The sequence below is a fragment of the Sturnus vulgaris genome, chromosome 16 (genome assembly GCF_052056855.1).
Source record: "Sturnus vulgaris isolate bStuVul1 chromosome 16, bStuVul1.hap1, whole genome shotgun sequence".
NCBI classification, from domain to species: Eukaryota; Metazoa; Chordata; class Aves; order Passeriformes; family Sturnidae; genus Sturnus; species Sturnus vulgaris.
This window is the reverse complement of record NC_142258.1, coordinates 9,651,154-9,712,101: the sequence shown is the minus strand read 5'-3', so window position 1 is coordinate 9,712,101 and position 60,948 is coordinate 9,651,154. Positions and strand designations below refer to the sequence as shown.

The following is a 60,948-nucleotide window of genomic DNA, read 5'->3' as shown; positions in this document are numbered from 1 at the left end:
AGGTTTTTTAAATTAGGATTCTGATACAGGACCTGGTAAAAGAGTAATCAAATGGTTTAACTGGCAGAACAGAGGAAGCGTGGAACATCTGGCAGAGGAGGGAGGATCTCATTCCAGAAGAAATCACATATTACACTCTGTTATTCACAGAAGCAAAGTAAGTTGGTTAACACTGTCTACAGATATAGAGAGGATTATTCAGGGCTTGATTCACATTGGAAGACTTACAATTGCCATAACCATAAAGATAGTTTATATTTAGCAAGAACTGACAGTATTTCCTCAGTACTTTGTATTAGAGTGCTGCTGTATTAGTCGACATTAACATAAAGAAGCATTACTATCATTAACCCATCCAAATTCAGAGATAATAAAGACAGCAAAATAAAGCAGTAACTTCTCTGAAGTATTTACTAGAAACACTGTGAGCTCTACCCTCATAAACTGGGTACTAAAAACCTTCTGCAGTCCAGACACTTCAAATGAAATTAGTATTGAAAACGTTAAATAGAAAATAGTGAGTTTCCAGTTGTTTCTATAAATTCCTAATACACACAGGTTACAGGTCTTTAACAAAAACCTTATAAATATACTAAGCATATTTATAAAGAGTAGCTGTACAAAGAGTACAAATTACATACTGAAATACATTAGCAAAACATTACGGCTTTTCTTTTTGGGTACCTGTCTTAGTTGTACTTTCCGTGGAAAAATATAATTTTATTTTTAAAGATGAAATCCTAAAAAAAAAAAATGTATCAAGTGATATATAATAAAAAAAACACACTCAAAAATAGTTCAGAGAGATTTATTAGTCCGTTCAAAAACTCCTAAAATAGCACACAAATGGTACAATTCAGGCCAACCATAACGAACTAGTGGGAGATCCCCACTAGATTCTGTGGCCATCTCAGTATATTCAGCAGGCTTCACTCTCAGAATACACCAATCCTGAGACTCTCACCTGCCAGGGCACCAAGGGAAGATCATAAAAGTACAAACACTCCTCTGTTTTCACTCTTCCAGTCACTCATGTACAAGGGAATGTGCCCAGATGGCCAATGCACAGTGAACAAACAGACTGGTAACACACTTTGGGAGCATCTTAAAACACAATGGAGATTAAGGGTGACATCAGGTGTTCTCTCAGATAATACCTAAGTACAAACCCCTAATTCCCAACTTACACCAAACCCCTGCCAATGGAGCAGGAGAGCACCTGCACACAGAACTTAGCAGTGTAAGGATGAGACAGCCACCACAGACACACTCACACTGCTCTGCCTGTGTCACAGCATTACTTCCCTAAAGCCTTACTAACATGTGGTTATAAATCATGAAAAGTTTTAAGCTTGTGTTCAACTTTGTGCAACTCATTTAGTGTCAGAAACACGTGCTTAAAGCTTTGCTGGATTGCAACTTTACCAAGCTACGCGTTTTAAATTTTAAAAATACAGGGAACAAAATTAAACATTGCAGCAATGGAACTAAACAGAATTTCAGTATCTGGAATTCTGTGTCTCTTCTACTGTTTTTGCATAGGAAATATTGGGAAATTTGCCTCTACATGAGATGTAAGAACTATTTTGGGGTATTAACTGGACTTTACTGAATACACTAATAATTTGAACTCATTTTAACGAGTTTCTCTGCTGAATTTTTATGAGCTACCTCTTTTGCATTTAAAGAATGACTAAGAAATTAATTTTAATGTCTCTAGAATTTGTAAACAAGTTTTCAGCAACGGTTCCCTAGCCTTCCAGCAGGCTTCTAGCGTTAGACACAAAATGTGGAAATAAGAACACAACTGCATATCCTTCTCAGGTATGTAACTAGGACTACCTATGTCATAAATTCACTTAGAAGGGTAGAAAGCCAGTGGGTTTCCTTTTTGTCTTTATTTTTTGTTAATTAGTGTTTCACTAGTTGATGTGAAGATCAAAATTGAGTGTAACTAGGACTGCTCTCTCCCTCTGTTGCTTTTGGCACCATGCCTAGGTAAAAGCCCCTTTTCAAACATTTAATTAATGGCTTAAGCCAAGTACCAAATATGAAATCTTAAAATACTCTCTACTGAGTCAACAATCACAGAGATCCAGTTTATTGCACAAGTGCAAAACTGTTACATTAACATCTGGATTTAATAACAGTAATCTGAACACTTGAATAAATTCTGTAATGTGCATTTGCTTTGGAGTTTCAGGATATGGAAGATTTTTGTGGTAGATATCAATCTTTGCCACAGAAGGAACTTTTGAAAAAAGTTATATACTGTAACTAACACTGGGCAGTTTTGGCTCTTGAACTTCAGGTGCTAAAAAGGTTTAAAAACAATGCCAGGAATACTGGTTCCCTGTCCTCAGCACAGCATGGAAAAATTTCATTTGAAGAAGCAAACATGAAACATTCATGGCTGTCAAGTACAAACAGCCTTAATTTCAGTTGTTTATCTCTTTTTTTGGACATGCAGCAGATTTATTAACAGTAAGAATCAATGGTTGCAGATTTACTAAAGGACACAAAATGAACTGGTCTGCCAAGTCTAATCCAACCTGCTCTTCACAGAGCCTGCACACAAGCCTGAACACACCTTGCCTTCAGGTGAGGGGAAGCTCCCCTGCCTTTAAGTGTTTCTAGCTGGGACTCTTTGCCTAACACAGTTCTGGGAATTGTTGGAATACATCAATGTTACAGATACATACCCCCTTCTGTGCATATCCAGTTCTGTACATCTTGTTCTTCCAGTCTCTGGAGCAGCTCTTAGCCATGAGTCCTGTGCAGTGTCTGCTTTTTCTGCAGAGGTGGAACCAATGCTCTGGTTCATCTAGGAGGCCTCAATAGAAACTATCAAGAGGCTTTAAGTTTGATACTCAGTCTTGGTAATCCTGAAAATCAGGCAACCTGTCCCACCCTCTTTTTCCCACACAGAAGATGAGGAGGGAAGGGCAGGATCAGAATTTTCACCATTTAGGGACCAGCTGAACACCAGAAGCACACAGTTCCAGAACTGAAAATGTGTTAGTCAATACAACCCAACTTCCTTGTTTTACTACGTTGCTTGACTTCCCTTCTTAACACCTCCTGAAACAGCACTATCAGCAGCCATTAAACACCCTTAGCTACTCCCTTTGAGAGAGAATTTTCCTCATCTATAACTGGATTGATTTAACCAAACCACATGGAGTCTAGAGTCTCTCTGGAGGTGCTGTGCTGGTACAAGCCTGAGTCACTGCAGAAGAACTGTTAAAAATAAACAAAATGCTCTACAGACCCAAGTTTTAATATCAAAACTATTCACATTTGGAAAACATCTAACATCTGTGAAGGCTTGCAAGCATGGCAGTCCTTTAAAAAGAGAAAATATTGTTTAATCAGCACATGAGTATTTAAGTCACAATCTAAAGAGGTGATTAAAACCCACTCATATCAAAAGTCAAAGCATAAAATCACAATAACTTGCTCTTAAGTTTATGTAATACAAGTACTACATATAACCAAATTTCTGTTTGTATAGGAACAGATCTCCTGGAAAACCTTCCATTTTAACAGGATTATAAAACCAGCACAACTTAAAGGGATACACTGCTTACTAAAAAAAAGCACAGCAACTTTATTAAAATAACTTATTTAAAATGTTTAATTTTTTTTAAGATACAGCACTTACCTTGTATCTCTAGCACCCTCCTAAAGTGTCTGTTTCACCACATTCCTGATTGGTTGGAAAATAAAAAGGAAAAACAAAAATCACAAAGATGTCTCAAGGATTCTTTATTTTAAAAGTTACATATTTTGTTCTGAGAAATTACAACCTTAAGAATACTAGTTCAGCTTTCTCAGTTTCTGCAGTTTTCAGATGTTAAAATGTGTCATTAGGTTAAAATCCTGAGAGTAAAGTGATTTAAATATACTCTGTGTGCATCTTTTAGCACCTTTCATATTCCTACCCAAATTCTAAGATGATATTTGTCTTTCCAATTACCTCTGGCAAGAAGAGCAGTACCAGAGGTGCATCATCTGCTCCTTTTAACTCAACTGCAATACACAAACCCAGCCCTAGTTCCTTCAAGTCTTCATACTTCAAAGTGCCAATTGTACAACAGAAATATATTTCAGTTTTCTATAGATTCCAATACAATGGAATGTTTACCAAAAAAAATAAAATTAAACTCTTCACATCCACATTTTGTCTTTTTGCTATGTCACCAACTCAAATGGACTTTCTGCCACATCAACGTTTCATTTATTAGAATATTTTAGAATATGTGAGTACATATATATATAGACAGACACATATGACTAAGTCAATAGAAACCTCCAGCATACTGTATTTAGAAAAGTTTAAAATATCAGTCATTTTAAAATCTGGCATTTATCAAATGCTGTTTCATACAGTAACACTAATGGGGCTTTCCAGTTTTGGCTTTGAACCCACACACAGGTATCAGACTTAAAACATCCCTGACATTGCTCAGCCACAAAATTTTACTTTTGATACCAGAGACTAATCCTAACAGATATTTTAATTCTTTTAAAGGCTGAAGCTGATGTTATGGTTTCTGTGCATATCAACAACAGAGGTTAAAAGCAGAACATGTAAAAAACCAAAGCAAAACACACAAGAGGAAGAGGTTAAAAGACAGAAATGCCAAAAAGGCCCACAAAAATAAATGGCCTATGATAAAATATATTCTCTGTTCTTTCCAATAATAATTTCATCAGTAATTTAAAATCTGTTTAAAAAACCCCAAACCTCAACTAAGTATATTCCCTATCCAATATTACATTAATCGATTGTGTCATCAATTATCTAATTCCATTGCTAGACTAACAAGTAAAAGTTCCAATTTTTAAAGTATTTTATGAATATAAACCACTAAATTTGTCTGAATATCTGTGTATTAACCCTTACTATTAAAGCTGGTTTATAATACCTCATTCAACAGAATGTGACAAATAGAAAAGGTAATTATTGAGGTGATTTCCATGTTATTGCATGACTGCTTCTAAAAACTCATTTGCACCATTAAGTTCAGTTTCTTACACTTCTCCAAATCCTGCTAAATCCTGAAAGATATTCTGCACTCCCAATAATGTACTAAGGATCTTCAGCTTCCAGATGTTTTTATTTGCTTAATAACTGGTGTCATCACCAGACAGCAATCATGTCAAGTGTTAAATGCAAGTTATACCACAAAGTCACATTTGCCCTAAGCAATTACACAGTAGAGAAAACTTTAAGAAGGAACAATATAAAGTGTCACATATTAAGAGAATAATTTTATGAAATGCCAGCTGTGCCTTTGTTGAGAGCCTTAAAACCTCAATTAATTCAAAACTTGGGCATTTTTTCTCTTAAAGGAAAAGATGGAGTGTGAGGAAGAAGTGTGAACACCTTCCCATAAACAAGAATTACAGAATATGCTGTATTCACAGGACAGTGTAAGCTTGGCTTTTTTTCTTAAAAGGTGAGTGATGCTTAAGTTTTAAGTATTTTAGACATATTGACATACCAGATTTCATGGAGATGTTTTCAAAAACATTCACAAAAAGATAATTTTCCTGATATTTACTTCATAACTAAACAAGTTATTCACGTTAAATCCTGTAGTCTTTATTTCAGCTAATTGTGTGAGGCAGACTGACTAATGGCAGTTTTCTGCACTGCACACTTGCACACCAATACAAAAACCACATAAATGGAACAAAGACAAATGTATTTGCTGGCAGAAAGGCACGGCACGGCAGCACAGCTCTCCACCTGGCTCCCCGCGTCCCAAAGATTGTCACTGCCGCAAGTGTCAGCCAAGTGACCTGCACCCGCGATGTGGATCTGTGCATGCAGGTGATGTAAACAGACTTGTTAACAAAGCTGATTCCGGAATCATGGAATCATCAGGCTTGGAAGAGACCTTTGATATCGTCCAGTCCAACCATCACACAAGTACTGCCACTGAAACCTCTAAACCCCATCACCCAGCGCCACATCCAGTCTTTTAAACGCCTTATGGTTGGTGACTCCACCTTCTCGAGCAACCTATTCCAGTGCCAGACCACGCCAAAATGGATTAACCAAGTGCCATCTAAATCCACGCATGTCGCAGAAAATGAGCCGAGCTCATACCAGCCCCTGATCTAAGGGTGGCAGCTCTTCTCACAGCCCAGTGACCTCCGCTGCAGCTGCACCATTGGGGTCAGGGAGGGCCGAGGTCTCCCGGGCGAGGCGCTCCCACCTCAACGCCCGCAGGGTTCGGTCCGGGCCCGCAGCGCCGCCCTGCAGCCCACAGCCCCGCACCTCCCCCGGCAACGAGTGTTCCTCACTAGCAAATAATAACACAGGACACATCCACCAGCGGCCGGGCCGCTGCGAGCCGCGTTCCAGGGCGCGGTGCGGGCACCCGGCGCCTCCACCTGCTCGGGGCCCAGAGCGGCCCGGCGGGGCTGGGGGCCGCCCCTCCCGTGTCCCCGGCTGCGGCCTCGCGGGGACCCTGCCCGCCTCCGGCAGAGAGGGGGCGGCCGCCGCTCTCGGCACTCCGGCCCGCCTCAACCTCCTTCAGAAGGTTCCGCGGGCGGGGCGGCGCGCAGCCCACCCCGGGGCCGGGCGGCTACGGCTGCCGGCGGTGCCGCTCCCGCTCAGCGGCTCAGCCTGGCCCGGCCCGGCCGGTTCCAGCGCGCGGCAGCGCGGCCTCCCCGTAAGGCGCGGACCCGTGAGGCAGCGCCCGGCCGTGCGCGCCCCGCGCCCCGCGCCCCCCGCCCGCTCTGCCCCGCTCTGCCCCGCTCACCCCGGCCCGCCGCGGCCATGTTCCTCTCGCGAGCTCTGCGCCGGGACCGCCCTCCCCGGGCGGTTGGCCCGCGGGCGGGGGCGGGGGAGCCGGGCGCGCTGGCGCCGCGCACGTGCGGGAGGCGGGGCGGCACATCCGGGCACTCGCGCCTCAGAGAGCGAGGCAGAGGGGAGCCGGTCCCGGCTGCCCCCGGGACGGGGTTGCTGAACCACTGAGGTTGCAGAACTCTGAGATAATTGAGTCCAACCTATGACCGAATACCACCGTGTCAACCAGACCATGGCACTAAGGGCCACGTCCAGCCTGTCCTTAAACACCTCCAGGGATGGTGACTCCAGGACCTCCCTGGTCAGCCCATTCCAATGTCTAATCATCCTTTCTTCAAAGAATTTCCTCCTGCGTCCAAGCTAAGCCTCTACTGGCGCGGTTTAAGACTGTGTACTCGCGTCCTGTCGCTGGCTGTATGGGAGAAGAGTTCGATCCCTACCCCTACAACCTCCTTTCAGGTACTTGTAGAGCAATAATGTCCCCCCTGAGCCTACTTTTCTCTAGGCTGAGTCCCCTCATCTGCTCCTCATAGGAGTTGTGCTTCAGACCTTTCCCAAGCTTCGTTGCCTTTCTCTGGACACTCTCCAGCACCTCAATGTCCTTCCTGAACTGAGGGCTCCAGAACTGCACCGGAGTTGTGCCCTCACCAGCGCCAAGTACAGGACAATCATTTCCCGGCCCTGCTGGCTACACTGTTCCTGGTGCAGGTTTTTTGAAAGTTCTCTGGGATCACTTCTCAGGCCCTGTCCTGTCCCTCACGGACGCTCCCTGGGGTCAGAGGGCAGTGGCGGGAGGGCCGGGCCGGGGCGGCTGAGCGGCGCTCGTCCCTCAGCGCTCTCCTCGGGGTGCTGCAGTCACACGAATTTGAAATTCTAAGCCAATGGATTGGGTATGGCTTCAAACGTTGGCTGTGCAAACATTCACAAACAAGATGGGACTCATACCTCGTGTATTTCACCTTCAGGCTTAGTGTCTGAGGTGACTGAACTTGATTCAACATCACGAGGGGAAAAAAAATTCTTCAAAGAAGTTTTGGAAACCTGATGATTTACACTTGAGAATGTGCAATAGAGAACACAGGCATTTGTTCTGTGATCGGAATATGATCATGCATGCACGTAGTAATTTATTGCACATATTGTGCAACACTGTGCTCACAGCAAATATCTAACAAATTGACTTTTACTAATACCGAGCCAGTCCTGTTCTGTAAGTACATACTGCATCAGGCCCAGTATTATGCAACCCTGCATTTGGGTTGTATTTTTTTTTTAGTTCACAGATTAAGAGCTAAGCTGCCACTTGGTGCAATGGTCTAATATAGCTTTTTTATTATTTGCAATTTGCTGATGTCCAGGAGCTAGCTAAGAGACTGCATTGAGCTTACGTTACATGCAGGCCAAGCAAAACATGGTTCCCTGCTCCAAAAGAGCTTTTCAGTGCATTTGTTCAGCAGTGATTCCACAGGCACAAGAAAAAGAGTCAGTTTTTAATTCCTTATGATTTTAAGACATCATTCCAATACACTTCACTGCAAATGACATTTAAAGAATTACTTGTTCAAATTGTTTTAGATGGATTGGAAGGTTATTTTTTTGTCAAGCTTTGTAAAACAGGGTAAATTTATATTTCTCTAGATTACAGTTAGCTAATCAGATTTTATTCAATTCCAGAAGCAAACTAAAAACAATGTACGAGAGCATTGTGCAAGAGTTGTAAATCTCTTTAATGTTACAATGCAGCCTAGATCATTCTAGTTGTTCCAATGGCTGCAGTAATGAGTCTTGCCCATTCATTGATTAGAAGAGTATAAACATGGTTCATATTGCAGAACACATGGAGTATTCCTTGCTAAAGAATACAATAGAACTTTAAAAGCTTGGAAAAAAGATGTCTGAGATGAAGGTGAGTTAAAAGGTTTGACATTAAACACAGATGGTGCTCATTTCTTGAGGGTATTTGTGCTTTATGAAACCACATGGTGATAGGAATCAATGAAAAAGACACATTTAAAGCAGCAAACAACTACTTAAAAACAGTTTCTTCCATAAAATCACTCTATGGAAATTGTCCAGCTCTACACAATTGTTCTTGACTTTTGAGCACCACCTTTCCTGTCTTGGGCATGGACATGTGCAACACTTCCTTCTTTTTACAGAATAGTTCAACAAGAGCCCTTGGCCTATGCCTCCAAGAATAACAATGGGTTCTATATTCCCTATTTTATAACAGGATAAGGATAAGAAGCAGTGGTACAGTGGTTGAAGCTGCCAGAGCAAAGCAATGCTCTGCAGTGGAAGGATGGACCCAACTGTCCCTCTCTCACTTTCAAACCAGTGTTCTGCTGTTAGAAACTGCTGAACATGAGAAGCAGATAAACGACACTATATCAGCATTTTAAAATTCCAATTAATGCACAATTAAAAATATTTGTTGTGATTTATAGTGAATATGAATTTAATCATGCAATTATAAGCTGTATATTTTAGGGCATTTGTTTAATGAAACAATGCAAACATCTTTTAGGAATTATTCGGAAATTACCTATGCTTTTCAGTTTTAGTACAGGCTTTATAAAAAGAATTTGATTATTCTAGGGATATAAACACTGTGTTTAGATTTGTTAGTAAAGATAATTCATTCTTTAAAACATACAATAATATATTCTATAGTAGCATCAACTACATATTCGATGGGGGTATTAAATTTCTAGATAAAATTAATTGAGTAAAGACCACAATTTTGCCACCTAGCTTGTGGCTTTACAGAATAGTAGTGCAGTTGGCTTACAGTTGAGCAAGCTACTTTGAAACTAGGGCAAGGACTACTACAGCCTCTCCTAAAGTCATATAATTTGTAATTATTATGTTTCAATATATTCCTTAGAGGCCTGAGATCAAAAGATTGACAAAACATGTTTTGCAGGAAGAAATAACTACTTTCTCCACGGAGCTTTCTCCAAAGAGAGGTAAGTGAGGGGGAAGTGGATGAGTTGTTGATACAGTGTTATTTGCATTTGTGTAAGCTTTTAGCACTCTAGTTACAAAATGGCAGCATAGTTAACAAGGGGTGGTTCTCCCATGCGGGAACAACTCCTTGAGTTCAACTGAAATCAAAGGGCAGGAATGTCTTTGTGAAGTATCCTGTTGTGTCTGCTCTTCAAAGGAATGTGCTGGGCCAGATGGACTTTTCGTGCAAACCACAGAACCAGTTCTTATTTGACAAAGAAATTGAAAGAAGAAAAGACAGCATTTATCAGCATTACAGCTACGAAGAAAAGCAAAATAATATGAAAACCTCTCACCAGCTTACAGGTTAAATTACTAGTTTAAATAAGCATTATGATATTGAAACAGCCATGTTACAGAAACATTAGGCTGACCTTATTTATGTTCTATTTTTTCATTTTTATTTGGTCTTTCCATTAGTTTCTTTCCTCTAATCATCCTAGTAATGTCTTTTGTTGTTATTTTCTCTTGTGGGGTACCTGTATTCTCTCTATCAGTCCATTTTGCCTGCATTAGACCTTTCTGCCTGTTTTTCCTCTCACGTAGATGCAGCCTCACCTTTATGTATATGTGTATTCCATCTCTACAGCCTCCTCATGCCTCTTTTCTTCTCATTTGCCTGTTCTTTTAAGCGAACATGCCAGAGACTGCTGTTCTTTCGTGGCTCAGCCATAGTCCTGCAGTTTTGCAAAAACTGGACCCTTGAAGGGAGGAGATTGAGTTAGCAACAGGAGTCTGCCTACCTACCCCTAGGCTGCAGATTTTGTTCCCTCCTTCCTATCCTTGTACTTAACAGCTGGTGGAGACAAAAGGATGTGAACATAGACAAAAAAACCCCACTCTGTTTGTCTTTCCTCCAGATATACCAAAAAGAGTGAGGAAAGCACTGTCAACTGGAGCTAGTGCAACAAATTTTGCTTTGGGCATATCCTTGTGCAGATGTAAAGTATAGATCCCCAGCTACTCCTGGGCAGTAGGTGAATATAAATGCCCAGGTTATTAAAGCTATTCTGTTAATATTTTAATTTATGTGAAACAAAAATCTTCTTCAATACACAATATTCATTGCCAGAACAGTGATGGTCTAATCAGTGGCAGAACAGTGCAGCTGCTTCAAGTTTGGGGTTTATAACTAGGGGTGGGGCCAGGTAGAATTGTTGCTTTTGTGAATGCTGAGGCATCTGGAAGGATATGAAAAGTCATAGATTAATGTGTGTGGATTTGGGCCAGTGGCTGTGTGAGAAGCATTTGTTGGCTGTGGGGCTCTAAAGGCTGCTGCAGTTAGCCAAGGAGGCTTGGGGAGCTTTTGGTCTATCCCTTTGGGAAATGTTTTTCCAGAGAGCTGAGGGTACATGCTTTGGCTTGGCAGAGGACTCCAGAATCTCCAATCAGTCTCTTGCTAATGGCTAAAAACTTTAACAAACAAGAAAACTGAATGATGATAACTATAGCCTTGTTTACTTCTGTCCTGTAGTGAGACCAGCAAGAAAAGGTACAATTTATCACCTTGGGGGTGGTTTAGCAAGAACCTTCTGTGTTTTCTGTAGAAATGTAGGGAAAAACCTGCTGGAATATTGAGTATATCTCCTGTCGTTGGAAGGCATCTTCTGCTTCAGGCCATATACTCCACAGGATCATCTATGTTATTCAGCTTTATGATTTGTTCATTTCATGATTATTGAAAATGGAACTGATGGTAATTTTGCACTTTAAAATGACTGCTCATTTTGTTTAACTGAGCTACCAGTGTAGAGTGGTTAAACTACAGACATTTGGGATCTAAGTGTGAGGAATTAATTCCCCACTGTTGCTGAAAGATCCTGAACTCTTCGTCGCTTGCTTCCCTTGGTCTTCAAAAACGAGGATTTCTGAAATGTCTACTGTGAATCAGAGCATTTGTGGAGAGGGTGTTTGCAGTGGGCATGTTTGGTATTAGTTTTGGAACACTGGCAGCCAGCCCTTTACTTCTAATTAAATGAGAGAGAGAATTTCTAACAGAGAGATCTCCTTGATTTAATTTTAGTTTTTGTCAGAATGCCCAGAGCATTGAATGGATATCTGATAATTGGAACAACATCCTTAGCACAGATCAAATGAATTAATACAATTAATTTACTACCACCACAAGAAAAATTCTAAGATTTTGTTTATACAGATTGAGACTGATAATAAATATACAACCCCAAATGTATAATACTCTTGCCTCCACGATGCAAGTTCAATTTCTCATGCAAAGCTCAGGGCTGAGAGGCAGAAAGCAATTGCTATGGTACATGTGAGATGAAGGCTTTTCTAATTCCATTTTGGGGACTGGCGAGTCCATGGGCTGCTTGTCCCAGGTAGTAACTGAAACCTTTTCCCAAAGATTGCAGCTATCTTAGTGCTCATCTTTGTTTTAAAGCATTTCAAAATATAGCTATAATGCAAACTTGGCAAAAGAGCAGTGTAAAATGGAAAAATAGCAAAATGTGAGGAGACTACTGTTCCTTTGTAAGGAAAAACTTGTGACTTAAGAATACTGCTTAGCAACCGATGGGGAAAATCTGAAGGTGATCACACCATCTCGCAGTCCCTGGAAATTAATTATGCATGTTCATTCTGCCTTTTCAGTCCCATCCTTTTGATGCCCCTCTTCTTGTTCCTTGGGATGAGCACTGTGAGGTGGCTCAGCCATATAACCGGGTTTTGTCATCCTCCATTCTCATGCAGTGGTGATTCAGCTGCAGAACTCTGGCTCAGGCTTCTCCAGTTCTCTGCACCACCGTGCTGGTGCTGTGCACAAAGCCGACTGATCCCTAGGGAATAGCACCCAGAGGTGTCTGGGAAGGATGGACACCGCAGACTGAGCAGATTCTGTGGATGGTTGTGTCACTAAGCACACACGTCTGTCTGTGTTAGCACCATTCACCACCAACCCTTGGTGCAACTCCTCCTCTGCAGCTTCTTCTCACACCTTGTTCTCCAATAGTTTTACTTCATATGTCTTTTTCATACTTTAAATAATTATTTTATGGTATTGCTAATGAAATTGGCAGATTGTGGCATTTGGGAAGCTGTAAAATCCCCATTTGATTCAAGTGCCAGTGCCATCATTCAGCATGCACAGGATAGAAGTATAAATACAGTATTATAAATTGGCAAGTAGTGTTTGAATTATTTATCTGCAGATGCCTTCCCTGTGAACCAAAGCTTATGTTGACCAAGTCATTAATCAACTTGGTAGGCTTAAAGTATAAACATCTCATACCCAATTGAAAGAATCATTTGCATGAATAGTTAAGGATGCAGTGATTTGCATTCATATTTAACTAGTATATGCCACCAGGGATGTTTTTACTTTTCCCTGAGGGAACTTCAACTTTTCAAATGCAGTTTGCAGTTTTGACACAAGGTAACATGGGAATTACCTAGATTAGCTACTTTTTTTTTTTTTTTTTTTTTTTTTTTTTTTTTAATTAGCCGAAAACCAAGGCACTTTCAATGAAGGATACTGATTTTCTCTACATAGAGTGCTGAGAAAACTTCAGGGTGAATTATTCAAAATATTGATCAGGGATAAGACAGCACACTATAAGAAGTTTTGTTTTGTAAAAATTGTCACCATATATTGATTATGCTTATTACTTAATAAAACCACATTTAAAGACTTGATCATATGCCTAGATCCTCTATTTGGCATCTGCACACAACTGGGGAAAAAACTACCATCATATGGCTGCTAATTTGAGCTTCCAAATTGAAGGTTTCAATGTTCAGTTGAGATGCAATTAGCTGAAAATGAGGCATTATGTACCAAAATCCCCGTGTCAGCTTTGAAACTTCAGCTTATGATGAAGTAAGACATTCCAAAATTGAAGTTATGGCTGCATTCTCTCTTCCTCTCTATGCCAAACATGTGTTCATAATCCTTTCTACTTACTCATTATTTCTTAGCACAAAATAGCAAATTAGGTCTGTATGAGACTTTTAGATAAATAAAACCAGATCATAACTGATTTGGCCCTCAGCCTATTTTGATATCTTCCAGTTTAAGCAGTGTGACCCTAAAAATAAGGGTCAGGCTAATTACAGTTGCTCAGAAATCCAGATTTTCTAGGTCTGAACTGGGTCCTGCCTGCCAGCTGCAATTTCTCAGTATTCCTGAGTATTTAAAACCCACTCTTAGAAAAAAGATTTGAACTGAAAAAGTCTAGCAGCAAACAGTAACTTCTTGGTTGTTGACTCCAAGCTACCACTTAATCCCCAGCTCTCCTGTCTTACAGGGTAGTTGCACACAGCCCAGAAGGTAAGATTCAACTGGTTTCTAGACAGGTTTTTTGGTGAGCTTGTGCCATGGGATCAATGTCCCAAAGCTATACTGGAGGTGGCAGAATGTTTTTGCATGTGACAGGATGAATTGGTGCATCAGTGCTAGGAATCTAGAGAAGCTTCAGTGGAAGCTGCTCAGAGTATCACTACATTCCTATGGAAATAAAGATTTCACTTGGAACTCATAATAAGCAACAGCATATCAGAGCTGAAAAAGCATATGGAAATATATGAAAGATAAGATTTTAAGGTTTAAACTGACCTATGAGTCAGTGGTGAGTTTCAATTTCACACTTCATCATGGACTTGCTTTATCAGCTTGGGCATAACCTTTGCCTTTAGTTTTTCTGGCTCCCTGTTTGTGAGATGAAATTAATACAACACCAAGTGCATGACAGAATTATGTTCTTTATTTTATAACCTAGCAAAGAGACTTAGTACTCTTCTCACAGGGTCTGGTTGGTATTTGACTAAAACTTGTGCTCTTTCAACTACAGTAGGTCAAGTTAAATGAGATCCACTTATGTCCATTAAAAAGGACAATTAATGTATTAATATTATGAATCATCAGGTCCATGAGCGAGCCTGTTCTGCCCCTGGACACTCATTTCACTGCACTCTGAACTTTGTATGCTTCTCTGTGCCTCATCTCTACCTGTGCTCTCACTGACACTCAGAGACCTGGACACTGCTGGTGCATTAGAACAAAGCAAAATACAAGAGAAAAAAAATATTATTAAAAAAAATATATTATCAAACCGTTATAATCTCTTATAGCTAAAAAGTTAATGAAAACCTTGAAAAAGGAATTACAGTTTAAATATTATTAAGGAATGTAAAGAAGATCTGTACAATACATTGGAGAAACTCTGGTGGTAGTATTCCTTAACTGACTTTTGTTTTGGTTTTTGTTGTTGTTTTGTTTGGGTTTTATTGCATGGAAGAGACTTCATCTTCAATCTGGTTAGAACCCTTGATCCAGTTTTAGAATTTGAATTTTTAACTATTTTTATATTCAGTAAACAAACACTGCAAAACCTCACTCATGTGCAGAATGCTTCATGCATGACATATTGTACTGTTCCTACAATTACATTTAGATAAAGCTGTTCACCTTCAGATAATGAAACCATTAAAACCACCAAAATCTAGAAAATCCAAACAAAGGAGAGGAGAGAGTTCTGACTTGCAGAAAAAAAAATACGAGCTGGCTGTTCTGGGAATGATCTTCAGAATTAGCTCATTATTTATTCTTGGTGCACTCCACCAATTAAACAAACAGTTTTAAAAATAGAACCAGGGATGGGCTTAGCTGGCCTTTTCAGGGTCATTGCCACTGCAGATGTGCAGGCTCGTGTTACCCCCCTGCAGGTACCCTGTGTGTGTGTGCACCTGCAGCTGCTGCTGGGGGACAGCACAGGCTGAGGCTGGTAATGGCCCAAGGAAAGTCAGACATTCCTGGTGGACACCAGCTGAAATTCCTCTGGTTGGGCAATAACACAAGAGTTATTTAAGCCACTAGAAATATGACAGAGATCCCTGAGGAGCTGGTGGGGCTGACCAAAAAAACCCAAATATCTACATTTTTATACCAATAGCACTTCGTGGAAAAGAACTCAGATACCTTAGAATGTGATTCAGACCTTCTGTCAAGTAAATATTAAAATGAAAAAGAAAAACTTGATTATGACTTCTGTTAGCTAGTGATGTGCAGTATAATGCAAATATTTAAGAAAACAGCAACTTACTATAATAGTTACATGAACTGTAGGACAGCAGATTTATTGCTGCAGTTTAAGGCTTGGCTGAGACATCTTCATTATCTAAAAGACTGTCTGTATAGACAGTACCTTCTGCACCATGATTTAACAGGACATGCCTAGAAGATTATAGTATTTTTTCATATTTAGTATGGGCAGGACTTTTCTTGAAGGATCTCTAGATTTTGCTGTTGTGCTGTAGCTGCAGGTGATCTTAATATTCACATCCTGGCCAGCTTCTGTTAGGAGCTGTTTTGTTTTGTTTTGTGCTCCCCTTGCTGTCACACTGTAAGTGTTGGAAAGACATTGTGTCAGCTGTAGAGAAAATGGATTGATAGAATTTCAAATGCTTGTGTAACTAATGAAATGAGAGCATTACAGACACTTCAGGAGGTAGAATCATGTGCTAGTCTAATACAAATATATATTGATTTTAAAGACTGTAGCTCTTCCCAACACTTGACATTCAGAGATTTAAGATGATGCAGAAACAAAGTATATTTTGACAATGGAAAGAGTTAGAGAGGGGGATTTCAATAAAGAAAAATTAGACAAAAGTAGAAGACATGCAGTTTATATTTTTGCTGTTGCAGATCTCCCACATCCTAATGCAAATGCTTAAGTATGGAATAAGTTTTTGCAGGATTTGAGAACTTGCCAGTTGCAGTACTGCAATATGTAAAAATGGTCGTGGGATATAAATGCCACAAAAAAATTTGCCGCTTCTTCTATCTATGCATAAGATTCCAAGAATTTTGTGACACATAAAAATATTTTGAAATTTTGCCAGGATGGGGAAATTTTTTAAAATCAACTGATTATGAATTTATTGTGTCTGTTATTCAGACTTCTTTTAATGTTTCAAAAGAAATTGAAAAAACAAGAATTAAATGTTGCAAGAATTGCCAACCTGCTGCTCTCTTTTCTCTGAGTGTCAGCTTTCCAGGGGTGACACGCCTCAAATCTGGGGCCAAAATGAAAGCAAAGTACAATATTTTTAATGTAAACCCCTGGATAATAAGTACTGGACAAGGCTCCAGTGCAGCCAGTCTTGCAAAGAATTGACTGTTATTTTTGCTTAACAGACAATACAAATTGCCACAATATTTAAGCAGCATTCTTAAAGAGAAACGAAAGGACAAAAATACAGTCAGTCATGGTTAGGATAAGGGATGTGTAAAAGAAATAAATAAGAACATTCCAGAGGAAAAATAGAAGAAATATTAAAGAATAGAGAATCTGAGAATAACGTAAATTCACGAGAATTTACATTTTCACAAGAATGAAGTGATGAAGAAACTGTAAAATGTTACTTAGTTCAGTGCTAAATGATGCTGTGAGTACAGGACACGGAGATCTCCACTGTAGCTGCACAGCTGGGACATTGCTGGGACATTCCATCCACCCAAGGGGATGTTCAGAGCAGGGAAAATGCACACGTCCCCCTGTGTGTCCTCATGGAACTGCAGGGCTCTATGCAGAGAGCTCAAATTAGAACTTTGCTGCCTATTTTTAGGGGGGCTGAAATTCAGCCTTGTCGAGTTTAGGCTTCGTGTGCCAATTTCACTGGGAAAACTCCTGGGCTTTGAATCAATCACTTGGGAGATGGTTTTGGATATGCTCGAAAGTTGAAGGTCAGCATGTTTCTGTGGACAACAGGCAATAGTCACTAAGGAGACAGAAACCAGAACTATTGCACTGCATTTACAGGTGGGAATTTGTTTCTCTTCTTGCTAATTCAATTACATAAAATTCCAAGCTTTCTGAGTTTGGGTAGATTAAATTTGAATTTATGGAACTATTTATCAAAGTGAAGCTAAAGATATGAATTATGATTTTAAAATAAAACCCTCATAAATTTATTGTACAAATGTGGTAGATTTAGTAGTGATTCTGAAAATTCTACCCTCAAAATTACAAATTTACTCTCTGGCTCCTGGTTAAAATCCTTTAATCAGTAGACTCAGCTTAATAGTTTCTGAAACTCTGGGCCTAGCTCATAGTAAACCTTGGTATCTCATCACCAGGAAGACTGATATGTGGTTTGACTACTGATTGTGATCTGAACTTACATGAGAAAGGTTACATTAAAAAGGGCAAGTCAGTTCAAAAAACTTTTGCCGTGTAGGTGCTGTGTTTTCCTAAACAAAAAAGAATAAAAATAAGAATGGTCTAAGTGTGGCTCTCAGCCATTCTGAGAGCTGAGGAAGAAGCTGAGAGTGCAAGAACAAGATTGCACTGCTGCCTAACAATGCCAGCTTGGAAATGTCAGGTGTTTAATAACTCCAGGCTCTTTGATAGGAGATGATCAAGGTGAAAGAAAAACGAAGTAACAATGAGGAACTGAGAACCCTAGAAATGAAAACTGCTTTTATTTATAGAGGGAAGCTCTCACAGACAGAACTAGGGTAAAATGCAAGCTGAGAAAACAGTATCTTATTTAGCCCTGATGAAATATGCCTAGGAAGACTGCTTTATAGCAATTGTGGATTAAGGTAATTTTGTCATGCTTTAAAAAAAATGACACTAAAGTTAGTACACACACAGGCCCATTTTGATAAGTTGCAGCAACATCTGTTTAGAGAACAAATCACCATAGCAGTGTAGCAGCCCTGGTTACCCTCACTAACTTCAGGAAGAATTCATCTCTCAGAGAAGTCTTGGCCAGCCAAGCTACTAAACAGTTCCTCCCTGTTTTCAAGACTGTGACTGAGGATATTTCTTCCCTTTAATTTATTGAGAAGAAGCTTCCAAAATACAGATCAAACTCAAGTAAAAAAATGGCCAGCCTATTTGTATTGAAAAGTCTGGGAGATGAGCTCCTAACATTTTCTACTCAAAAAATGGCAATGAAACTTTAAAACACTTGAGTATTTCCTTGTGGAACCTTATCAAAACATGCACATTAAGAAAGTGCATATACTATTGGTAAATGTATTTTCAACGCAAGAAGGTACCTAACAGTTAACAAGATATTAAAGACTTCATATGAAGCACATAAAAGGTTTTATTCTTAATTTGATTCTGCAATATCCAAAATTCTTGCTATTACATGAAGAATGAACATATGAATTAAGTTATAATGCCAAAGTATTACAAAGTGCTGGAGCAATCGTTTCTGAACTTTCTGGTTTTTGACCCTATTTGCATTTCTTAAAATCACATATTTTACAAAACAAATCAACGGAATATTAATTTAATTTAGGTTATCTTGGAGTAAGGGCTAAAGAGAACTTTATCCTAAAATGGTCCTTAGGAAAGGATTGTAAACCCAGCTCATGGAGCCTGAAATACTGGAAACAGGACAAGTTTCGTTATTGATACTCAGTTACATTTCTTTATGCTGTTTGGCATGTAAGTAATAGATCCATTTAATAATTATTTTTTGGCAGATGCTTGCTTTTGGATTCTGTTCTACAGTCAGAAATGGAATCCTGACTAAGGAAAGCTTTAGAGACAAATATTTTAATTCTTAAAAATTAATTTTTTGTGGTTGTACTATCACTCTGCAAATGTGAAATCACAATCACAACAATCCTCATACTTAATTTTTTCCACTTTTCAAAAGAGTCACTGTTTTTAGCAGCACAGCTACATATTTTATAAACTGTGGATTTCTGGTCAACTAGCTTGTATTTAAGTTTTGAAAGCAATCAATCTAGCTACTACCAGAAAAGCCCTACTTTACCTGTTCATGCAGAAGTAATTTTGAAGGCAAGGTTTGCTTTGATTAGGGACTGCACGGTGGTAACACTGCCAGCAAAGCCTCCTTTTGCAGCTGGAGCTTGAAACTGCAAGTGTCCCCATGAGCAGGAATAGCAACCAGGTAACTTAAACACAGGGACTGCAGCTTCAGCCATCCTGTGTGAAATAGATTTGCTGACAGAAGCTGCATTTGCTCCTGAGAGCTTGTGTGGTTATTCCAGAACTGTCAGTGATCAAAGCCCAGGAGAAGCTGCAGAAAGGAGCGACTTGGCAACTCTATAGCATGTGAACCCCACACAGGGAGGCTTCACCTGCTGAGGGACCTGGGAACATGAAGTCTTGGTTTGGGGATAAGGAAGAAGCTGAGACACTCCCAAACTGAAGGCAGTGGGTATTTGTGTTTGTTTTTTTTTAATAAAAAAGCATGAATTTCAAACATCAGCAATGACAAGATGTACAAATTCCATGATTGTTGATCAAAGAGAGGATTTTCATTGTTCATCCAACCCGGTGTTGTGACTGCATTGAGGCAGAGCCTTTGGCTCTGTTATTTCAGGGATGAGTGGTTTCAGGACACAGGACCTCTCCCACCTGGGAGCACAGTCTGTGTCCCAGGAGGACACAGCTCTGACTGGCAATCGAACCTAATACAGTGAAATGCCAAAGCACAGGAGGAGCAGTAATAGCATAAACAATGCTACTTGTGGCTGTTCTAGAGAAAAAGGGCAAATCCTGCACAGAGAAAAATAAAAATTCCAAACACATAAGCAAAAGGCAATTTCATTAAAATATTTAGCAAATAATTATTTAATTGCATGATGTAACTTCGATCTAGCATACAACACAAATCTATAACTTTATCACCTGTTACTATACCCTTCATTTTCATCCCATACACATCAGTGCAAAAACTCCAAACCTCATTGACAGAGTTGAGGCAGCATCTGGGAAAAACCCCAAAACCACAGTTCATGGAGCACCCTAATACCCATTGCAGCAGCAATGTTTGTTCTCAAAGGCTGGTCAGCTGCCCTTTTCTGAATCAGGCTCTACAGACCATGCACTCAGGACAGTTTGATCTTACTCTGATTTTCAGTTCTCTTAGCACCACTTTACAGGCATTCTCAACCCTCTGCACATCTGACAACATTAGTTTGAATAAGCAAAAGTCTCATAGAAAGACTTCTTCTCATATTAAATAAATTAGAATCTAGGGCAATAGAAACCCTAAGATCTGGATTGTAAACCACACACTCAAAATAAGAATGTGCTGATATCAATACAGCCAAATGAAAAACAAGATAATGAATACATTTAGTTCATATTATGGGTGTAGTTAATAATAAAATTTGCATCTGCAGAAAAATGTTCCCTTGGAAATTTGTCATAGCTCAGCCATAGATTAAAGTTAATAATAGAATAAAGTTAATAATTCATAATTCACATTTAAAATGCACAATAAACATTTTAGTGCACAGTACTACAGTTTTACTGAACCTGAACACAAAAAATATTTTCTCCTTTCATGAAGGAGATAATATTGGTCTGTTGTTCCCATTAGAATCGTATAAATTCATGTGCAAGTCATAGATAAAGGTTTTTTAAATAACAACTGTAAATACATTAGCATGGAATAACACTGGACCAACCCTTTTGGCAATGGCAGTTTGTTACAGTTGTATCAAAGTTCAATGTAGAATATATAATTTCACAATGCACACATTCACAAACTTTTCCCTCTTTTATGCTACACAAAATGCTAAAAGTATGATCTTCTACATGACAATGGCTTTACTGAGTATTGACAGAGTTGATTTGAGACATAAAAATACAAGAGCAATAGGACAAAAAAGAAGTCAGTACTGGAGGAACTTTCAACACTTAGAAAACCTTGCTTAGAAAACTATTGCATTTTACAAGAGGAAATATTCTTTGGTGTAAAGGAACAGTACCAATGGTACACCCAGATTTTCCACTTTCAAGTGAAAGAGCTATCAAAACTGAGTGAAAAACAAAGCCTCTTAAAAGTACAAGTAAGGCACAGTCGAAATTAAGTTGCACTGTGGCACCACAGAGTCTCTACCCAGTGATCAAAGAAAAGCAGTTTGCAAAATCCAGCAAGACAGAGCTGTACTGGCTTTGGATGGTAAAAAGTGTAACTGGTAGCAAGGTAAGCAAGCAAAATGTAGAGCATAGCATACAAATGGATTTTACTGTGACTAAAGCTTACAGTCATGTTCTAAAATTCAGGATTCAGTCCCAGTATACTCTAAACAAACTCCTGAGTAAAGACCACAATGTGTTTCAAATAGCTCCATCACTGTCAATTGAAAACTGGCAGTTGCCAGAGAGTGAGACATTAAAAATGGCAAAAGCAGTGTTGTATCATGCAGCAGGTCACACAGACTAATCAAAACACAGCACACTTTTAGCTTGAACAACACATCATAACTTTCACAAGAAAACACTTTATCAGTTAGTCTTAGCACTTAATTCTTATGGTCTTGCTGAAAAACTTCATTTAGTTAATTCAGTGGTATTACAGAATTAGTTAAAGTGCTTTAAAAATAATAAAGATAATTCACTTTTCTCTATTAAAAATATTTTTTCCTCTTGCAACTTGCCTTCAGTAATAATTAACTCATGTTAAAACTGATGGAACAGCATTAGCAAGAAACAACTGGTTATCTTAGAGGGAGCATTTATTAAAATATTTCATGTATTTGCCAAAGTACTCTGTTCAACACACAGCACAGATAAGCTTTTCTGGCAATCTCATGAGTCATCTTTTGCTTTTTACTTTGGCTAGTGCCTCTGCATAGGTCAGGTGAATAAAATCGAAGAGTTGTGTGGCATTGGTAGCATTACCCAAAATCTTGGCTAGCTCGTCCTTGGACAGCGTGACCAGCTCTGCAATGCTTTTAACGTGGGTCATTAAGGCACGGCAGTTCTTTGCATTAACCCCTGGCATTTTTAGCAGGAAGTCCTGAGGCCCAGGGTTATACTTGTCTGACTCGGGGAGAATTTCAGAATCTGCGGTGATGGCCATCGCTGTTTCTGCATCGGGTTGGGGATGGTTTTGTTTCAACTCTTCAAACAGTTCAGCAGTAGCGTGGGGAGAGGGACACCACAGGATTCGTAACTTTGGGAAGTGCAGTGTGAGAAGGGTTAGTTTAGAAGTAACATCATTGCTGGAAATTTCTGGCTGTAAAGATCCTCGTGGGATCAAGGAGAAGGGTTTGCTGGGATCAAACTCAATGAGGAGGACTGGCCGTTTGTAGTAGCGGCACATGGACACGCACTGTGCGTACAGCCTGCCATTGTTCAAGGAACCAATCAGATCACTGATGCTCTTGCGCTCCACACAGATGTCAGGGGTTAGAATATAATCCCCCACTTCCAAAGTCACGGGCTCAATGTCGATCCCACGGCGATGGATCAGTGATGGCAGCTCACTACGGAATTCCCGCATATCCACGATTATGGTTTGCTCAACACCCTTCTGCTCCTGTCCACCTAGAGAGCAAAACAAACACTGTTAGCCCCATACATGGCACTTCCTGCTCTGATTGTTTTCCTGTGTGCTGCCAAGGCTTCTGCAATGGATGGACTTCTCATCTTAAGTTATACCTCAAATTCAGCAATACAGTAAATCCAGACTTTATTTGATTTGTAATGGTTCAAGAAAAGAAGCTGCATTTCTAAATATATACTGTAGTTTATGGAACATGCTCTGCAGCTTGATAGAACTACCATGCTACTTGCTGGAAGATTTGTATAAGTGACAATGAAATACATTAAGCTGTAGATGAAAATTATTGAAATGAATCAGGGAAATCTTTAAAAGGCTGCCTGCAACACAAGATAATGAAGCAGATCTCTTTTATTTCCAGCTGCTTCCCACAGAAATACAACACTTTATTATGCATTGACTTCTGGAGATCTGCAGGACACATAAAGAGACTGCAGTACCAAGGCCACAAAAGATGCAATAGCAAAGATTAGAGAGCATGTGACAAGGGAGAGCAGGATTACAGAAAAAACAGCAAAGAAAAGCAGGCAGAGGCACAGCATACATGTGAGAGGAAAAGAACAAAAATATGGTTAGAATTGCAAGAAAAGAAAAAGAACACTAATGCAAAGGAAGTGATCAAACCCATACTGTGCAATTGTTCACCCAGGCAGCATGTTTTGCTAAGATGAATGGACGTCCCCAACATTTACTAGCTCAAGGACAACACTGCCTTTGACCATCCGAAGACTTCAGTTTCTATGTTTTAATTTCTCTTTCTACAAGCAGCATTAGTCAGCCTCATAACCAACAATTTGACTAGAAACAATCCAAACGGCATCTGTCTTAATGATCAAATACTTCATTAATCTGTATTTTCAAAGGAAACCACAGCTCATTGCCACTGAGAAATAATGTTTCTTTAGCATGAAGACTGCAGAGCCAACATACAACGTCTGTGTCCCAGATGCTTTGAGGGGCATTTAAAGTGCAATGGTTTTGGGACTTTTGGAAAGCTCTGGGCTGCAAGCCTGACCTAGGAGCTGCTCACCTGCTTTGCGTGTGTCAGCAGAGACAGAGGCAGGTCTAGCATCCCTGAGGAGATCTAAGTTTGTTTCATCTCTTCCTTCTCTTTCTTCAGGAACAACCATGCTGGCCTTCTCTCTAAGGAACCACAAACAAACATACACTAAAAACTGCAAATGCAGGAGTAAAGAAGATTGAAATACTTCAATACCCTTCATCCAGATATAAAATTATATATAGTTTAATACTAAATGCAAACTCGATCAGAAATGCAATTTACTGGGTTTTTCCAGGTTTTTCCTTCTACAAAGGAACTAATGATTAGTAACAGCACTGTAACCTGCTGAGAAGGCACTCTCAGTAAAAATACAGTCTAAGGAAATAATTGTTTAGTTTTGCCACTTTACTGAGGTTTAAAAGCTTTAGAAATTATCTTACAAGAAATGTTACCTGCAAAAACACAATTACACAAATGAACTTCATAGACAATTAGGAACAAATTCACGTGATGCTGATTAACCTTTACATTAATATTAAATCCTTTGAAAAGGAAAGCTTTGACTTTTTGGTGATTCTCATTAGGAAAGTAGTCTTTACATACGACAAAGAGTTGAATTAAAAGTTTATTTAAAGCCTTCACACAGTTAAGAACTTCACTCTATTTAAAATGTAAGCATACTGGGGAATCAAATAAATTAATTATAAAGGCAGTTAAACTAATTGTGTTACCGGATGAGTTTTTCAAAGGCCTCCTTCTCTTTCCTCAGTGCTGTGAGGTAGCGCTGCTCTTCCGTGGAGCCCCCATATATGAGGAAATAAACTCTGTAGGTATAAAAGACAAAATACAAAGAGGTCACAAAACTTTGTATTAAGTTAAAAAAATCTACAACCAATAAATTTAAGATTAGTAGCAGTAAGTGCCAGCCAAGTTAGTTGATAGTATATTAAATTTTAAGTTTTCTGTGTTTTTAATTAGTATGGAACATTTATTAATAAAATTGAGTTTTGCAATTCCCAGGTGTATTAAATACATATACCCAGTGTATTAAATACAAATACCCAATCCATCTGCAAATACTAATTTTCTTTATTGTGTTTCCTTTACTTGCTTCTTTGTTACAGTTTCTGAATTACTGGTCTTCAGCATGATGAACATCAGGAAATTTGAAAATTAATTAAAACCAAAATGAATCCTTTTTTTTAAAAAATAATTTCTTCAGAGATCGTTTAAAATGAGACTACACCACCTCAAAATGATCTCCTGCCACTAAAATCATGGAAGCAGTGGTCTTGGAATTATTATTACTTTTTTTAACAGATATGCTTCTGCTGTTAAGGGACTAAATACCTTCTGGAAAGTAAAAATTATCTTTTGGTTACACCAGATATTATGCTTTTGTTTAAACTTAAGGGCTCAACAGGAACTGAACGGTAGCTAATGAAAATGAGCAGCAGCATGTTCTGCATTGACTGCTGACAGTGCATTTTAATTTTTTCTTTTCAGACTAGAATTATCCTGGCCAAGTCAACTTGCCTCAAAGGCTTCCCAGGCCTGCTTGCCTTGTAGATTTCCAGCTGCCGAACAAAAGTGAGTTCTGCATCATACAACACCACATATCTGGGCTCCACTTCGTGCAGCACCCGAGTGAGCGCGTAGGGATCCCCACACCCCTGCAGCGGGTGGATAATCGTCAGTGGGTCCTTGAAAATCCCATAGTAACAATCTGAGGGCAAGTTCACATCAAAATCTTCAGGAATGGTCTCTTCATTGTCGCCTTCTTGGCTACTACTTAATTCTTTGTTGTCTTCCACCTCGACATCCTCTCTTTTTTCCTCCTCAGTTTTCCCTATCATTTGGATTATAGTCCGGTCTTGCTGCTTCTTGTGCTTATTTTGTTTTGAAGAAGCTGTGAGTTTGGCTTTTTTGGCTTGAGGCCCTGTGTCTGGTTTTGCATTTCCTTTGGACTTGATGGCTTTTCTGTCCTTAATCCACACTTCTCCAGCTTTCTCATCCTTTCCGAAGGTTTTGTTATATAGTCTTGTTAAAAAAGCTTCTGCTCCAGTAATAATACACTCCCTGAGCTGTGCACAGGCTCGGTCATCACTGGCACAAATAAGCACTTGCCCTGCAGTCAAGAAACAAAACCATGTTTACAGCCTGTAATGCTGTGCTTCTTATCCAGCTACAAGCACCTCCTGAGCCAATGGCTTGCCCTGATCCAAGCACTGTGCCTGCCAAATGCCCTGACATTCGGCTGCCACAGTCGCTCTGGACTTTGAGAGAATCTAAGCTGCATGGCTTTTTGTACCAAATAAAATTAGGGAAGATTAATGGAAGTTCAACATTCCTTATTCTTACACTATCTAAATTCATAGTTTCCCTTCTGATCATTGGAAATGAGGCAGATACAGCATGTGTTGAAACATACTTGAAGAACTATTCATTTTCAAGATATGGAATAAGACAGAATTTAATTTAGACCATTCTACTTTTTCAACTGTGTTAGAATCCACAAAACACATGTTTCACACAGTATTATTGACATTTGTGAATAACAATTCTCTGCAAGCTGACTCAGATAAACTCCTACAACACTAGGGTGAGAGAGCCAGTTCTTACCCAGAGTCAGAACACTGTGGGTGGGAGAAAAGAGCACTTTTTTACCCTCACTATTTCCTAAAATAAAACTTGTTAAATTTTAAGGGAATGAAAAGCCCTAAAATAGGGAAGGCAGGAAAGCATTTAGGCTCTTTCCCCTGCCTCCTAATCTCTACCTCATTTATATGCAACTCCTGAGAAGCAAATTTTCAGGTGCATGAAAAAAATGTGCAAATTAGAAAGGCTGTAAGATAGAACCCCTACTTTTGTTTTGAACCCAAACTTCAGAAAAGAGTGAATGGTACCTTGGTAATTACAAATTTCCACATCAGTTTCATTTGCCTTTGAACAAAGGTATCGGTACACTACTGAAATGTAAACTAAAATGTTTTTTCAGAATAATGCAGGTTCTTTCCTAAGAAGTATTGCATTGTAGGAACAAACAGCATTTCTCTTTTAGAGCAAGCTAATAAGAGTTGATGTAAAATTATCTAATTTTACACAGTTTATGTATGTAATGCAAATAAATTCCGCATCTTAAGGCCACAAATTACTAAATTTAAACCAGCTCTTTGATAAAACTACATAAAAGAATTAGTTTCTTCTCTCCAAGGTCAAGCAGAAGTACAAACCAGTATAAGTACTAGAAAACTTTCATTATTTAGTATTCTCTCACCTGGACCACCAAGGTTGTCACTGTTCTTATTCTCATTTTCAATCTCTTTCAGTACTTCTCTCAAAGCTTCCCATTTTGGGTTACTTTCTAGAACCAATTCCCTTTTCAGTTCTGAAACAAAGTAAGATTGAACATAGCAGCTCTTGCAGCCAAAATATCCTTCAGACTTTAAATCAGTGGTTAGATGTCAATAGTGTGGTGGTTGTTGGCACATACGATATTCAACAGCCTACATATGCAACTTGTTATGCTAATGAGGTGGAGAACACTCTTAAATTTAAAAATGGAGATAAGTGCTTTTGTGAAGCAGAACCCTGAAATACTCACTCATTCTTCAATTCTGAGTCTCCTGAATATATTTTTTTAATAAAAGCAACCATAGCTTCCTACTCTTTCACTTAAGATAATAAAGATGAAACTAAACATCAATGTAATGCAAGAATAATTCCACAGAAGCTCTCCCAGGGATCAGCTGAGCAAGCTTAGGAGAATCCCCTACTTCGTGACTCTTTTATGTTGTTTATTATATGCTCTTGGAACTAAGATTGTGTCTCAATTTATCCCAGCTAACAGACTGAGATCCTGAGCTGTGGAAGTTCATGCAGGGAACCAGAGCACAAGTAATAATATGCAAAGCTCTTGGAATCGTGTGACACTCTCAAACTTAAAATTAGAAATCATCAGTACCGGTTTCCTTTACATCACGTTTTTCAGAGCCTGAGCCTTTGCCTTTGTGATTCAGTTTCTCATCTGCAATGCGATAAACGCGAGCTCGAGCATTCACAAACATTGAAGTACTGGAGTCAAGGAACAGCCAGCCTGCAGAGGAAATGAGAAGGAAGCAGTAGTAGTTTGACATCTGCAATGTGTATGTGTTCCAACCCTCTGCAGTAAAAGCCTCAGATATACCTGGAATACCTGCCCTACCTGCTTTGCTGTGTAATCACCAGCTTAATAAAAGACAGAAATGTGATGCAAATCTCACACCGTTAAGTAACAGCAGTTAAGTGGGAAGATGAAAGAATTATCTGTCAATAAAAACCTACGTCCTTATGGGCTGGTTGTGTAAAACCTAATTAGATACCTTCATATGTTGGGGAATGATAATTAAAAACATCAACATTGCACTGTTTCATGCATTAACTTGTATGGTTATTCCATGTTTACCTGAATTCTCACCAAAAGCTTTTTCACTTGCTTTCAGTGACTCCAGGAGATTAAGGAAAGTGACACAATCATACTGGGTTAGATACAGCAGCAAAGTACGAAGGACCTTCAAATCCTGGACCAACGACTTTGTCTTCGCTCCAAGCTGATGCCAGAGAGGATCTAAATAGTGACGTATTGTCTGGAAATAAAAATTGGAAAGTTTGGAGTGTCACACATACAGTATTGCATTATAGCTTCTAACAAAGCTGAGAATGCACTTTAACTTTACAGGGGACACTCTGGTTTCCCAAAGTTATTACAGATACTAAAATAAAGATGTACTGATGAGTTATTTGTTTTGATATAAGTTACCATCTTTTGGCAAAGTTAACAGAATACAGACGTCTTTATGAAAAACATTTCAGCAATTAGCAGACATATATAATTTAATGCTTTCAGTAATTTTTTTCCTTTCCATCTAATAATAAAACACTGGTAAAACTATAAAAAAACACCCTTATTTTACTAGCCTGTTGTATTAGTATCTAGTGTACTTTACTTAGGTACAGCAAAAACCTTTATAATGTCACTTAATTTTCAAAATCAGATCGGTACCATGAAGACATGCAACTTATAGAGCCCAAGAAAAACACCTTCAAATGTTTAAAGTACAGAAGGCTTTCCATCCAGATTAAATCACAGTTAACCAATAACTATGTTGCACTATGATAGTTGATTTCACCCTAACGAAAGTATGTATGTGCCAACCATTGCAGATCTGTCAAAAATAACAATGAACACGAAGTTATTGACATACATAATGATTAAAGATACAGCAGATGTATACATGTGCATATTGTCTATTACATACAGTGCTTTTCCTACTAGAAAAAATAAAAAACACAAGCAAGAAATTCAAAAGGAAAAGAGGAGTATGTGTGTGGCAATTACTGATACTTATCTCCAAAGTATTCTGAGCTGAAGTTGCATCTGTCTTTTAAATAACAGCAGCAACAATTATTATTATAACCATGAATTGGGGTGTTCTTACTGCTGGGACTTTGGAAATGAAGGAAGAACAATAATACCAATACATCAAAAACCCTATTGGCAACTGTTACATCACCATTACATCCCCTTGTACCAGTAACAGACATGTCATGGGAGAATACTCAGGTGCTGTTGGTTATTTATATTGCAAATAACATTTCTGTTTGCATGGAGACTTTGGAGATCTACATCCTGTTACTAAGACACGGCAGAACAATCAAAATGGTTACCTTGTCAAAAGGTTTAGCAATAGCATTCTCTAAAGACAGATCTTCTACTTCAAGAGCTGGGTTGTAACGTTTGAGTTCCCTCAGACACGCGTTCAGGATGTCCAGGATCGCAGTCTGGATAGCAAGCATGGCAGGGGTCATTGCCACGTGTATTTCCACCACCTCAGGTTTATGCTTCTCTAAAAAGGAGTGCACTGCTATATGAAACCTAAGAGAAAAACAGCTTCTTAAGATTTACATGGATAGTTTTGACCTAGAATTACTCAAAAGTTTGTATAAACTACAATTACAATTGTTTTAAATGTAAACAAGTAAGTTAATTCCAAAATCAGTTTCTACTGACGTGAAGACTGCAATCTTATGAACAGCCTCGGAAAACCATCTGTTCCACAATTATGACTGTAGTCATTCTAGTCATGTGAGCCTATATGCTGGTGAATGATCCATGGAAAATTACTGCACTGGATTCTGCATCATCATCACACATAGCAAACATTAAAATAAGCCCAAAAAATCATATAAGGGAGAAACTGGAAGGTTCATAAATTCTCTGAAATCACTCGGCTGCAGCAGCAGATTTTGTGATATTCCCAGCTCGCAATGACAACCTGCAGGTCCTTGTTGGAACCCTGTCCTTGGAGCCACCACGGCTGCACAGATCCAGAGATGTCACCTGACTGTTCCTGACAGGATGAGGCTCAGAGAACTCGATGGCTGCTGACCTCTGCAACTCTACTGACACTTCCCTTACTGCAGTCTGCAGCCCCAGGTCTTTCCATGGAAGTCAAGAAAGGAAATCTAGAGAGCTTCTTCTCAACCTTTCCTACCCTAGGTATGTTCACTTCTACTTTCATGGGATACTGAAAGAAAGACTGTTTAGGAATTTACAATGCAGAGGAACAATTCATTAAGGAGTGTAACACATTCCAGTCCAGACTAATGGAACAAATGGGCAGAGCTCCTGCCCAGGGTAAGAGCAATGACTGGGTCACAGAGAGTGTCCAGCTCCATTTGTGGATCTGCTCCTGGAAAACTCAGTGCATGCCACATCTTGGCAATTTGTTTTTTAACAGTCTTCAAGAAACATCCTTCATACACAGCATACATGTAAGAAGATTAAAAAGAGATGTAGAAAGAGATGCACGGAATTTCATCACATCTGGAAACAAACCTCTCCATGAATAGCAGAACTGAGAGATTGTTTTCATGTCATTTCATGGCTTAAAAACTCTTGTTTAGTAAGAGACGTTTTTCTTAAACTGCTAAGAATGTCACTTTTTGCTGTGATTTCTGTTGACTAAAAGGACAGCTCTACCATAAGGTTCATCCCCTTAATAAGAGTCAATTTGAGTCTATTTTCAAAAATACTCTAAGAAATTTAGCATCTTTAAGACTACTCTGTCAAAACCTGAAAAAATGTTGTTTGGGAATACAGGAGGAACACAGGTTAGCAGTGTGACTGCATACACCTCGTTTTCTTAGGAACCCGCTGTAATAGCCTTCATCTTTCCTCGAAGTTTAACTCTCCAGTGAAGTAAAGAAGTGCCTCACCTTGGCCACAGATAAAGCTTCCCAACAAAAAGATTTTTCATTACTCTTTCCACATGACAAAAGCCAGTGTTAAATGCAACTGCATTATCTGTAAAAGCTTTAATGAAGCCTTGCTTGTTCTTCTGGCGATAAAGTCGCAAGATGAACGCTTCCTGACAGGACTCAATGATTCTGTGTGCTTTGTACACCAAAATGCCTGGCAGAAGAAAAAAAAATTCAAGTTAAAAAATATACAGAAAGGTCCAGTTTTGTACAGATTTTTCCTACAACTGTCCTATTCTTCTATTGTTCTTTTAATTACAGGAATTTAAGTCTTCTAAAATGAAGGTTGAGCAAACTTTCTGAGGTTGAAACAAGTGATTCCTCATTTTCAGTACCATGGAATTGTGAAATAACAGAACTGGGTTAATAATGCATCTTTAACAGAAAAAAATAAAAAAAAGCTTGAGCATGAGTGGTAGGACTTACTAGCTTGGAAAATTCTTTACTCCTGAGGCATAACTTGAACTTCAGCCTTTTAAAAGCAGGTAAAGCAAATGTAGGACATAACAGACTGTTACAACAAAGCAAATTTGATGTGTATGAGGCTGTGCTAGTTGAAGTCTTTAGTTAAGAGAAATTCTGGAATTATAGACTTGTCAAGTAACTTTCATTTGTAACAGTTCAAGTGTTTACATAATTAAAGAACTTCTGAAAACATTTATTTTGCTTTTCTCTCCCATCTGACAGTCATATTCCCACTCAAGGACAGCTAGTATTATCAAATATAAGTACAGCACCAGTTTTCTTCATGGCTATGGGTGTAGTAGGACTAAAAGAACCTATCAAGCACATTTCAATAAAGAGAAATGAAGCAAGAGTTTAATTCAAATATGTGTTTGAGGTGAACACTTCTGGAGGTCACAGTTTACTCAGCCAAGACATGCTAAACCAAGGCTTCTTTTTCCTCATGCTAATTATGTTAAACAGCACATTGCAATATTTTCCCTCTTCCTCTACTGAAGTGAGGCCTATGTGGTACCTGTTCACAGCTTCCAGTGGATTCATAAATGCCTTTCTAAAATGGAAACAAAGGACATCAAACATCACAGGCTTTACCTTGTGCCTACATAAGCCAATAAACTTACAGAGCATTTAATTTCTGTAACAAGTCTCCTCAACACAGCACCCAGCCATTGATTTTAACGTGCCTTTGCTTGCTAAATGAAAAGGCATCCAGAAAAACGACTTCCATTTAACTGCTTGCCATTCATGATTAAGTCCTGAAATAATCCCCTATAAGGTATTTTTCTATCTAGATATTGTTAGACCTGTCATATGAAGCAAATTTTTCAGTACATAATAATGATCAAAGTCATCTGTGAACAGCTCCCACTTTATCAAGATGTGACCCCAGATGGACATGACTGAAAGAACGATGTAACAGAATTTCTAACAGGTCAGTAAGACTGTGTTTATTATAATATTTTGCTACTTTTAGCCAACATATATCTGCTTATGAAGGAAGTTCACGCCTGCTCTGTAAGCCTTGGTAGAAACAACTTGCCACTTCTATTACACCAACTTGCATCAGTTTCACTGTGCTGTCAAGTACATAATTCCTACTCAGACAAAACCACCAGGACTAATTCTGCTTTACTGCATTGATAATTTCTTACCCTCATTTAGCTGGATTTATGAGTTCATCAGATGTTAATTCACACTGACTTTATAAATGATATTTTTAACACCTAGAAAGGCTTTTGCTGTTTATCTCCTCATGAAACACTACTACAAGATTTTGTTGTACAACCTCACACACAGACAAGGCACGTGGACCAGGTGTTGGGAGGCTGGGAATGAAGCCACCAGTCGATTGCATCTGCTCTCACACCGACCTCTGGTGGCAATGCAAAACCTGTCAGCTCTGTGGTGCTACAGGACAGCAGCAGTTTTAAAACTTTACTTTATTTCTTCTTTTCATCTTTCTTTTTTTTTTTTATTTTTCTTTTCTTCTTTGGTAGGGTAGAAAGGTAGAGAGGAAGGAATCAAGGGAAAATGAGAAATTACCACAGAAAACCTATTCACTTATTTTGAACTTAGAAATATCAGAACTGACAAATCTGCTGTTTTTTGACTCCAGCATAAAAGTGTTCAAAATGTTTTAGAGTGGAAGTTGCTATAGCTTGACTAAAAGTACATACAGGTTCTGAAGCAGAAATTCACATTCTTCTAAGCATACAATATTCAGCTATGCTTAATCATTAAGATGTTAACACTAAGAAAACAGTAAAATATTCTTAAATCCCTGGCTCTTAGCTATCTCTTTTTCCAGGTCTCCACGCAGTAACAGGGTTTCCAGCTTAGACAGAAACATAAAAACAAGAGTGGCTGGGGGAGAAGGGGAACAGAACTTGAGAAGGATAACTCTCACATCTTCCATGTATAGCTTCTATATGACTACAAAAAAAAAGGTTGCAAGCTGTTCTCCAAAGCTTTACAATCACAGTAATAGCATTACTTCATAATACTGCTATTTGCATAGTGTCCAAGTGTGTCAATACAAAGATTAGTGAGGTATTTTTGCATGAGAAGTCATCAAGAGTAATTTGTTAATGCAAAAATATAGGTAGTATGCAAGGCTCATAAAGCATGACATCTAAAATCAGTTTTAATGATAGGCCAATAGAGCACAGGACACTATTTCACCAAATGCAGTCAATTATTCTTCTTTGAAACCCTTTTAAAACTGTATGATTAAATAAACGAGTTGAGAGAAAAAAAATATGAAAGAACTACATATTTGCTTCTTTCCCTTCAGTCTTGGTGGGGGAAAAAAAGGGAATAATTCTTCAACCTCAATAGCTGTTAGAAGAACTCTTCTTATAGAATTAAGCTTTGTGTATTTTCAAACAGAACAGTCTTACATTTATTTCATGAAGCTCTTACCGGTAATGAGATTGGCAGGAATTCTGTCAGTGAGGAAATCAACCACAAGGATCCGACTTGTTGCAAAGACGACTCCTCCTTGTGTATAAAATTCATATCGAGTATTATTTGCAATTTCATTGGTAACACGTCGAGGGAGATGAACAACTCCATCTGACCTCAGCTGATCAATAAAATATTCCTAAACCAAATACAATAAAAACACAAACCATTATTGTGGTATACAGGGGAAGGGATCCAAAAAGCAGCTTTATTACACACACTCTGGTAACTTTGAGGAAGTGTCGAAAACAAATTAAGACATGATAGTATAACACACTAAAAGAAGTCAGAATTATTATGATTTTTTCTTCTTTGACATATTTTCTTCAGTTTCAAACTCATCTGGGTGATTTAAAAGATCTACATAGTCAGTAGTAACTAGACAATTCTTACACAAAAATGAGCAACTGACACTTCAAGGAGCTTATATTTTCTTATATTTCAACATCTCATTTTCAGAGAAAATGCAATTTTAATACTGCCTTAAGAACAGAGAATTGGGAAGAGATCATCTTTTTGTGCCTTCACCTGTCATTAGATGACTACAGCAGGTAGATCATATACACCCAGCTTAATCTTATAAACTACAGCTGTGATCTTCATTCACCTATGGTTGCTATACAAGGTCCCTCAAGACCTCCCCTTCCTGATGGTGGGAAATTTGCCTGGTTCCAGAGAAAAAAAGAGCAACTTTTTTTGGTACAATTAGGGACAAAACTGTCACCTAACAGGCACGTTTCACCCCTTTCTTCTCACTGGTTACCTATAAGTTATGTAGTTGTTTTAGCTCATTAGTGTTATTAGGACTTCATTGCGCTGCAGAAATTCAACTGCCATGATCCCAAATGTGTGTGGTTTGACAGCTTCCCCAGGACTTAGGGGTGGACAACAAGCTGTCCCTGAGCCAGCAGTGCCCTGGTGGCCAAGGCCAAGGGGATCTGGGAGTGCATTAGGAACAGCGTTGCCAGCAGGTCAGGGAAGTGATCCTGCCCCTCTGCTCAGCCCTGCTGGGGCACATCTGGAGTGCTGGGTCCAGTTCTGGGCTCCTTAGGACAAAAGGGACACAGAGCTCCTGGAGCAGAGGGTGACAAAGAGGATGACGGGTCTGGAGCATCTCTCTCGTGAGGAAAGGCTGAAGGAGCTGGGGCTGCTCAGCCTCGAGAGGAGATGGCTGAGAGGGGACCTGAGCAATGTCTGTCAGTGTGAGCAGGGAGGGCTCAGAGCAGGGACCGGGCTCTGCTCCTTGGGGCCCAGCCACGGACAGGAGGAACGGGCATGAACTGATGCCCAGGAAGTTCCACCTGAACACGAGGAAGAATTTCTTCCCTGTGAGTGACCGAGCACTGGGACACAATGTTCAGAGAGGCTGTGGAGTCTCCCTCGCTGGAGATACTCCAGAACCCCTGGACACAATCCTGTGCTGTGTGCTCTGGGATGCCTGAGCAGGGACCAATGAGCCCCTGTGGTCCCTACCAACCTGACCCATTCTGTGGCTGTGCGCCGGGGCCGGTGCACAGCGCCCGGCCCGTCCCCCGCGCTGCCCGCACCGTAGCCCGCACACCCTCCCGCCAGCCCGGGGAGCCGCTCCGCCGGCCGGGGCAGCGACAGAGCCGCCGGCCACCCCCGGGCCGCGCCCGCCGCAGCCGGGAGGGGAAGGGGCGGGCGCTGGCAGCTGCCCTCACCTCCTCGGCGGGGCTGGTGTTGAGCACGAGCACGAGGCTGGCGGGCTCGCAGTAGAGGCGCAGGAAGCGCAGCAGCAGGCGGTCGATGCCGAGCCCGCGGGCGCACACCACGAGCCCGTCGTGGTGGAACAGCTCCAGGAAGATCTGGCTCTCGTGCTCCAGCAGCGCCGCCATCGCGGCACCGCTCCCGCGCACGCGTGCGCGCCCCGACAGCGCCCCCTGCCGGGCCCCCGCGCGCGGTCCTCCAGGCCGGGCGCTTTCCCGCCCCGCACGGGTCCCGCGGCGCGCGGACAGCACGGGACGGTCCCTGAGGGGAATGTCCGCCCCCTCATGGATCCCCACAGCGGGCGGGACCGGGACCCCACACACGGGCTCCTGCTGCGGCAGATGAGGCTGTGCTTCTCCCCATGCAGGGCGTGTGTGCCGAGTGGTAATGCGACATAGCCGGCCTTCTCCAGTTATTTTGTGTTTATTACGACCCGAGAGAAAATTCTCTCAGGGGAGGTTTGGGTTACATTCTAGGGAAAAGGTTTCCATCCACAGGGTGAGCACTGAACAGGCTCCCCAGGGCATGGTCATGGCCCCAAGGCTGACAGAGCTCCGGGAGCATTTGGACACCGCTGAGGCACAGGGCGAGATTGTTGGAGTGTCCTGTGCGGGGCCAGGAGTTGGATCGATGATTCTTGTGAGTCCTTCCTACTCACAGAATATTCTGTGATTCCATTGTTTTTACCGGGTAGTTAAATTTTTTTAAGCACCAACCCCAAACTCTCCTGAGCGCTCCTCTCACCAGGCACCAGCAGCTCGCTGTTTCCGTGGTGCCCGGCCCGGTCAGTGCACAAAAGGCTGTTTGTGCCCACAGGGGTGCAGGCATTCTCCACCTGCTTTCACAAACTGCTGGAAATGCTGGGCACTCCTCACACTTCCCCTGCCATTCAGCCGAGTATCGTGGAATCACAGAAGGGTTTGGGAAAGGACTCTCATAACCCAGTTCCACGCCCTGCCGTGGCAGAGACACCTCCGTGCGGCCCAGGCTGCTCACAGCCCCTGGGGTGGCCGCGGTTCAGCTGGGACAAAGTCTCCCTCTGGCAGGGGAGGACAAGGCTGCCAGCTTTGTTTGCAGGGCTGCTGGGCAGAGAGGCTCCTCCATGCCGGGAGCCTGTGCGAAATGTCCCCGTCACTCCCATTCACGCTGGGTGCTCATTGCGGTTCTCTCTGTCAATGTTGTGTTCTTTGGGTAATGCCGTTATCAGGGCGTTCAGTCAACGGTGAGATAAATTCAAATAAACACTCTCAGTTCTTTGTTTCACTCCGTCACCTGTGGGCAGCCGCGCTGGGGGTTCCTTTGGGTCTCGGTGTTTTTCTGAAGAGGGAAAACCAAGTGTACGCTACCAACGTGTTCCTTTACCGCACACATGCTCCAGTCGGCACGGTTAATGAAGAGGCACTTTGAAAAGCATTATTTGTAAATTTTCTGCACACTCAGAATTATGCTATGGGACATTTTAAATTAATGTAGGAAAAATGCATATTATTTAAAATACACGTCTTTGTATTTTAAAATGCACTACAGGTCCACAGTAGAAAACAAGTCTTTAAAACCAGGCAAAACTAATAAAATATGGGGACTAGTCTTGATTTTCCTCATATACATTTCATGTTTATGAAATTTTATGCTGACATCTAAACAATTTTTTCTTTGCAAGTTGAATCACATTACTAACTGCCATGCTTTGGTTCTCATTTTTATCTGGCTGCCAATAAAATCTCTGATGTTTGCATTTAAAACTTACTTTAGATCATAAAAATGTCAGAAAATCAGTATTTTTTTGTGAGATGTCCTTCTTGTCTGTGCATATTTAGTAGCCAGCAGAGGGCTGTCATTTCTTACCTTAGGAGACCAGAATTTAGGCCTAAATCTTGCAATTTATTTTTGTGCAATTTTTCTTTGCAAAACACTGGATTAATATTGACAAAAAAAATCATAAACACACAAAAAATAACTTGAATAGGACCAGGATAAATTAAATTTGTCTAAAAATAAACCAAGGATTAGCTATGTAATTTTAAAGTTGGGAATAGTAGGCTGGGAGAATGTTATATAGGGGAGTGCATGAACACATTTCTATAGCCAACAATCAAGGTTTAAATTACAAGTTACTTTCAAACTGATAGATGATATGAGATGATTAGTACAGCCCATTATCAACCCCACAAGAAAGGCATTTACTTGTGTATTTTAAAAATGCATTAACAGATCTATTTATTTCATTATATTAACACTAATTGAAAGTCAGGTTAATTGCCTTATAGTGCAATCGAACATATCCCTGGAGAGGGGATTAGTAGTTGGCTCACTCCTTGTTATTTGGATCAGCAATGTTAATATTAGTCTATATGATATGCTTTGAAAACTAATTTGTTTTTAAATTTTAATTTTTACAAGTTATTGTTCATTACTGCGAAAGAGGAAAATGCAAAAATCATGACTAAGTCATTAATCTGCACATTTGGGTAATGAGAGCAGTGTTGTCTGAAGACAGTAACAGTTCTTTTGTGTCATATCCATAAACTTTTATTACTGGTCATGTAAAGAGCTAAAGAGGACTCCCTGTGAGAAGAAAAACAATATTTAAATAACTTACGTAAAATTTTTGTTTCTAAATAAAATTCCATATTTTCAGCTGTAAAAACATGGTGAGATTGCCAACTGTGGATTTTTTTATAGTATCTTTGATTAGGCTTGTTGTTTGGATTTAGAAATATTGGAATTTGTCTTTATGTTTAAATATACATTGGAAATAGAAAAAATTATGTTCCATAATCTGGAAATTTATTATAACCTGTGTTTTAGCCACATTTATTAATATTCTTAGAATATGTAGTTTTGAGGGGGATACTTTCTGTGATTTGTAATTGGCTGAAATAGATTTCTCTTCAGCAGTCTACATACAGAACATTCTTTATAAGTTAAAAAGTATTACCCCCATAAAAGAAAACCTAATCATTCTTTTTCAATGAGGCTAATATAAAAATTAAATAGGACATGTTTTTGCTGGTTAAAAAATGAACTGCAGTGAAAGAGCTGATTTGGGCTGTGGTCTGATGGATAGGGAACATTAGTAAAGAAAAAGTGAATTCTCATCCTGCACTGGCTCTGCCAGACCACGAGTCCCTGGAATTACCAACTCCACCTTTTGTTTCCCCCTAGGTGGAGTTGCCATGCAAGTCACAGCAAGTGTCTTCAGGATCATTTGTCTTAAGTAAACTCGGAATTAGACTTAAGCAGCTGTTGAGGATTTCCACAGGGTGTTTTTTTCCTCCACAATTACAATGCTAGGTTTAAAACTTTAAAGATACATACATGTAATTTGTGCTTTAGTATCCTGAACAACCTTAATTTTGACTTTTTCACCCTCTGTTTCTGCATCTTATGTAAATAATATGTGGTGACTGTTTATAATATCGAAATAATTTCTAGATGAAGAAGTCGTGAAATACAATGATGTTTCTGTATTGTAGCAATATACAGAAATGACAGAGATGAAATGTTTAATACAGTACTTATGTTCAAGTCTCTTACACATTTCTGAGGGCCATGGGCATATTCACTCAATAATGTTTAGCTGCTCATTTAATAGAAGCAATTTTACAAATAACCTGCTTTGTGATCAACAAAAGCAGAAGCAGATTATGGTGCAGTGGGGAACATTTGCCCCATTGTGACCAGTGGAGAGTTGTTGTGTGGTAGTGGCAATACAAACCTGCTTTGTCAATTTTATTTGAGGATTTTGTGTTCTCTGACCCTAAATGAAAAACAAATATTGATGACAACATAATGTTCTGAGTGCTATTAGAAGTGTCATCTTTCCTGCCATTTTAAAAATACATTACTTTGGTAACTCTGATGCTATCCCAGTGGTAGATTTTAGAGAAGCCAAATTAATGTCCTTGCTATATTGATGTTACATTGCTTTATGTCTTCTAAACAAAAGGGGTTTTTATTTAACCAGCTTTTAGAACCAAACATTATTTTGGCTTGTGAACAAGTGTTTGTGTGTAGCAGTTTGTGTAACCTGCTGTATATTTTGGTCACTCTTTATTCTGAAAGCCCAGGGTGTGGTTTGGTGGTTGGATAAATCCACCTTTATAACTGACAATAGCTATCATGAAAAGGCTGTGACCACATGAAAGGATTGTCTGTAAGGCTCACATCCTGCCTGTTCACATCTGTGTAAAAAAATGTTGGTGGTTTAGTGTTAAAACAAATGGTAATGGGTGAGAATAGTTAGTGTTTGCCTTCTGATTATCAGAATAATGCTAGCATGAATTTGCATCCCATGCTTCACTTGACAAAATGGGGTTGTTTGTTCCCATCTAATTGATTGTAGCATAGAAAATCGGTGTTTCCTAGATTTTTTTGGTGGGAAGTTGATTGGTTTCTATGGCTTAGAAAACCCTAATTTCAAAAAAAAAAAAAAAAGAGGTGGGAAAGGCAAGGTTCAGATGATCATAACCCCAAACCCTAATTATACAAATGTCATTTATAGGCAGCTGTGTGGAATTTTCAAACGAAGTAACTTTTTAAAAAGCAGAAGTTGCTGCTTATAAACAACTACAATAATGACTTAATACTGTAAGCCTTTGATAAATGAAACTGTTTATGGAATTTGACTTTCTGAGGTTGTAATGGGATGTAGCTGAAGAAAGGAAAAGGAGTGTTTAGTGTTTGAAGTGCAGTGCTCTTCTGCAGTGATATTTGAGCTGGTATTCTTTCAGGGAATTATGTATCCAGAGAGAATCAAGGCTGGCACATTAGCAGTGAGGACTTTTGGACATAATTTGGAGTAGTAGATGTGTGCATATTGCGTTGTCTAATTTCATTCAGCAAACAAATTTGAGAATTGGTGAATGAAGAAACTCAGAAAGAAGTGTTGGGGTTGATTAGGAAAAGTAGGGAGATAATCTCTGGTGTATCAGCAGTTGGGCTGCTGCAAGGAAAGGAGATGAAATGTTGAAAATACTCTGAACTATCCATTAATACATTCATGTAGTACAAATACAATCAAATAAATTGAGAATATTTCATATATGGAAATGAAAGCACGGCATACAATATTCTAAAATAATTGGATTTTTTAGTCTAAGATTAGTAGCTTCTTATTTTACCCACCTTAATTTAGAGGGGTAGACCAGTAGCTAATCATTGCTGTCTTTGATGGTCTCTGAATCCATGACCCCATTACCCTCTTTGACCCTATTATCAGTCTCTTTGGAGCTTGAAAAAAAAAAGGCATTGCTTGAATGGAGATACAGGTTTTCAGGTTTGCCAAAATTTCTACCGATAAATTTAGAATAACTTCTAGGCTAAAGAAACTGTTTCCTTGTATTTTGTAACAACTGTAGTGATGCTGCCAGCCCTAAGGGGTACTTAAGCTGCAATTTGGGAAATCAGTCCCAAAGTGCTCATCCACAGAGATGTGTGGCAAAAGGAAGATGGGAGGACATGAAAGCTTCTCCTACGCAGTGGTTTAATTTTCTCCTGAATCTTGAACTTTGAAGTCTTAGGCAGTATTACACTTTGTTTTGCTGTCAGTTTATTATGATTTGCCTCTGATGCTCTGAAGCAAAAGACTATTACTAGATACGGTTTCCATAGCAATTACAACTATCTGAATATGCTCAGAACTGCTTTCTCATTGTTTCTGTTTTTCCAAGGATTTTTATTTACCAGATGAATTGTGCAAAGTAACTTTATTAGAGAGCTGCAAGGGGGATTTGTTGAGTGCTTTTGGGAAAGGAACCAGCTATCTTAGCCATGGTATTTGTCAAAAACATAGTGAATAATTTGACAATTAAAAAACTACCTGTATTATCTCCCCACATTTGTAGCCTAATGGAATATGTAAGAGTGCCATTTCACTTCACAGGGCATTGGCTTCCTGCAGCTAAGTCAGAGTTTGAGCTGTGAATGGTTGTGTGCACATGCTTAATTTTCCTGGCTCTTCTTCAGAAAGGAGTCAAATGGAGCATGTGGTATCATAGCTTGTAAAATCCTTTTTGTTTGTGCACTACCAAAAGATGCTCTTTGTGGTCCCTGAAGTTTGCTGTGATAAAAAAAGAAAGTACTGACAAGTAGAATTGGTCCAGGTCTGTGCTGGCTTTTGCCCTTTTTGATTATGATCCCTTGACAGGATTTCCATTATGACAAAATTCTCCATTATGCCAATTATCTATGTATCATTTTCTGAATTATACTCTAGTGATACTGCAGCAATTAATTGTTGCACACAATGACTTTTACAAATCAAAGAAGTGCACTTCTTTTGGAAATTTCATTCAGCACTGGGAATTGCCTGGTAGCTCCCTGGGAAGTTATGGAAACAAAACCAGAAGAGCATGTATCATACATGGAAACTATTAGAGTTCTTCACCAGAAATAAATGTCTGGCTTGACATTTCTTACACTATGTCAAATTTGATCAGAGGCCGGGTTGTTCTATTATTTGCTATCTCCTGGCAGATCTTTTACTGTGTAATCTCTTAGTCCCCCTAATTCTAATATTTAGTCTCTTCCCTTGCTCACCCTCTATTGCACACGTGATTTGTGGTTTCTCCTAACCAAGAGCTCTTACTTTCTTCTAGACAGTTACACCTTGTGTATCATTATTTGCAGTTTGTTTTGTGCCAAGCTCTTTTGTACTCATTCAGCCAAAAACCAGCGAGCTACGCAGATTTGTTGAGATAAAGTGTCTGACTCTCTAGGGTGGCACAGATGGAATGGTGCTACCTTCACAGTGGATGTGCTACTAAAATTTAAAAGGAACAGCATAAAAAACTTCTTGACTGTAAGCGAAGAGTCTCATTGAAATGTCTGTCTTTGGAATCCAAAAATGGTGACTGAATACATAAGGTGTTTGTTAAGGAATTAACTCAAGCTGTTCAGTGCTTTTTCAAAGTTTACTGTGACAGATAAACTAAATTTTCTTTGGATTTTTTTAGAAATATTTTTCTTATGAGAAATAGATCTGTGTAGAATTTCTGCTGAAGTTTGTCAGTGCTTTTCAAAGTAACCACTTTCTTTGTACAAGCACTTTAGACAAGAATTTAGACTTGAATTCTAGACTCAGTCACGAGATGTGGAAATGCTACTGCTGTGGATCCTAAGGAATCAAAGTTAATTGCAGTAATTTACTGCTGAGCTGTGTGGTGCATAAAATCAAAATATATAGACTGACAAAATCTACAGTCAAGCATATTCATTTTAACAAGTGAATGGTACAATTTCAGTACCATTAATAACTCATTATGAGTATTATTTATTCTGCTATGCCTCCTTTGACACATTCTTGATGTACCAAATCTGCCTTCTGTTCTTCCTTTGTGCTGTTATCAACCACTGTCTCCCTCTGGAGGTTTTTCACAGACCTCAATCCTCTCCACCCTGTACAAACCCCATTTTACTTCTGAAAACAATGCCTGGCAGGGCTCCTCTCAGGATATGATGTCCATGGGGTAGGGGACAGAGGCCAGTCCTTCTCCAGGGGCTGTGGGGCTGCCAAAGGTAAGAGATGGTGGGACTGACACCCCTTACAGATGTACACAATTCAAGAATATCTTCAGAGAAGTTTGAACTAATTTTTTTCTGGATTTCACTGTACCCCCTTTCTAAAGCTTTTTTGGCTGCAATACGTTACAATGTGCCCTTCCTGTGCTGTCAGAACCTGTTCTTAATGCTGCTTCTTGCCTTCCTAGAGAGCCTCCAGTAGTGTCACTTATGGACAGAGAGCTGAATATGGAAAAAATCTCTGTCCTGGGTCCTTTTACATCCTTTTTTTCCAGCAGTGTTGGTACTCAAAGCCCATTCTGTCTTTGCAGACCTATCCTCTTTATTTAATTTTGATTTTTTTTGTTCCTTTAATGAGCAGAAAATTCCTCAGAAGAGATGGTTACAAAACTGCCATAGAGGTGCTCACCCATAATCTAAGTGTATTTATTAGTCCTTGCCCACTATTGCTAAGTAAATTAAGTTAAATTAATCACCTCAGTCTTTAGTATATGGAGCTTTAATACTTTGTGGAAATATTTATTGGGCAGCTCTTCTGATTTTGAAATATTTTGAAGAGTTTTAGAAAATATATCTTGATCTAACTTCTTAGCCTTTGAAGCTTTACTACATGACCCCATTTGCAAATATTCATAATCCTGTAAAAGAGATACATAATGAGGTTCTTAAAAACCCTTGAACATTGATTAAAGTACTTTGGAATCCAAAGAATCATACTCCTATTCATGCATAATAAAACAAGGGTTTTTACATTAAAACTGGTTACCTGCAAAGTCTTACAAGCTTTTTACTTTTTATTTTCCTCTGCTCTAAGGCTGGTGTTTGATTTCTCCTGCAGTCACATCTCCCATTTAGATTACATGGGAAATTGAGATTATGCTTTCAATGCCTTGTTCAAAATGCACATGGATTAGAAAAGGAACAGATGAATACATGAGTGGGAAAGAAGCAGATTCAGGTGTTTGTACTGTCCTTTGTCCTTTTTGTAACTGGAATGGCCTGCCTCATAGATAGCATTTAATCATACATTTTTTCAATATAAAATAGGAAATAGTAAATTATTTCTAATGCCATATTTTGATAACGTTTGAATTTCAATGGTATGCATCAAAGTAATGACAATACATAGGTTAAGGCTGATTAAATGTGTGTAATTGTGTGGTTTCTAAGCAACATAGGCACCACAGCATATCACTATGAAGTATTAATCGTAGCAGTTGTAATAGTCAGCAACCCTTTTGTTGTTTGGTTTGTCTTGTAATAATGCTTTAATACTTTCTCAATATTTATCCTAATTAACATAATTTTTAATCCTCTGCTTTTGGGGAATGAAATAACTGTAGCCTTATTGCACAAATTCCTTGGTCTTTCCAGTAGTTGTCTCTTGGCACCTTCTCGAAAAGCCTACGAGAACTTCTGGATGTCAGCTGCACAAAGCAGTCCTTTTGTGGGGAGGAATATGCTTTCAATACCTGCATGGCTAATCCGGGCAGTAACTGGAGGCTGCAGTCATACAGAGGGTCTTTAGATACAGGTGCAAAGTAGTTTGATACTCTAAGTCCAATATCTCTTGAATAGGCGTCCATATCACAGAAAATCCTGTCATGATTGGCACTAATTGCCAACCTCCTTGGCAGATTGTGCAATATGGCCCAAAGAGTGATCTGACAACGATGAACTCTTGCATCCCCCCACGTTCAGAGGCAGCAGTTTCTTGTCAGGATTGGCAGCTCTTAGTGGGTGAGGTATGAACCTTGAAAGGTCTTTTCCTTTGGCCTTTTTTCTTCATACTTTCTGTGGATTTGGGGTTTTAGTGTTTCGTAGTAATACGAATACTTCTGAAAGAAACAAAGATCACTTCAAGACTTAATAAAATGAAATCAAGTCGATACTGTTCCTGAAATTTCATACAAGAAAAAAGGTTAGCAGAGGAGATGAGGTATTTTTCTTGTCAGTGATATCTGGAAAGTTGCTATTTTGACTTCTATCAGGAAGGAGGAATGCCATAATGTTTCTCAGTCTGGAGTGAAGTGCTGGTGAATCATCTCAATAGGGCAATGGAGTATCCTTTATAGGGAAACAATAAAGGTGCTATTCTATATTCTTCCCCCTTAAGCCTCAGTATGCTAGTTAAAAATATATATTTTGGGTTATTTTTAGATTTTTCTCTATTTAATTTTTTTCTTTTGCCTATATGCATTCAGACAGCCTCAGACTGGTGTAGTCCAAACCAGTATTTTAATAAACATCTGGTTTTGGTTATCATGTTGACATTCATCATGCAAATTTGGATAAAAGTTTCTATGAGCAATTCCTTACTTTTCTCTTAGGACTTCTGGCTCTCATACTGAAAATTAATTTAAAACTAATTAAAAAGATGAAAATACTTAGTGTAATTTATACTTTTAATTAAATTAAAAGAGACTTGAGGGAAGGTTTGTGGTCATTTTTGACCACTCGTGCGTTTCAGTTGAAAATGAATAGGAAAGAAGCTCCCAGAGCCATCTGTGAGTAGTCCCATGAGTCACATTATTGCTGCTTTTTCTGAAAACTTCAATGAATATGGGCTGGGGTAATCTGATAAAGAAGTTTTACATTTGACTGCAACTTATGAGAAATACCTTCTTCAAACACCAAGGATTATTGGAAACATCCAAATATGTTGTGAAGTTTTACAATGAGTTCCATACTAAAGCCCAAGGAACTTTTACTTGGTGGATTTCAGTTTGTAGACCTGTGTTGTACATGTGGTATAATATGTTATCCCAAAGTATAATGTATAGTCAAAAATATAAACATTCAGGGTTTTTTTGGTAGTGTTGCACAGAGGTTTATGTGGAGTGCATGTTTTTGGTGCTGGTTTTTGATGTCCAAACCATTCCAAAGCTCTCAAAAGCACAAAGATTCTGTAACAAGGAAATGAGGACCAATCCCACAGTTGTCTCCAGAATTCAGGAAGACATTTTGTAGTGCTGTGAAAAGTTACCTGGTTAATCTGACTAAAAGTAGTTCTGACTTGTAATTGCATTTGATTATGGAAACATTACAGATCCAAGTTCTGTGTTACATGAATGAGACAAACTCTGCTGCTCTGCATTTTTATGTCATCCAAAGAGTATTGAAAATGCTTCCTGTTAAGAAGTACCACTAGGCTGAAAATCAAATATATTTAGTACTTATGTATGGTGTGTTCACTGAGGATAATTCTGCAAGGTGTTCAAGCTCTTACAGGATAAAGAAAGAGGATAGAAAGAAAATCAAATAGCTGATTCTGCACCACCTGGTACAAATGTGAACTGCTGAAGTATGGAGAGAGTTTGGGAGAATGCTATGGGCAAATAAAATAAAACAGGAGAATATAAATAAAAACACTAGGAAGATTGTTCCTGCTCTTGGTGAAGTTGTGTAAAGCACATATGAAAGGAAATATCTGTGATAAGTAAAACCTATATCTTAAAACATCTAAGGCTACATCATTACCAAAGGCAGAAGTTGAACTGAGCTGACATTTCACAAGGAATCTCATCTTCCACAAGATGGAGCTGTGTGATTTCTGCTTTTGGAAGTAATTCACTCTATTAGTAAATGATTCTTTGATTCTGTACAAGGACAGGAGTATCACAGTGATCTCTCACTGCTTTCTTTCTCATATTCTAAGGAACTGCTGCAATTTAATTCTAGAGGGTCGTGTGGATGCTAAAAATATTTAGTTTAACATGAAGGCCTCTGAATCTAGAAGAAAAGCTGTATTAAAAAGAAAAGAAGAAATTGAAAACCATTACCTTTGTCTGTGAAGATCACAGCAATTTGCCTACTGTGTGAAGGCCTGTCAGCTTTATTTACTCACTTTGATGATGACTGCAATGCAGATTTCTTTGGAATGGTTTCTTATCATGTATGCTCTGCAACATCTGAATGAGGGAGGGATATGACTGCCTAAATGATAATTCGAACAAGTATTTTGAGTAACACTGATGGACCTTCAGTTCTGAAGTGTTTATTAGGTCTGAGCAGATGCAAGTGAAGTACTTCATCAGCAGAATGCAATCCTGTCTTTGGAAGCAATGACTGGAAAAGATCAGGGATTCATAGTAGTAGAAAAATAACAGAACACGAGGTCCTGGTGTGATGCCTTTGCATACAAAGGTAATGCAATCCTTTTCCTGAATAAGCAGGGGAACTAAGCAGGAGTAAGGACTGAGGGGAGCTTGTTTTTCCTTGTTACGTGGCATTGGTGAGACTGGCTGAGGAGACAGGAAAGAAACATAGTACAACCTTTGGAGCCAGGGGCTGCCATCATCACAACTGGGCACAGATGAGGAAGCAGCATCACTGGGAATCTCTGTTAGATGTGAGCCAAGGAACATCCAGACAAAGGCCAGCAGAGGTACAAGAGTTCTTTCACAATGCATCAAGCGTTGTGAAACATTCAGGTTACTCAGGTATTATCACAGAATGTGTCAACAACAACCGCAGTGCCAGCTGGGCAATTCCCAGCAGGGCTGCTGTGGACCCAGCCAAAGCAGGCTGTGATTGCCTGTGGCCCCCTGGAGCAAGTGCTGGCACCCCGAGGTACTCCTTGAACTTCCTTGGAGAATGCAAACAGCAACTGGTGTGCAGCGTTAACTTACTGTAAGTGTCACAGTGACGGTTTCCAACCTGGTCCTGGGCTTTACTGTTTTGGATTATAGGGGTCATGATTATAAACACTTTGGAAACTTGAATAAATTTGTCTGATTACAGTGTGTATACTGAAGCTTGGTTTCAAATGAGGTTATGTCCAATCAAATTACAGCTCCCTTCTTCATTTGCCTTTTATTGCTAAAACCTACAAAGCATCCTGCCAACCACTCCTCTGTTCCCAGCCTGTGGCTGGCAGAGAAACGGGAGAGCTGCAATTGCTTCCAAATTCCATGCAAGAGGATTGTGTGGTTGAAACATACACAATCATTGACTGGTGGGTATGTCAAGCATAATAGATAATTGCTGAGCTTACACAGCAATATTTTACTCACTGGAAAGATTCATGTCAGTCTTTATCTCCTACTCAACTGTCAGTTCTCATGGAAACTTGTTGGAACTTCAAATCTTTTAGACTGGGTCCTCATGTCAAATTTGATCAAAATTAGCCAATTCATTCAAAAGTTATGAGGGAGGGGATGAGAACCAACAGGCTGGCAGTGCATCTGTGTAATTTATTGCCTTGCAAACTGGCATGGAAAGCAAAATGTTGTAATTTTCAAAATAAGTGGTCAGAATTCAGTAACCTGCATTTAACTGAACTTATATAAATTCACATGAATAAGTCGATGTGCACAACTTAGTATTTGAGTCACAATGTTGAGTCCTCATCATTTTGGGTTTGTGTGCATGTGGATATATATAAACTGATACATAAACCACATTCACTCCTGGAGTACCTGAGGATAAAAACTAGATTATCTAGTTTTTCAGTTTGTTTTCCTAACTCAAGCCATTTTTGAAAAAAAAAGAAAACAAACCCACCCCTTGTTCCAGCAGGGTTGAGTTTCTACCTTTTCTTTTGACCTGTGGCAAACATTTTACCAAAAGAGAAAAGCTTAAGAAAATAGCTGATAGCAAATGACAACTATGTTTTCAAATAATCTGAAGATCTAATGTGCTCTCTGTTCCAGTAAACAAACCTATCTAATTTTGAAAATAAGACTAAAGGAAAATATTGTTTGTCTGAACATTACACGAACAAGGGGGATCATATAGTTACTGAGTTTGCAGTCTGTGGATAAAAACTCTTTTACAGAGTTAAGTATTAACTTAGTAGAATTGTCTCTTCTTTAATTTTACATTTCTGACTGCAGGTAAAGTGAGTGTTTTATTTTTTAAAGAATATGAAATTGTTTAAGTAGTAATAAAACATATGTACCAAAACCATGCATTTTAATTTTATAGTATATAAAATCAGCCTTAGAGGTAATTTGGTTTACCTACAGTACTTTTTTGCATGTTTGTCTTAAGCCTTTTGAGGTGTATCAGTTTTGATTTGTGAAAACAACCTTACATTTGAAGAAGTCATGAGAAGCAATCCTGATTTTGATTCACAGGATTTCACAGTCACAGAAAACCTGATTTTGGCTAGTAGTCCATTTAGATATAAACTTCAACAGTATCGGTTGAGAAAGATGATTATGTATGTTCTGTCATTAAATCATATGCATGAAAGGATGGAAACTCTTTAATTTGATTCTTCCCTCTTTCTGAGAGTAGAAAAAATAGGAACCTGCTTGTTTCAGACCTACTTGAAAGACTTTCAGAAATGAATAAGTCACATCAATAATGTGAGTTGAATTACATCCCATGAGGGAAAGCATGAAAAGAAAGAGGCAGGCATTACTAGTCAAGCTTTACTTTTGTGCCACCAATAAACAAGGCTTTAAATGAAACACAAAAGCAGTGAAGTGTGTGAAATTCATAATTTGAAAAGGAGGCATGTAATAACAGGGAGAGCTTGTGAAGTAACTTAAGAGCCAAAAGAAGGTGCTTTATTTGCAGGTAAGTATAGTGCAACCTACACACTTCAATCAAGCCAACAGTAGGCTTTAGTAAGAGATAATAAATTGTGAAAGGTGGTTTTGTGAGGAGGATGGAAAGATGCTTGTACTTCCTGCTTGTATTTATACATGCAGTAAACACACCAAAATAGACCTGCTGTGCTGCCTTGCACTATGGCACCCAAACAAATCATTATCCATGGGCTCACTTCAAGCTGAAACTTGCATTTTCCATAGGGGGATGTCAAAGTTCACGGGTAGGAAATATCAACTATGATAATCCACCTAAATAAAATATTAATGTATTTTATAACGGGCTTTGCAGGCATCTCAGCAGTTATCAGCCTGTATAATTAAAAGTACACAAAGGGCCTAAAAATGGTGTATTGGAAGGTAATGGTTTATCGAAGTAGAATGAAGAGTTTTGCTCATTCAATTGTAAATGAAAGTTCATTTTGGGTCCTATACCTTTGAGATTTGATGATATGTTCTTATGTAGAGTTATATTTCAGTCTCCCTGGCCCTCATCTTATTCACATGTAGATTGTTCCTGAAATTCTGTAGAAATGAACAGAGGCAAAGAGTCTGAATGTAACTAATCTGTAATATCTCTGTAATGTATCCAAGCCAAGATTAAAGGCATTCCCAGTTAAGTTAAGGCAAGGCTGATGTGTTGTGGAATGGGTTTTTTTTTTCTGCAGTGAGGCTCCACCTGCAATAAAAACATAACTGAGTAGTGCCTGCTGTGCTCTTTGTAGGATCCCCAGCCATGTGTGTTGCCGCTGAGGAACACACCCTTTATATGAAGAGAGAAATCTCTTTTACTCCAAATGTAGCAATAGAGTAAATGTTGTGGCACAAAAAAAGTCAGTGATTTTCTAAGTCTTCTTTCAGAACCCTCAGGGATCTTTTGCCTGAAGTCTGGTTATTTTATTCCTATTTTGTTTTGTTGTTTGGGGTTTGTTTGTGGTTTTTTGAGAAGCAGTGTACTTGATTTACAACATCCTGCCTGGTGGGTATTGAGGTTGGATAACTATTCTTAACATTAGCTGCAATGAAAATGTCTGGGCTGGGGTAAATACTAAAGGAAAAAGGAAGCATTGAGAAAGAATAAAGTGACACATTTTTAATTGCTACATATATTCTAGAGCCCTGTAATTTTTCTGTTGTCCTTCAGTAGGAGGAATATTTTCTCAGTACTAATTATTTCTTATATTCTCACAGAAATGGTGGAATTTGCAGCCTAATGGATGAAGTAACTTCTTAGGATCTCTCCTCCCTGTTTTTTCTTTTACGTGTACACTGTGAACTGTGGATGCTGTGTTCCTTTTCTGCTGGCTGGAGGACAGCTCCGTCCTGCAGCCTGTTCCTCTGGTTCTAGAATTCGCTCTTTCACACTTTATAGGAACTCTTTAGAATCCATGTAGTGTACAAAACCTGTCATCTTCCACAAAGCCCAGCTGTAAAATATACATTACTGTACAGGATACTTGATCAGCTTTGTAGTTGAGCCTCTGGTGTGCCCCAAAAGGGTCTGGAAATACAACAAAGCTGTACCAAAATGTGTCAGCTTGGAATGGAGTGTCCCAGCTGAGGACCAGGGCTCTGTCTCTGGGAATCAGCGTGGGGTTGTGTTAATATTGCAGCCTCATGAATGTTTTAGTTTGACTAAATGCAAAAATCCTTCAAACTCCATCCTTTCTAGATTTGGATGGCAGAAGAATCTGCTGCAGGGTTAGCTGGCTTTCTGCTATGATTCATAGATGTGCTTTCTCATCTCTGTATAAGAGAATGTTGCTACGTTCTCCTTTCTTTGAAATGAAATGCCTGTTTTTTAGAGCTGAGCTATTTTGAAAAGTATAATTAAATGTCACCAAAAGAATATATGACTTTTTTTCAGGGGTGATCCCTGCTCAGCTGCACCTGTTTGCCTATTCACTCAAGATGAATTAATTGGAGCTTTATTTTCTCTCCTTCCTTTCTGTATTTTATCCTCCTCTTTTTAGAAAGGCAAAACTGAGCCCCAGAGATCCAGCTGAAAAATCTCCTCACATACAGACAAAAGATGGCCATGAGGTATAAAATAAGAGGGAGAATATGAGGAAAAAGGAGAATAAATACTTTATTGAGATAACGTGTTTACCAAACAAGAAATAGAGGTCTAGAAAACAGAAGAAATATAGAAGACTTGTGCAATCTGTCTCCTGCAGACCTCCTGCAGACATTTCAGCTGTGGATTTTGATAAAATCTTTTCTGACTTTTCAGGGGTGCCCTCAGTTTTGAATTATGGCATTGGCACAGGAAACACTTGACAAAATATTTCTGACAAAACCCGATGATTTCAATCCAGAAATAGAAAATAGCACATACACAAAATTCTGGTACTTCTAGGTATATTTTGATAAGAACTTATCAGTGATCAATATTTTAAGTAGTAAGTATTTTAAAATAAATACTCCTGACAGACTCTTTGCAGGGTTAATTACAGTTAAAGAGGAAAGAATGACATATAGACTTTAGTATGGAGCTCTTAAGAAGTGAAAATGAAGTTCATAGTAATATGGATCTCTGTGTAAAAGGATTTTCTTGCTCTGAGTGTTCTATATGTTTTTTCTTTTCCTGACATCAGTGTGATGAGTTTATGTGGACAGTGTTTGGAGACAGTGGGGTCACGTGAAGGAAGTAAAGGTCTCTGTAAAAATATGGAAACCACGGGCACAGTATAAAGACTGCCTAAAAAAGAGGTGCTTTTGCAGCTGAATGCATTTTTGTATGTTTTCAGCTGCTGTAAGGAAAAAGGTGCCATCCATATTTATGCTTCATTAAATAAGCATAAGGAGACTTGAAAAATAACAAGTAAAACTGAAACTTTCTTCCTTGACAGCATGAAGGAACCTGTCAGTGAAAGATGCACTATTTTAATTGTGCCACCTGAAAATGGGGATCAGGAACAAAGCAGGTGAATAGAGCTTGTTTTACAGATTCCAGAAGAAAGAAATCTCAATAATTATAAATCAATAAACATGAAATTGTTTCCTACATGATTCTAAATTCTGACATGGAGAATTAAAACCAGCTACTAGATTGGTTGGGGTTTTATTTATTTATTTATTTATTTATTTTTAATGCTAGGTCTAGAAGCTCTGTTGTTTTCTACTTTATAAATACTATTAGTAAATGTATTTTCAGCTGCCCATAAGAAAATGCTTCTTATTATATCATATAACAAATAATATTTCAATTTTTTCTGATTCAATCACTCATATTTTGCTGTAGCTTTCAATGATTTAAATATTAAGAAAATTAATAAAGGACATGCACAAATTTTATTATTTTATAGGGTAAAAATATTATTTCTATTATCTATTTGTGCTAGAAAGAACATTTTCCTCATCCATATAGAGAAACTGCAGTGATGGTCACTAGTAATGTTTATTCCTGGTAAGAAATTAGGGGATAGGAAAGGAGAAAATCAGAAACATTCATGAATCCTAAAGATAAATCTCTTTAGTGATATGTTCTAACTTCTGCAACCTTTCTCCTACAGTGCAGGGGTAGTGCTGCAAGTGAGCACAGGAGAAGTGGAGATTGAACACTGGCATCTGCAGTGTGGTATGTGTGCTGGGGCAGCAGCAGCACATTCTTGGTATGTAGGGAATGAGATTGATTTGGCTATTTGTGTCCTTTAATTATTGATAATTCAGTCATCAAAGAATAATGTGGAAAACGTTTTAACTGACAATTGTAATTGCAAAACCTTGAGCTCACTCAGATATTGCTTCTGTATTCAAATCTACACCAGGTCTCCTAAATTTGCTTCAGCTTCTTTGTCCTCAAATGTTTATTTGGCAGAGTTGGTTTTGGTTTAGCTCTTTTGTTTCAGCTGAGTGAATGGTAAGTTTTCTACTATCATATCCAGGTACTTCTTGGTTTTGAAAGTTCATCTCCTAAACACCTTGCCTGGTTTAAGTTCCTCTCTTTACAGGAGTTTGTGATTTGTTGTTTCTAAACTTACCCATTCTTTACTGTGAATTACAACTTGGGTCTCTGCACATGATCACAACAGAAGCTGATGGAACAGGTAAACAAACAAACAGGATTTTCAATCCTTCTGAATTAGAATACAGTTGTGTATGATACACAGGACTGTAGAAGCAACACTCAAAATGTTTAGAACAAAAGAGGGATTTGCTGAGAGGCATGTGAATATGTTTGTACTTTGGGATTAACCTCAATGTGGTGTTGCTTGAAAATTTTTTTTTTGTCATCAGTATTCTCTTCTGGTAATCTTAGTATGGAAATAATTTGGAAATTCATAAAATACTTGTATTTGTAATAGGTTTAGGAAAAGTAAACCACATAAACCACAAAAGGGACCCCCCAACAACAACCTCCACCCAGCCAAATCTTGTGTTGCTGCTTGTGTGCTAATGTTTAGCTTATTAAATAGGAGGGAAAGCCAGGAGAATAATATATCAGGAAAAGTGTTCTCTGTGATTTAATAAATAGGCTACTGTCAAATACTCAATTTTATAATTTTTACAATGTAGATAACATCTTCTGTTGTTTTAGGCTGGAACTTTACTGAAGGAAACTGATACTAAGCATTCTTCCACTCATTTAAATAAAATGGCTCAAACCATTTTGTCTCTTAAATGCCTCAAAGTTATTTACTTACAGAGTTGCATCATTATCTATTTAGGGAACATTATCATGGGCATGTGTGGAAAATGGCTCTGTAATAAATAACAGAAAGCATTCCTCAAAAATCATGGTACAGGGTGTTTAGCTTTTCCTTTTTCATTTGTTTGGGCCTGTTCTTTCTGTTACATTTGCTAAGAAATGTCCCTCATGTAAACTGTCACCACCTTCATGTTATTCTGCTATTGGCATAAAATTACCAGTTGTTTTCTTTGCTGGTTATATTTGTTCTTAGTGTGTGTGTTCTAAGGCATGTCTGTGTGGGTGCTTATATATTAGTTATTCCATTTCTTGTGTAATTTACCTGAGAAATTTTACTTGCTGCAAACTGATCCATTATCCAAATGCTTTATAGCTTCAGCTAGAATTTATATTCTGTATTTGTGCTTGACAACTTATTTTAGGATTTTTTTAATAACCTTTCTATTGACTGACTTTTGACTAGGGTGCTTTCAATGTATTTTGAATATTGGAATGGGGATACATTAATTGCACCAATGTGATGATGTACATAAATGGAGTGAAGGCTTCAAATAAGGCAGCTGTTGGAAGTAGAGTTCTCAGGTGGACGCTGCTCAGACTGCTCCAGAGGAACTTCTTTTCTGATCATCACTTCTGATCACTTTTCTGATCATCCTGCTTTTCTTCCTTAGTGTTCCTTCAAAGCACCAAGTCTTTTTCTCCTACCTTGTTCTGTCAAACCTCTTTGTCAGTTCTGTTCCCTCTTCCTGTTTGCTTCTCCCTCAGCAGGAAGCTTGAAAGAACTTGAAATTTTCTAGGTTAGCCAAACAAGTGACCCAAAAGGATCCTGTTAAACCAACCTGAGCTAATAATGGAAGCCCTCACTTCATTTGATGTCAAGTCCTGGCTCCTTACAGAAATGTTTTAAAGGTACAATTCCCCACATAACCTGTCAGTCCAACTTAGCTCTGGCAGCCACTCTTAGTTTTACTGGTTTGCAATCCATTTGCCATATAGTGGGATGCTTCAGCACCTTCACAATCTAAACCAGGAGCTGTAAAATGTACATAACAAGAATATAGGCTTGAAATAGAAAGTAGCCTTGAGACGGGTTTGACTGGCATTTTACACTGCAGGAACTTCCTTGGTGTGCTTGGTACAGTGTGTAAAACATCAATTTCCCAGACATTGGTGTTAACTTAATTTCAAAGTTTCTTTCAGATGAATTTTATGTGGTATTCATATTATTCTCAAAGAAAGATATCATCTCTTTCTAGAAATGAGAAAATTCTCCAGGGAGCCACCTTCTCTCTGTGCAATTTTCTCTGCAGAAATGATAATCACGTGAGAAACAAAATTTTGAGTTGATATAATGTTTGAATTGTAGATATCCACAACACTTTTTATTAAATATTGTATATTTAGATCTAAATTGCTCAGATTAAATTATTCTTTGAGTCATGATAATGTTTTTATTTTAAATGAAAAAGTAATCATGTTTTTACAAAAATTAAGAAAGACAATAGGTAGTTTTTGCTAATATGTACTCCCAATGTCATGTGTGATTGAATGTTATATAGTATCTTATGTATTAGGAGATTAGGATTCAGTAGTAAACTGGCCAAGAAATGGAGGGGTAATATCAACTCCTGAAATTTATGTCTCCCTGATAACATAATCTAAAAGGAACAAATCCTTGCACTGTCTGTTGTATTAAAGAGCAATAATTTGTGCCACAATAAGGAAGGGTTATTTAAAAGAATAAGAAGTGGATTTTATGCTACCTTTTATTTTCTGATTAGCAGGAGCAGTTCCAGGAATATAGATTGAAGCATTTTAAACACAAGTGAAGATACGTTGGGAATCCTAATGTGGATTCCTGAATGTGACCTCTTTCCTCTCTTCCTTTGCCAATGTCCCATATCTTACTGAATACTGAGCTATTCCAGGAAACTACAGCAGTGAAAAACATGCATGTGGTGCACCATATTGTGAGAAAAAAATTCATTTGCCAGGTTGTAGTAGGAGGAATGCATATTCAAGAGGGCAGACTGTAACCAGCTCCTGCTCTTTACAACTTTCTTCTACTTTGCCTTTTATTGTAATCCCCTTTTGTGTCTCTAGTTCCACAGAAAGCTCAGTCCCATCACTTGGTGTGGTTGTAGTATGTATATTTACAGCAGAGGTGATGCAGTTTGTGGCTGCACTGCTGCTCCTGTGGGGCAGTGCTGAGGATCCCCATGGCCCTGAGAGGTAACAGGGGAACATCACTTGGAGTGTGGAATGCCCCACTCCCTGATCAGATCCACGTTTGGGAGAACCTAGACTTTGTTTTGTGGAGGGGGGATATTATAAATTGCATGATATATCTGCCAAATTGTTTCCAATAGCAGGGTCATTTAGTTCACTCATTCTTCAAATAAGCATAGGAAAGTTGTATTTTTTCTTGTCTCTTGTTGATAGATGGAGAATTGTTTTACAGCTGGATTTTCAGGCTGGAAAATAAACATTGATCCTGGAGATTGTGGCCTGTATTTGAGTAAATATATAAAAAATAGGTGTTTACTTAGGGTACTGAAGACTTAGTGAATATCAGGGACCATTTCTATATGTCTAATTGGTCACTAAGAAACATTATTTCTGGACAGCTTTGCTAGAAGGTTCTAATTGATGTTTATTGGTGTTTCTATTTCTCAAAAAAACTAATAAACTTATTCTTGGAGAAAGCATCATGAAAATGTCAATTCTCCTTGTATTTCTTCCTTACCCTGCTTCTTTCTTTTCAGAAATACTTGCAACACAGGTACAAATTCTCTTATTTCTAAATCTAATTTTCCAGCCATTTCAAATGTCTGTTTCTTGTTCCACTGTTGCTGGTATCCAGCTGAGTCTCTCTCTGAACTCTGTCTCTCTTTTTTTTTTCTTTTTTTTCCATTTCCAGTCATTCCCCTTCATCTCTTTCAGTTCAAGTTAACTGGAGGAAAAAACCTTTTCATCTTTGCATTTTGGTTACAAGAAATTTCTTTGAAAGCTGCTTTAAGGTCGTCCTTTCTTAGTTTCATTGTGTGCCTGACAATTTTTTGGTTATTGATGACATTTGCTGCTGTTTCCATTTTGTACAGGTGACCCAAATCCTGAATTCATGTAACTTGATCTTTCTTTGGTTTCATGTCCTCTAAATGTTGTCATTTGATTGACTCTGTTCTGTGTGTATGATGCTTCCAAATCAAAGTGAGTTACAAAACTTGCTGAAACACAAATAACAGTGCAGGTTGAAGTGCTGTTTTATCATTTGGGGCAGTGTTTCACCTTTGCTGGTTTTGGTCCTTGATGATTTTGGTGTCTTTTCAGCTGATTATGAGCAATGCTACTGAGAAATTATTGTCTCTAATTGAGTAGCAGCTAAATATGTTTATTTTCACTAGTCAGTCTTGCACCAGGACCAGTTTTGTAGGTGTATTTCTCTGAGTTTGAATTTCAACTGAATTAAAGAGGTGACAGAATTCTTTTCATAATACTTATGCTATATTTTAAAATATTGATTTATTGCACTTACACTTTATCTTGGCTTTGGGCTGGTAACTGACTACATAAAGGTGTTGTGGATGACTTTGTTAAAAATATTTTCCTTTATATGGAAGCCCCATTGTTTGACTGCTATAATGTATTCTGCTCTCATGAAGATAATGTCCAGTATCCTGGTGAGCCTTCAATAAATGTTCAAGTGTGTGCAGGCTTAATTGCTGCATAACAATTCACTAGAGAATATATTCATCACCTTACTTTTCCATCAACCATGAGAGTTTGTCCATCATTCTAAATGACATATTAGGACATACATTTTTTTGGCAAACAGAATACTTTGGATGTATTTTAGATAGCTTTTAGCACACTTGGGTTGCTGAAATAGGAATTTCGGATATTTTAATATATCAAAGAATATGGCAAAACCTGCCTATTGCTTTGGGTAACTAATGTCAGTTGAAGTAGCTGATTTTTATCTTTTACCATTCTTTTTACAATACTCTTGTTAAATAATCTATTAACCACTTGATATCTATTAAGTTAATGTATATCAACTAAACCCCCTTCTATAGGGGGTCTTGGTGAATAAAATTTATACAGATTCATCAGTTTGAAATAAAAGGTACCAATTCTCAATCTGGTTCTGCTGGCATACTTTCTGATTCTGGCATGTCTGGTGAAGCTGCAGAAAATAAATATTAGGGTTTCAATGAGATAATTTGGTTAATTCTAAGCATACAATTTTTTTTTAATAGTGTAAGGCCTTCTTTTCTGGTTCTCTCAAAAATACTACATTGTAAGTGCATTGAAGGTGAGATATTGGAAACACTCAGGTTTTGGTAACTTTAAAACGTTTCCTTAAAGCAGAGAAATATTTCAACTAGTTTTTCTCAAATGTTTTGTCCCTTTTTAATTGTTCATTATTTGACTTTGACTAAATGTCATAATTTTTCATTAGATTTTTTGGAAGATGCTTGCAAATTTATTTTTTTTTAATCACCCTGAAATAACTGAAGGAGTTGCAGTCAGCTCAGTAAGAATTAGAACATTTCAAGTGTTTTGTTACCTGGTTCACTCCATGAAATTGGGGAGAACTTTTCCTCCTCTTGCCCTTTCCCCTGTACCTTGGCATACATGATGTGTTTTCCAGAAGACACAGGTCTTGCTGCCTGCTTGTAAGTAAGTCCCTGTTTTAGCTGCTGTTGGTTTGTGCCATTGATGCAGAAGATAAATTATTTGCAATTTATAGTGTGCCAGGGATGGTATATGCTGTTATCTCTGCTTCTTGAGTGAGTGAAAGCTAAAAAACACAGCATGAAAATAAGTTTGATTTGGATTCACCTTCCTCTTTCAGATAGACTTAAATGAGCATTCAGTTTTGTAAACAGAACACTGCTCTGCCAGAAATATGGCCAAATTTAAATTAGCTTTCATATTGTAAAATTATTTATGGCAGCTTATTTTCCACTAAGGATTCAGTTATTATATATTTTTTTCCTATGGTTTTTCCTGTTAGCTTTGCTAAAAACTGGAAGCACAAAGAGAGAGATTCTGTCCTGCCTTTCATGATAGCAATGAAACTATAAGCTAGGAGTTGTCTAGTCCTGTTCTAACAGCCAATGTGAAGCTTGTGCAGAAAAATAAGGTTTCTTTTAGAGCTTGAGGGAGATTTAACTAAAAGATATATAGACACTAGATGGAGAATTTCCTGCTCTGGAATCTCTGTATTGAATTATGAGTGAATTTAGAATGTGCTTTATTTTGGAGACACTTAGCAGTGAAAACTAAGCTGAGACTGACTCTCAGTTAATGAAAATGGCACTTTCATGAAACATTCCCATTAGTTATTGATGTTGGTTTGCTACTGCTCCTCTCTCTGCCATAATCTGAAGAATTACATGCTGGATATTGTAAGGAAAATATTTCAAAACTAAAGTCACTGGTAGGTGTTTGAAAGAGCTGCCTGTTTTCTTCCCAAAGAAACAGAATGCCTCTGATCTGCTCTCTGTTGCTATCATGCTACTTTTTGATAGAAGGCAGTTGCTGCAGAATTCTGCTGTGAATATGTGTGATGTTGGAGCTAAGCTCAGGCTGTGCCTGCTGCCCTGCTCCTGCCCCTTTCCTTGGGCTGCCTCTGCTGCCCCCAGTGAGTCTGGGCAGAGGAGCACAGACAGATCTCACCCTAACTGACACAGATTGTCCTGAGCCCCTTCTCTGAACCAGCTTGCTGCTGGAAATGGCAAAGCTTTTACACAGGGAACAGCAAAAATTATAGGTAAAGGAGAAATAAGAATAAGAACTTTCTTCCTAACAGAATTAGAGTGTTATAATAGCAAATAGATACTGATTTAGCCTTTCCAATCTGCTGTGGTTCTATACTATCTATATTGTGGTTGAAATATGACTCACAATTTTCCAGCTTTTACCCAGCTCTGCCGTAGCTCCTCTCACTGACTCTGACTGATTGCTGAGAGCTTAGAGCTGGACATGCAATAGTGCTGGCCTGTGCTTACAAACCAGGGTAGATAATAGCAATAATTCTTTGTTATTTCACCTAACAGCTTTGTGATTCCAGGTAAGGGTTCAGGCTAAGCTAGAAGGTGCAGCTTTTATA

At 38.7% G+C, this 60,948-nt stretch overlaps 1 protein-coding gene and 2 long non-coding RNA genes across 3 annotated transcripts; 1 reads left to right on the top strand and 2 right to left on the bottom strand.

The window, feature by feature from the left end:
• Positions 1-792: 792 nt before the first annotated feature.
• LOC106865145 (uncharacterized) lies at positions 793-6,820 on the bottom strand. Its single transcript, XR_001404571.2, has 2 exons — positions 6,780-6,820; positions 793-3,709 (listed from the first exon to the last, which is right to left on the bottom strand). It is a non-coding gene; the product is annotated as an uncharacterized LOC106865145 (long non-coding RNA).
• Positions 6,821-8,161: 1,341 nt separating this feature from the next.
• LOC148221914 (uncharacterized) lies at positions 8,162-33,692 on the top strand. Its single transcript, XR_015807239.1, has 3 exons — positions 8,162-9,795; positions 25,650-25,733; positions 28,625-33,692. It is a non-coding gene; the product is annotated as an uncharacterized LOC148221914 (long non-coding RNA).
• ERCC4 (ERCC excision repair 4, endonuclease catalytic subunit) lies at positions 20,400-36,229 on the bottom strand. Its single transcript, XM_014895012.2, has 11 exons — positions 36,053-36,229; positions 34,329-34,509; positions 31,401-31,596; positions 29,850-30,057; positions 28,588-28,768; positions 28,108-28,239; positions 27,421-27,531; positions 25,680-26,271; positions 24,875-24,967; positions 24,171-24,283; positions 20,400-23,124 (listed from the first exon to the last, which is right to left on the bottom strand). Exons 1-11 carry the CDS (start codon positions 36,224-36,226, stop codon positions 22,391-22,393), a joined length of 2,715 nt encoding a protein of 904 aa, XP_014750498.2. The 5' UTR covers positions 36,227-36,229; the 3' UTR covers positions 20,400-22,390.
• Positions 36,230-60,948: the final 24,719 nt, after the last annotated feature.

Excerpts from the sequence above, each read along its gene's own strand:
- ERCC4 (XM_014895012.2), bottom strand. The coding sequence starts at position 36,226 with ATGGCGGCGCTGCTGGAGCACGAGAGCCAGATCTTCCTGGAGCTGTTC. Across the intron at positions 30,058-31,400 it reads AAGCTTTATCTGTGGCCAAG|GTTTCATATAGCAGTGCACT; the intron begins GTGAGGCACTTC and ends TTTTTCTCTTAG. Across the intron at positions 23,125-24,170 it reads TGCTGACACACGCAAAGCAG|GTGGACAGGAGCAGAAGGGT; the intron begins GTGAGCAGCTCC and ends TTTGCTCTCTAG.